This window comes from Vombatus ursinus, unplaced genomic scaffold, assembly GCF_900497805.2.
Source record: "Vombatus ursinus unplaced genomic scaffold, bare-nosed wombat genome assembly UNPS02014235.1, whole genome shotgun sequence".
Classification (NCBI taxonomy): Eukaryota; Metazoa; Chordata; class Mammalia; order Diprotodontia; family Vombatidae; genus Vombatus; species Vombatus ursinus.
This window is the reverse complement of record NW_020954013.1, coordinates 453775-523000: the sequence shown is the minus strand read 5'-3', so window position 1 is coordinate 523000 and position 69226 is coordinate 453775. Positions and strand designations below refer to the sequence as shown.

The window sequence follows — 69226 nt, the reverse complement described above, 5'->3', positions numbered from 1 at the left end:
GGCTCATGGGGGGCTGACCATTTTCCAGGATCAGCCTATTAAGGAGGATTCTGGCAAGAAACTTGCTAGCAATGACTAAGAGAGAGACCCCACCTTGAATGTCACAGGAAGACCGATTTCCTTTTCCTTTATGGAAATGGACAATGGAGACATCCTTGCACTCCCTCAGGACAATGTTCGCTTTCCTTATAACCTGGAAGGTTTCAGTCAGCTTTTGTACGAGCACAGGACACTCTGCTTTGTAAATCTCTGCTGTAATAGAATCAGCACCATGTACTTTGACCAAAAGAGGATCATAATGGCATTCGAAATTTCATCTTCATTTGGAAGTTCGACCCACCCATGAACAATTAATATTTCTCCAATTATTTAAATCTAAATTTATTTGTATAAAACTTTTGTAATTAGGATCATGTAATTCCTGGGTTTGTTTTAGCAGGTATGTTACCAGGTATTTTATATTGTCTATGGTTATTTTAAATAAGATATCTCTTATTATCTCTTCTTGTGGATTTTGTTGGTATATAGAAATATTGTTTTCTTGATATATAAAAATGCTAATGATTTATGTGGATTTCTTTTATATCCTGCTACTTTGCTAAAATTATTAATTGTTTCAGTGAGCTTTTTCATTGTCTCTCAGGGATTTTCCAAGTACATCATCTGCCAAAATAGACAACTTGATTATCTCATTGCTCATTTTGATTCCTTTATTTTTTCTTCTCTTATTGATATTTCTAGCATTTCTAACACAATATTGAATAATATTGGTGAAAATGGGCATCCTTGTTTTACTCTTGATCTTACTGGGAAGGCTACTAGCTTATCAACATTACTAATAATGCTTCCTGCTGGTCTTACATAGATTTATTTTATCATTTTAAAGAAAAATCCATTTATATCAATGCTTTCAAGAGTTTTTAAATAGGAATGAGTGCTATATTTTGTCAAAAGCTTTTTCTGCATCTATTGAGGTAATCATTTTGTTGTTGTTACTTCTGTTATTGATATAATCAATTATATTAATAGTTTTATTATGTTAAACCATACAGCATTAATTCTGTTATGTTTGAGATTATGACCCTACCACATTGATATCCTAGCACCAAATGGTAAAATTGTAATTGAAAGAATCCATCAATCACCTCCTGAAGCAAATCCAAGAATGAAAAATCCAAGGAATATTATAACCAAATTCCAAGGATCCCAGGGTAAGGAGAAAATATTGCAAACAAGCAGAAAGAAACAAATCATATATCGTGGAGCCACAGTCAGTATAACCTAAGTTTGAGCAGCTGCTACATTAAAATGTTGAAAGGCTTGGAATATGATATTCTAGAAAGCAAAGTAGCTAAGACCACAACAAAGAACCCCCTACTCAGCACACCTGAGTATAAACCTTCACAGGGAAATGGATATTTAATACAATAGACATCTAGAGCTGAATAGAAATGTTGACATTTAAATATGAGACTCAAAAGAAGCATAAAAAAGTCAACAGGAAAGAGAAATCATAAGGAATTCAATAAGGTTAAACTGTTTATATGCCTGCATAGGAAGATGATGCTTATAACTCCTAAGAATTTTCTCATTATTAGGGCAGTTAGAAGGAGTATATACCTAGACAGAGAGCACAAGTGTGAGATAGATTTGATGGAATGATATCTAAAAAATTCAATTAAATTAAGAGGTGACAAAGAGGTATGCAATGGGAGAAAGTGGAAAGGAGAGATAGAATGAAGTAAATTATTTCACATAAAAGATGCGTGAAAGAGGTTATATAATGGAGGGGAAAATGAGGGAGGTGGTTGACAACACTTGAAATTTGCTCTCATTGGAATTGGCTCAAAGAGGGAATAACATACACAATCAGCTGGGTATAGAAATCTGTCTTACCCTACAAGGAAATTAAAGTGGAAGGACATAACACAAGGGGGAGGCACTAATAAAATAGAGGACAGAATGAGGCAGGCAGTGGGCAGAAGCAAAACAGTTTTGAGGAGGAATGGTGAAAGGAGAAAGATAGACAGATAAACAGGAGGGAAATAGGATGGAGAGAAATATACAATAATTAAAATTTAAAAAATTTACATCATTTCTCTGATAAAGGATAGATAGATAGATAGATCTGATATATAGATAACTGAGTTAGATTTATATGACTACAAGTCTTTCCCCAATTAATAAATGGTCAAAGGATCAGAACAGTTTTCATACAAAGTAATCAAAGCTATCCATAGTCATATTTTAAAAAAATGCTTTAAATCACTATTGATTAGAGAAGTGCAAATTAATACATCTCTGATGTTTTAATAGATGTTAGCATCTCTGATGTTTTAATAGATGTTAACACATCTATCAGATTGAATAATATGACGGAAAAGAAAATGACAAATGTTGGATTGGAGGTTGGAAAATTGAGACACTAATTCACTGTTGGTGTAGGTGTATACCAATTCAACCATTCTGTAAAGCGATTTGGAACTATGCCCAAAGGTCTATAAAACCATACATACCCCTTAACTAAGCAATAGCACTACTAAGTCTGTATCCCAAAGAGATTTTTTTAAAGGGAAAAGGACATATAGGTACAAAAATATTTATAGCAGCTCTTTTAGAATTCAAAATTGAGAGTATGTCCATGAATTTGGAAATGGGATGAAAGAGCTGTTGGATATGATTGTGATAGAATAATATTGTGCTATAAGAAATGATGAGGGGTCAGCTAGGTCTAAGTAGCATTGAGCTCTGGCCTTGGAGTCAGGAGGACCTGAGATCAAATCTGGCCTCAGACACTTGACACTTACTAGCTGTGTGACCCTGGGTACATCACTTAACCCCAATTGCCTCACCAAAAAAGCAAAAAAAAAATGATGAGCAGGATGATCTCAGAAAAACCTGGAAAGATGTTCATGAACTGATGCAAGGTGAAATGAAGAGAACCAAAAGAACATTAAAAACAGTAACAGTAATATTGTATGATGATTAAATGTGAATGACTTAGCTATTCTGAGCAGTATTATGATCCAAAACAATTCTGAAGGGCTTATGATAAAAAAATGTTATCCACCTCCAGAGAAAGAACTGATATAGTCTGAATGCAGATTGTCAACAGGACAAAACTGGCCTCTAACCTATGAGTGGCTGGAGTCAAACAGAGCAGGCTAGAGACAGGAGAGTCAGGAATCAAACAGAAGTTTGATTTCAAAGTGATGGAAACAGCTTGCAAATAAGGACACATGTGCTGGAACCCTGCCCCTACTGGGGGGACTCACTTTAATGTAAGTAGATCTCAATACTTCTACCTATGGCTATGCAGTAAGTGGTAACCCTGACGATGAGGGGTAACGGCAACAATGCGACAAGTTTGATAAAGAGAAGGACAGTGCTTGTCCAAGCTCAGAGAACACCTGAGGCTGATCAGAGCAATACAATAATCCAGAGGGTGAGGTCATCCAGAAGGTGAGCGCAAAGGATCGCTGTTATACCAAGCCCAGGGCACAGTTTGCTTGCTGGGCCTTAGCCCTGGAAAACAGGATCTCCTAATATCTTAACAAGATCAAAGCACACTTTTTCTTTATTGGGGGGGGGTAATTGTGCTTTCTTTCACAATGTGACTAACATGAAAATATGTTTTGCATGACAGCACGTGTATAACCTATATTAAATTGCTTGCTTTCACAATGAGAGGGGGAGGTGACAGAGAGAGGCAAAGATTTTGGGGAAAAAATTATAAAAAACAAATGTTGAAAATTGTTTTTACTTATAATTAAGGAAAAAGTAAATGAAAAAGAAAGAAATGACAAGCAGGATGATTTCAGAAAATGTGGAAAGACTCACATGAAACGGCCAGAACCAGGAAAACAGAGTACAAAGTAACAGTAATACTGTATGAGGATCAACTGTGAATTACTTAGCTATTCTCAGCAATACAATTATCCAGGACAATTCCAAAGGACCCATGATGAAAAATGCTATCAAACTCCAGAGAAAAAAACTGATGAAGTTTGAATGCAAATCAAAGCATAAACTGTTTTTTACTTTATTTGTCTTGGATGTTTTTTTTTTTTTTGGTTTGTGTTTTCTTTTGCAACCTGGCCAATATAGAAATATGTTTTGCATGATTCCATATGTATAACCCATATTAATTAGCTTGTCTTTTCAATGAGGGAGAAGGGAAGGGAAAGAGAGAGATGGTGAGTGGGGATTTGGAACTCAAAATCAAAAAAACACAAATGTTAAAAATAATTTTACATGAATTGGAAAAAATTAAAATATTTAAAATGAGATTATTTATCAGTATTGCTTTTCTCACTTTTTTTAACTAACTAGGACACTCCATTTCTTCTAAGGGATTATTTCCCACCCTCATATATTTAATGATCACCTCATTTAAACTCACCCATTCCTGTACATCTGAGTTCACTGATACCCAGGATGCTGATGTTTAACCTGTCCATCTCCTCGTTGACCACATGTGGATTACCTTGTTTCATAGATCTTACATTCCAGGTTCCTCTGTAGTACCGATCTTTAAAACGTCAGACTTTCCTTTCATCACCAGACACATCTGCACTTGAGCTTCCTTTCAGCTTTGGCCCAAACACTTCACTAGTACTGGAGAAACTTCTTGTGGTCCTTCAGTCTTCCCCAGTAGCATGATGGACACCTCCCTATCTGAGAGGCTCATCTTCTAGTGTTATCATTTATCATTTTATTACTGTCCATGGGTTTTTTTTTTTGGAGTAGTTTGCCTTCTCCAGTGGATCATGTTTGGTCAGAACTCTCCACTATGACCTCTCCATCTTGGGTGGCCTGCAAGGCATAGTTTATAGTTTCACTGAGCTATGCAAACCCCTCCTTCACAACAAGGCAGGGATTAAAAGCCTCAGAGAGATTTAAATCAAGAAACTGTAGAAGAGCTTTCAAGTGTTTTCACCAAGGGGAGAGGCATGTTAAAAGAAAATTTCCAATATCCTACTCAGGCTAGTATAGATTTTCTTTAAAAAGTTTTGAGACTGTTCTTGACCCACAATTGATTCAGTGGATGACGGTTTAGAAAGACTAAGCCTGAGATCAAGAATTCTTATAGAGGAGTTTGTCTAAAAAAAGGGAAAGTCCACCTCTTCACCTGCAGTGAAGGAGAAAATAATGAGGAAAGATGAATAAATGAATGAGCTCAAATGTAGTGGAGGGAAGAAGGAAGAGTTCTCCATGAAAGGTCCTAATGTTTCTGTGAGTTGTAAGTCAAGGTGGTCTACTGAGAGTGGGTGAATATAGTAGTCTATAGTAGTCTATAGAGCCTAAAGGAGAATCATGAAGGTTCACTACAGTCACTGGCAAAGATGGGATAGTAGATGGATTAAGGAAGAGTAGAATATTAGCCTCTCAGCACTGAAGGATGTTGTTTAGATTACAGAACAAAAATTAGAGTCAACTCCATCAACTTGGTTTTCTGATTTCCTCCAGGTCTTTTTCAAGGGCACCTGATTAGGAGCAAAGAAAGCATATGATTGGAAAATCTGAGAGAGTATTTTGACAAGATCTGATTGATTAAAGGACAAGAGGCAGATGAATCAAAAATAGAGGATACTCAAGTTGAATTGATTCACCAAAGATTTCCTTTTGGTAAGAAATGTCAACTACTGCAGGAGTGATACAGGGGGAAGAAAAGAAGGACATCATTCCCTGTGTTTGTCCGCAGGTCCGAATAGATGACAGCATATTCTCAAGACGTCTAAAGGATGCTTTCTGCCAACCAAATTATAGGAATAGTATACCTGCAATTTACTGGAATGGGTGTCCTAGGGAACTGTTTCCTCCTATTCCTATATAGCTTTCATCCTGTCGCTGCTAGTAGAACTAAACTCATTAACCTAATTATCATCCATTTGGCCTTTTCTAACATCATGTTGCTTCTCTTTAGGGGAATCCCTACCATAGCAAAGGTGTGGGGGGTGCCATGTTTCCTAGATGATCTTGGCACTAGAATCATAATTTACCTACAGATATTGTCCCGTGGTCTTTCCCTTGGTATCACACGCCTACTGAGTGCTTTCCAAGCCATCATCCTTATTCCCAAAGGCTCCATCTGGGCACTAATCAAAACTAGAGCTACAAAATGTATCATTTCCTGCATTCTTCTTGCCTGGATTTTCAACGTGCTAGTAAACATAGTTGGGTTGGTATTCCTCCTTGGTCCAAAGAATAGCACAGGGAGTAAAGACAGATGAAACATGGAATACAGATTTCTAGATATGTATAACACAGATCATTTAATAATTGTAATTGCAACATTGGCCCATGATACTATCTTTGTATGTCTCTGGGCCTGTTCCAATGGCTACATGGTCTTTATCCTATACAGACACAACCAGCAAATCAAGCATGTTCATAGCACCAGCCTCTCCCCCAAAACCTCCCCTGAGACCAGAGCTACCAAAGCCATTCTGCTTCTAGTGGGCACCTTTGTTTTCTTTAATGCAGGAAGTCCCATTTTTATTATTTATATGTTTTATTTTAAAGAAAAATGTTTCTGGGTGAAACATGTTCCTGCCCTTCTGTCCCTATGCTATCCAACAGTCAGCCCTTTAATTCTGATCACCACTGACACCAAGCTGCCTAAAACTTGTTGTGCTCATTGGACTAACAATCTTCTGTCTCGGCAACATATAATGCATCAATTACTACTGAGACACAGAGACACTTAATCTTAGAATTACAAAGAACATTGGAGGATATGTAGTTCTGCCTCTTTATTCTTGTAATGAGTGAAACAGAGGTCCAGTATCAAACAAAAATGAAGAATGCTCACTTTCTCAACTCTAATTTTCTTACCATATTGAACATTCATCCCAGGACAATTTCCTTGAAAAATCAAAAACTGCTGAAAGTAGCCTGAGCACATAGTCTACCAGGCTGGGATGCCAAGAATTTCTTGAGATCTACCAAACAGTGCTTCCTTGTCCTTTTAACTACATTTCATTTCTTTCTCTCTTTCCAGCCTCAAGTATCTTAAGAAGAGCTGACTATAAGAAATGCTTAGTTTAGATAGACAACATGGTTGAGATTAAAGGCCATAATTTTGGTTTCCATATATATGACATAATTTTCATCCATAGGTTGAGAGCAAACTGCTTAAAGAGAAGGAATGGCTCATTTTTTTTATACTTTTATCTCTAGCACAGTGCCTGATAGGCTCTGAATTAACATTTCTTGAATGACATATGTAAAAAAGTTTTTGAGGAGGTATACAGGGAGTGTATTAGAACTTATAGTGATCATTATCTTGACAAAATTTCACATAAGCAGGAGTCCTTAACTTGGTTCTATGAACTTTCAAAAAAAGTTTGGATGACTATATTCCAATAAAATTGATTTTCTTTGTAAATCTCTATGTGTTTTATTTTATTCATTTAAAAATACTTTTATGAAAATGGAATCATAGACTTCCCCAGAATTAGAAAGGGATCCATGATGCAAAAAGTTTAAGATCCCCAGGCATAGGGGCAGCTAGGTGGTGCGGTAGATAGAGCCCTGTCCCTGAAGTCAGGAGTACCCGAGTTCAAATCCAGCCTCAGACCAAACACTTGACACTTACTAGCTGTGTGACCCTGGGCAAGTCACTTAACCCCAATTGCCTAAAAAAAGAAAAAAAAAACAAGTTCCCCAACCATAAAAAATGACAAAATACACCTGAATAAACTGACCAGATATGGTGATATTAGTGAGAAGATATTTGAATTCAATCTCAAAATACTTCATTTTGATTCCTAGATATGACCCTTAAAATTTTTATTACATTATGCAAAGCACTTCAATTCTCAGACTCAATTTTTTTAGTAGAAAAGTGGGGATAGTAATGCCTACTCTTCCTATCTCTTAAGATTGTTATAAGTTTCATGTAATATTGGAACGTCTAAGTCTTGAATGTATCCTAAGGAGTCATGTAATCCAAGTGATGTCTGAGATTAGCATAGGGATAGTTGTGTTCAGCATAAAAACAATATTATGTACAACCCTTCACAATATAACATATCAAAAACTAGGGCATTGTGAACTGACGGGTACCTTCTGCTAAAAGAAAACTAAAATGCCAACTACGCAGGCTAGTGCACATAGGTAGAATTGTTAAGTCATTGCAGTCATGCCCAAGTCTACGTGACTCCATTTAGAATTTTTGTGGTAGAAATACTGGAGTGGTTTGCCATTTCCTTCTCTAGCTTATTTTACAGGTAAGGAACTGAGGCAAATAGGGTTGTGACTTGCCCAGAGTAAAAGAGCTAGTAAGTGTCTGAGGCTACTTTTGAATTCAGGAAGATGAGTCTTCCTGATCCCAGGCCCAGAACTCTATCCACTGCAGCTCCTAGCTAAACATATGTAGAAGTAAGCAGAAAGTATTTCTTGACGAGGATCTTGTGCTGCATTAGAAAAGGCAAACAGACAGATGGGCAGTAAGGGTCTCGGGTAACATAGAGCTCATTTGTACTGAGCATCAAAAAGTAGGAAGGCCCAAATACAGGGAGAATGACCAGCTGACTGCCACCAGGGAGCTGAACCGCGTTCAACAGCGCAGCTAAGAGGGAGGAAAATGACTATTTGTCGCAAGAGCCAGTGAAAATCAAGGTCATCATTGAGGGGTGCAGAAGTAAAGAGCTGCAGGAAGGCAAAAACACCATCCAGGAAAAAAAAATAATTAAGGACACGGAAGGAAACAATGATGCAAAAGGAAAACCCTGAAAGACTATCTCACTGTTTTCAGCTAATGCCCCATGTAAGGCTTCACAATTAGTCACAATGACCATGCTGGCCTCTGGGAAGTGAGCTGTTCAGAGGGTTTTGTTCTATGGGGATATGTGGTGATCCCATTCAATCTTTTAACCCCTATCCCCTTATTCAGTCTCTTTCCAAGTCTGTTGATTTTACCTTAGTAACGTCTATTGAATACGCTCCCTTCTCTCCCCTGCTATTCCCACCACCCCCGTGCAAGCCGTCATCACTTCATGCCTAGACGACTGCAGTAGCCTATTGGTATGCCTGCCCGCTTCAAGTCTTTCCCCATTTCAGTTTACTCTGCATTCAGTGACCAAATTGGTTTTCCTAAAATGCAGGTCCAGCCACGTCACTTCCCTACATGATTAATTCCAGGGACTCCCTCTCACCTGAGGGATCAAATATAAAATCCTCTATTTGGAATTAAAAGCCCTTCACAACATAGTACCTCCTCGTTTTCCACTCTTCTTACACCTTACACCCCCCACATATTCTTTGATCCAAGGCTAGATCCTGTTTCTATGCTTCACAAAAGACATTCTATGTCCCCACTGCAGCCATTTCACTGCCTGACCTCCCTGCCTGGAATGACCTCACTCCTCCTCTCTGCCTCCTATTTTCCAAGGCTTCTTTTGAATCCCAGCTAATAGCCTGCCTTTCACAGGAAGCCTCTGCCAATCCTTCTTAGTTACAGTAACTTTCCTTTTTTCATTATTTCCTATTTATCCTATATATAACTTTCTTGTACGTAGTTACTTGTATTTTTCTCCCCTATGCAGTTATGAACTCTTCAAAGGCAGGCATTGTTTTCTGCCTTTCTTTGTATCCTCAGTGCATATTATAGTGTCTGGCACATAGTAGGCACTTAATAAATATTTGTTGGGTGGCTTACTTGTAAAAAAAAATGTTATAGATGTCTTCCATGAAAGTCTCCATCCTCTCCAGATTCTCTTTTTGTGCAGTTCTGGCCTGAGTGGTATCAGTAAGTCAACACACACATGATATGTATTTGCCATGTATCAGGCACACTGCTAAGAAATGTGAAAACAGTTATTCCCAGTAGGAGCTCATATTCTTTTTTTTTGGTTTGTTTTGTTTTTAGGCAATTGGGGTTAAGTAACTTGCCCAGGGTCACACAGCTAGTAAGTATCAAGTGTTTGGTCTGAGGCCGGATTTGAACTCAGGTCCTCCTGACTTCAGGGCTGGTGCTCTATCCACTGACCCGCCTAGTGCCCCAGGAGCTCATATTCTAATAAGGAAACAATACGCAAAGTTATGTAAAAACAAGATACATGCAGGATAAATCTAGAGATAATCTCATGTTAGACATTGGCATTGAGGGACTGGAAAAGTTGTCTTATAGAAGGCTGGATTTTAACTGAGACTTGAAGGTGGGTAAAAATGGAGTAGTTAGGAAAAAAACAATAAAATAAATAAACCGTTGGTTAATTTGACTTTAAAAAGAAAGAAAACCAAATTACAGTATCAAAAGAGAAAAAGGTGAATTCATCACGAATATACAGGAAATTAAAGCAATTATTAGGAGTTACTCTGCCAAATTATGTGCCAATAAATATAAAAATCTAAGTGAAATGGATGAACATTTACAAAAATATAAATTGTTCAGATACACAAAAGAGGAAATAGAATACTTGAATAATCCCATCACACAAAAAGAAATTGAACACACTGTCCTAAGAAAAATCCCCAGGATTCACAAAAAACTTCTACTAAACATTTAAAGAATAATTCATTCCAATACTACATAAACTACTTGGGAAAATAAACAAAGGAGTCCTACCAAATCCCTTTTATGACAGAACTATCATGCTTATGTCTAAAACAGGAAGAATAAAATCAGAAAAAGAAAACTATAGACCAATTTCCCTAAGGAATATTGATGCAAAAAGTTTAAATAAAATACTAGTAAGGAGATTTCAGTAGTGTGTTGCAAAGATCATGCACTATAACCAGATAGGATTTATACAAGGAATGCAGGACTATTTCAGTATTAGGAAAACTATAAGCATAATTGACCACATCAATAAGAAAACCAACAAATGTCATATGTTCATCTGAATAGCTGCATAAAAACATAAAAAAACCTCATTCTTATTAAAAAAACACTTAAAAGCAAAGGAATAAATGGAGCTTTCCCTAAAATCATAATAGTATTTATCTAAAACCAGCAAAAAAGATAATCTGCAATGGGGATGAGCTAGAAGCCTTTCTGACAAGATCAGAGATGAAACAAGGATGCCTGTTATCATCACTAGTGCTCAATATTGTTCTCGAAATGCTAGCTACATCAATAAAAGAAGAAAAAAAAATGGAATTAAAGTAGGCAATGAGGAAACAAAACTATCACTGAAAATGACATGATGGTATACTTGGAAAACCCTAGAGAATCAACTACAAAACTCACTGAAATAATTAACAACTTTAGCAAAGTTGCAGGATATAAAATAAACCCACATAAACCATCAGCATTCCTATATATTACCAACAAAGTCTCAACAAAGAGAAATTCCATTTAAAATAACTGTAGACAATATAGAATACTTGGAGTCTATCATCTGCAAAGACAAACCTGGAAACTATGTGAACACAATTACAAAATACTTTTCAGCCTGTTTGCCTTAGGACAGAACATTTCTAGGCTTGACTTTCAATCTCTTCTCAATAAGAAGGGAAAATAGAGGGGGAGAAGTAAGAAGCAGACCCTACACGACCTTGTAGAAATGAAGACCTTTTTTCTAATAATAGCCTTTCCTATACATCGTTAAAAAAAAAAAAAAGACTCAGTTATACTAGGGTGGGCCAGCTCAAGAACACAGACACAGGTGTTCCCACTCCCTTTCTCCTATGCAGATGGCCCTCATTTCCACCCTCCCTACTTCTCTCATATTGACAAGCAAAATTTCTCTCCCCTAAGCTCCATGATGCTCTTTTGAAGATTCTAATTAACCAATAGTCCTTGTAATCTGCATTGGTACCTGAGACATAAGTTTACCTCATTTCAGACAAGTCTGAATTCCCCTAGGCAAAAAGTGTAACTTCTCCACAGATGACAAGATAATCCCAGCTCTGGGGGGAGATGAGCTCAGTTTCTATAACTGCTACCCTCTCCTCCCCTCTCTACCCCACTCACATGCATACAAACTCAGGTTCTGATCACCACTGCTCTACGTTCTGCTCTGTAGGCAGCAGAAATTCTCCAGGTAAGTGAATCTATAGGTCAGCCCCTGAGACAAGGACTTGGAGAGCTAGAATCTCTTTAGCTTTGTATTTGTATACCTAGAGCCTAGAATATGGTATGACACATAGTAGCTTCTCAGTATATGAATGCTAATTGTTTTAGCGACAATGTGATGTCACTTTTCCTCTCTGAGCCTCAGTTTCCTCTTCTGTAAAGTGACTAACATGGAATAGGCAATCTTTCTAGTTCTGACTCTAATTTCTAAAATGTTGTGACAAAGTTAAGCTCATCTAGAATATATGTGTATTTAAAACCTCTTATGTACAAAGACAATGTAGATTATAAAAAAGAATATAAGACCTGATCCCTCTCAACAAGGACCTTGTGGTGTCATTTTGGAGGCAAGACAAATGTATGTGAAGAGTGAAATGCCAATGCCTTTCTTAAAAGGGAGTATCCAGATTTGAGCATGATAATCCAGATATGATATGATCAATGCTATATACCGTAGGATCATGACCTCTCTCTTTCCAGATACTATTCCTTCTTAATGCAACCTAAGTCTCCTTAGCTTTGAAGGAGACCATATACATAGCAGTGCTGATATTGATATCAAACTTATAAATCCCCACCCCATTTTTTTCAGAATACTTTCTAGAAATTATTCCATAACATGAATTTGTGATGTTGCTCTGAACCCAAATGTAAGGCCACATTTACTATTATCCAATTCCTTCTTAAGGTTTGAATTCTGATGGCCCAGCCCTTCAGAATCTTTTCAGGTCCAGACTATCTACTCCAATGAATTAGCTAGTCACCCTCACTTAAAAAATATTTGCAAACTGGTAGGACTTCAGCCATACTTTTGCCCATCATTGAAAAAAATAAGGTGAAGCACCATGGACTCATGTACAGATTTGTCAACCATTCTACTGGAAATCTTTCTCTATGGTAATTTCTACCCATCAATAGCCCCTCTTTGGGTACCATCATTTACCTGGGTTCTAATTCACCTAACTTTACTGTCATCAAGCTTACATCTTTATCTTATGAACAAGAAGGATATATGAGGAGTTATTAAATAGAGCTCACATTGTCCCCATCTACCCATCTAGTAATCCCGGACTGAAATGTCATATTACTCTAGAATGACCAGTTCATAATTGAGGCCATGCTATGTAGCTATGATCATCAATGATTTTCCAATCTTTACTCACCAAGACTTTTGATAAACTTTTTAAAAACTTTATCTGAAATTGAAAGGCAAGCTTCCTAGTTTATAGTTCACAGTTTCTACTCTTTTCCAACCTTTTTTTAAAAATCAGAACAGTATGTATTTCTCTTCTCAATAACTTTTCAATGACACTTTTCCTTTTTAAAACATCACTTTCACTGTTCACTGACTCCATCTACCCATATGCCAATAATGCATGATGTATTTCATGGAGTTAGCAGAATGACTTGATTCATGTCAGGCCTACTACAAAGAAGGAACTGATTTACCCATCCACATCGGTTAGACCAAAGTACTCCTGAGGCCGTGGTAGCCAATGAACTCTTCTGTAGATATAAGGGTAGCTAGGTGATGCAATAGCAGATAGAGTACTGGGCCCAGGGTCAGGAAGACCAGCATTCAAGTCCAAATACTTATTTGCTTTGTGACCTTGAGCAAGTCGCTTAACTTTTTTTTGCCTCAGTTTCCTCAAATGTAAAATGGAGGTGATAATAGCACCTACCTCCCACAGTTGTGTGAGGATCAAATAATATAATAAAACTGTTTAGGACAGTGTCTGACACATAGTAGGCACTATATAAATTTTGTCATTATTTTTGCTGTTAATCTTATTCTCCATCTAAATCATCACCATCCAAGAGTCCCTCTAACCCTGGTGATAAGTCCCCGATCTTAAGATCTAGTTTTGCCATTTATCCATCACTTCCTCCCTCAGGCTTACTAGCTAGTATGACTAACCATCCTATGGGAAAAAAAATGGTCATGATGGACCATTTTTGAAGTAGTCCCAACCATTTTCTAGAGCCTTTTTAAAAATAGAAAAGTGCCAGTGTTTCAACTACTTATTACAATACTCTTGCTAGGGTAATAAGATAATTCTTAAGATAAGTATTTTTCTCATAATTTCTATTAATTTTCAACTAACAGTTTTCTGTCATCATCAAGGTTTTTCAGAAATATTTTATAACCCTAGCAAAGCTCAGCACAATAAACTTGAGTGACAAGCCACTGTTTTCTCCAAGCAGAGCTAACGTCTTCCTTGTCAGTAGGATTCCTTCTGCATATCACTCAGGCAAGAAATCAACAATTTAAGGGATTTTTATTTTATCTTCTGGGACTCTAAAACAGAATTCAATACAAATGTGTGGCTCGCCCAACCATCAGCATATATGTCTATATTCCTGGAAGTAGGGAGTGTACCCTACGAATGAGAAATGTGCATGTTAACTATATTGCAATTTCTACTCAGGTCTCACCACCAAGAATTGGCTTATATTTGTGCTATCTCTATTAAGACTTGCTCCAAAGGCTTACTGGTGAATATACTCTCCAAGTAAACAATAGGAGTTGGTAGTATTTTTACTGAGGAGCAAGGCTTGAAATTGAGCTGGGAAACCATGGGTGTATAATAAACATATTCCCCCATGTTTCTTCCCAAGGTCTCATTGGACCAGACAACATATTCTCTGTCCAGCATACCTAAGAAATGCTTCCCATTAATGAAATCCTGACGATTGTCTACCTGCACCTGACTGGAATTGGAGTCCTAGGAAACTGTTTCCTCCTATACTTACACAGCATTAATTTCATCAATGGTCATAAAATAAAACCAATAAACATAATTATCATCCATTTGGCCTTTTCCAACACAATGGCACTTCTTTTTAGGGGAATACCTACTGCACTGAGGGTTTGGGGGGTTAAATGTGTATTTGGATTCATAACCTACCTGCAGGCAGTAACACAGGACCTCACCCTCAGTAGCACCTGCCTCCTGAGTGGCTTCCAAGCCATCACCATTAGTCCCAACAGTCATGTGTGGGCAAAACTCAAAACTAGAGCCCCAAAGTGGATTGTGCCCTGCTGTTTCCTCTGCTGGATCATCAATCTTCTCAAAGAGGTGGTCTTGCTTATGTACCTAACTGGTCCAAATAACAGTTCACACAGTAAAAGTGGATGTTAAATTAGGCCTATAATTTTATACAGAATGAATCATAACAATGTTGTTATCTGGAAATCTGTTCATTCTTCTATATTTGTATTTCTCATGACCTGTTTCAGTGGCTACATGGTTTTTATCCTATTCCGACACAACCAGCAACTCAAACATATTCATAGCACCAGCCTTTGCCAAAAAACCTCCCCTGAGATTAGAGCCACCCAAAGCATCCTACTTCTAGTGGGTATCTTTGTTTTCCTTAATGCAATCAGCCCACTTTTAATTATTCATATACTTCATTTTCAAGGAATAAGGCCCTGAATCCTATATGATTCTACCCTTCTGTTCTTATGGTACCCAACAGTCAGTCCCTTTATTCTGATCAGTAATGACACCCAGATCCTCAGAACCTGATACATCCACTAAGGAATATTATGTTCCCATACAGCTGATGGGGCAGTCTTCTATTCATGTCACATTGGCTCTCTGTCTAAAAGTCTCTATAAGTCTGAGACCTAATAGGCTCTAGGCCTTCTGCAGAGTTCAGATATTGTTGCATAGTGTATTTCTGGAGTTATCACCTCCCATGAACCCCCAACCTCCACTGCGTGCTGCACATGAACTATGGATGATGGAACCCACACACCAAGATTGTTCACCATTGCTATCTGTTCTCCTTCCTTTTGAGCAACAATAAATTTCTGTCGATTGCTATCTGTGCATGTAATTGTTATTCTTTCTCTAAACTATCCTCCAGTGCATATTGGTGTCAATAGTTGGATAAAAATAGCCTTTTGGATTTAGAGGAAGAAAGTCACAGAAAGGGAGATAGGGTGAGGAAAGAAATACTCCCTCCAGAGTACACTGCTTGCCACCTAGAAGACTTAGGTTATAATGTCATTGAATAGTTAAGATACATTCTGATGGGGCAGCTAGGTGGCGCAGTGGATAGAGCACCAGCCCTGAAGTCAGGAGGACCTAAGTTCAAATTCAGCCTCAGGCCAAACACTTGACCCTTATATATGTATTAAGAGAGAATGAACCTACTTGAGGGCATAGTAGCCAAGTCAGAAATAGAATTTAAAATAGAATGGAGATTGGACAGCCAGTGCTACTTTGGTGGAAACATGCTTAAAATGTTTAATTCAACAATTTTCATTAAGATAAGTCAAAATAAAAAATTTTTGCACATCCGTTATAAAGAAATATCTGGTTCTGTCATGAGACAGGCATTTAAAACCAAGTGGCTAAAATGGTTGTAGGCATCATCCTGGGAAATCATCTGAGAAAGAAAGGTCAGGACATTATTCTAGAGAGGAACTCCAGAATATAAATCCTAGAGATTTCATTCAGAAATCTCTAGTATAGGAGAAGGAAATTTAACTCATCCCTCTTCAAGAATTTGGATGCTATGCCTTGTCGTGTATATATATATTCACTATTACTATTAATTGATTATCTATGGCATGTTTTAGCACATTGTCATTTCCCCAATTATCTTTTTAAATTATTTTTCTTTCATTAAATATTTCCAACAAAATATAAAAATATTTTAAAAGTCACTCTTGCAAATTTTGTATTACAAATTCTCCCCTCTCTCCCACCCATCATCCTTCCTTCAGAAGGCAAGCAATACGATTTTGATTATGCATGTGAGGGCATGCAGAATGTATTTCTCCACTATCTTGGTTGCAAAAGAAATTACAAACTAAATATTTTAAAAGTTTAAAAAATATGCTTCAATCTTCATTCAGAGTTCTTCAGTTCTCTTTCTGCAGACAGGTAGCATTTTTCATTGTGGGTCCTAAATCGTTGTTTTTAGCAGAGTAGCTAAGTCTTCCAAAGTTGATCATGTTTTACAATATTGCTATTACTATGTATAATATCATCCTGGTTTGTTCACTTTGCTTTGCGTGAAGTTGTGTAAGTCTTTCCAGATTTTTCTGAAAACGTCCTGCTCATCATTTCTTAGAGCCCAAAAGTATTCCGTCTCGATCATATGCCACCACTTGTTCAGCCATTCCCCCACTGATGAGCTTTCTCTGTAATTCCAAGTTTTTGCCACAACAAAAGAGCTGTTATAAATTTTTTTTTTTACAAATAAGACATAATCACTCTTCTTTCATTTGTACGGGATACAGAACTAGAAGTAGTTTTGGTGGGTCAAAGGGAATGCACAATTTTGTAGCCCTTTGGGCATAGTTCCAATTGTTCTCCAGAATGGTGGAACTAGTCCACAACTCCACCAACAGTACATTAGTGTCCCAACTTTTCCACATCCCCTCCAGCGTTTAGCATTTTCCTTTTCTGTCATGTTAGCCTACTTGTAGATATGAGGTGGTATCTTAAAGTTGTTTTAATTTGCATTTCTCTAATCAGTAGTGATTTGGAGCATTTTTCATATGACTATTGATAGCCTTCATTTCTTCTTCTAAAAATTACCTGAGGCAGCTAGGTGGTGCAGTGGATAGAGCGCCGGCCCTGAAGTCAGGAGGACCTGAGTTCGAATCTGGTCTCAGACCAAAATACTTGACACTTACTAGCTGTGTGACCCTAGGCAAGTCACTTAACCCCAACTGCCTAAAAGAAAAAAATTACCTGTTCATATTCTTTGACCATTTATCAAGTGGGGAATGGCTCTTACTTTTATAAATTTGGCTCAGTTCCCTATATATGTGAGAAATCATTCTTTTTTTTTGTGAGGCAATTGGGTGAAGTGACTTACCCAGGGTCACACAACTTGTAAGTGTCAAGCGTCTGAGGCCAGATTTAAACTCAGGTCTTCTCAAATCCAGGGCCAGTGTTCTATCCACAAAATCATTCTTTTATCAGAAAAATTTGCTTTGAAAGGTTTTTTCCTCCTTCTCTTCCTTCTAATTTATGATGGATTGGTTTTATTTATGTAAAAGCTTTTTAATTTCGTGTAATCAAAGTGGCCCACTAAGTTTATCTCCACTACAGATAATGCTTGTTCTTGGTTTTAGATAGAAACCTATCATTTTAAGAAAGGTTCCATTGAAGGAGTGGAGCCAAGATGATGGCGAAAAAGGTAGGGACTCCCCTAAGCTCTCCCCAAAACCACTCTGAACAACTTTAAATAACTCCTTGAAACTACTTCTGGAGCAGCAGGACATAGAAAATTATGGGGTGAAACAATTTTCCGGCCCAAGGCCACTTGGAAGGTTAGCAAGAAAGATCTGTTGCACCCAAGTATAACAGCTCAGGCCACCCACCAGCAAAACAGCTGTAGGCCTTGGGAGCAAATGAATAAGTACCAGCAATGACAGTTTCAGGACTTCTCAGCCCACAGGTGGTAAAGAGGTGAGACAACTGGTTGAGAAGGAGATTACAGCAGTCCCTTTACGGGCACTGGAGGCAGGACTCTATTGCATTGCCCATACATGAATCTGGGTCACAGTCCTGGGTCAAAGTGCCAGGGCAAGGAGGAGCACTGTCACACCAGAGCTTGTGTCTACATGGGAGCTGTGACCCTGGTGATAGTTCCAGGGCAGGGAAGAGTACTTGTGGTCACTCACAGACCTGAGCAGAGGCCAAGGGAACAGTAAACACACCTTTCCCTAGATCATACCACCTTGTAAGAACCGGAAACTTAGAGGTTTCCAGAATTATCTCCGAAAATAGCTGCATAAAAAATCTGAAGTTTGCAATGGTGCCCCCTCCACTCCAGAAGCAGAGCCCACTTAAGCATAAAGTCAAGATATAGGTTGGAAAAAATAAGCAAACAATAGAAAAAGATGTTGACCATTGAAAATTATTCTGGTGACAAGGAAGATCAAAACACAAACTCAGAAAAAGACAACAAAGTCAAAACTACAACATCAAAAGCCTCAAAGAAAAATATGAATTGGTCTCAGGCCAGGAAAGAGCTCAAAAAGGATTTTAAAAATCAAGTACTCAAAATAGAAGAAAAATTGGGAAGAGAAATGAGAATGATGCAAAAAAAAATCCTGGGAAGAAAGAGTCAACAGCTTTATAAAGGAGGTACAAAAAACTGAAGAAAATAACACTTGAAAAAACAGAATAGGCTAAATAGTAAAAAGAGGCACAAAAAGACAATGAAGAGAAGAATACCTTGAAAAGTAGAATTGTCCAAATGGAAAAAGATGCACAAATATTGATTAAAGAAAAGAATTCCTTAAAAAGTAGAATTGGCCAAATGAAAAAGGAAGTAATAAAGAAAATCATTCCTTAAAAATTAGAATTGCACAAGTGGAATCTAATGACTTTATGAGACATCAAGAAACTATAAAACAAAATCAAAAGAATGAAAAAAGAAGAAAATATGAAATATCTCACTGGAAAATAACTGACCTGGAAAAATAGATCCAAGAGAGATGATTTAAGAATTATTGGACTACCTGAAAGTCAAGATAAAAAAAAAGCCTAGACATCTGCTTTCAAGAAAATGTCAAGGAAAACCATTCTGAGATTCTGAAAGCAGAGAGTAAAATAGAAATTGAAATAATACACTGATGGCCTCCTGAAAGAGATCCCCAAAGGAAAACTCCTAGGAAAATTATAGCCAAATTCCAGAACTCCAAGATAAATGAGAAAATATTACAATCAGACAAAAAGAAAATTCAAATTTCCTAGAGCCTATCCTAGAGAAGATAACACAAGATTTAGCAGTTTCCGTATTAAAGGATCTGAGGGCTTGGAATATGATAATCCAGAGGACAAAAAGCTAGGATTACAACCAAGAATCACCTACCCAGTAAAACTGAGTATAATCCTTCAGGGATGAAAATGCATATTCAATGAAATAGAAGCCTTTCAGGCATTCTTGCTGGTAGGACCAGAGTTTATTAGAAAATTTGACTTTCAAATATAAGACTCAAGAGAATCATAAAAAGAAAGAGAAATCATAAGGTATTCAACACAGTTAAACTGTCTACATTCCTACATGGGAAAATGATACTTCTAACTCCTAAAAACTTTTTGATTACTAGAGCAGTTAGAAGGAGTATACATAGACAGAGAGCAAGGTTTGAGCTGAATAACATGGGATTATTATCTAAAAGGAAAAATAAAATTAAGGGTTGAGAAAAAGGAATGCAACAGGAGAAGGGGGAAAGGGAGAGATAGAATGGGGTAAATTATCTGGTATAAAAGAGGCATGAAAGAGCTTTTATAGTGGAGAGGAACATAGGGGAGGGAGAAGGGAACATATGAATCTTGCTCGCATAAGAATTGGTTCAGAGGAACAACAAACACACTCATTTGGGTATAGAAATCTAATTTACCATACAAAAAAGTGGGGGGGGGAAGGGATAAGAGAAAGCAATGACTTATGGAAGGGAAAGTTGATTTGGGGGAGGTAAAAGTCAGAAGCAAAACACTTTTGAGAAATGACAGGGTGAAAGGAGAGAGAGTAGTATAAACAAGGAAAGTAGAGTGGAAGGAAATATATAGTAATCACAACTGGGAAAAAGATTTTACAATAAGTTTCTCTGATGAAGACCTCATTTCTCAAATATATAGAGAATTTAGTCAAATTTATAGAAATAAGAGCCATTCATCAACGAATAAATGTCCAAAGGATACGAACAGGGAGTTTTCAGACAAAGTAATCAAAGGTATCTATAGTCATATAAAATGCTCTAAAGCATTATTGATTAGAGAAATGCAAATTAAAACAACTCTGAGGTACCACCTCACATGTATCAGATTGGCTAATATGACAAAAAAAAAAGAAAAATGACAAATGTTGGAGGGGTTGTGAAAAACTGTGACATTAATGCACTGCTGGTGAAGTTGTATCGGTATACAACCATTCAACCAATATTCAACCATTCTGTAAAGCAATTTGGAACTGTGCCCAAAGGGCTATAAAAACCATGTATACCATTTGACTTAGCAATATCACTAAGTCTTTATCCCAAAAGAGATAAAAAAGAAAAAGGAATAAAAACTATATGTGCAAAATAGCCCAGATTGTTTCCTCTGTTATTATTATCTCCCACATAGCAAAGGACTTTCTCCCAAACATTCCCAAACTGTCATATGGTAAAATTTAATGGTTTCATCCATTTTTCAAATTGTTCTTTATACAAAGGGGAAAGTAGCCTCTGTCTGTCTGCCTCTTGGTGCACTGGTTGTCTGTGCATCATGGTGTAAAAGAAGTAGCATTTAATTTGATGTCAGAGGACCAAAGTTCTAATTCTGGCTCTGCTACTTGCTGCCTATGTAACCTTGAAAAAATCTCTTCTTTTCCATGGATCTCAGTTTCTCCATTGAAAAAAAAAGAAGTTGGGATGGTGGCAGCAGCAACTGGTCCTCCTCCTTCTCCCTTTCCCACCTCCTTCTCCTCCTCCCCCTTCCTGGTTGCTTCTCGTCCTCCTCTCCTAGTGGCGGCCCTGATCCTATGTAAGGGAATGATTTCCAGGTATGCCAGAGAAAATAGGGTGCAAGCCCAGAAACCATTTCTCTACCACCACTTGTTGAGAAACTGATTTAAAAGCAACTCTGTGTGTGGAACAGGCAGAGGGTGCCCGAATTTGACATCTGTTTTCTCAGATTGGGAACCCTTCACTGCTAAGTGTCAAGGCAACAAAACTGGAAACTAACTTGACCCTTATTGAAGACCAAAATGGAGTGATTTGTAGGAACATCCCCTCCTGCATGAAACCGTTCGAAGACTGCTTTGTATGTGACTCCTTTGGATTGTGTTACTGAGTTTGGAGGTGAATTGCATGAAGATGGAGGAAAAGCGTTCTGCACTTCTTGCAATGTGGTACTTAATCACGTTCGCAAGTCTGCCATCAGTGATCACTTCAAGTCCAAGACTCACACCAAAAGAAAGGTAGAGTTTGAAAAACAGAATGTAAGGAAGAAATAAAGGCCTCTTACAGCAACTCTTCAGTACAACAGTACTGTGCAGACAGAGAAAATCAGTGTCACTCAGGACTTTGTGAAAATGTGCCTGGAAGCCAACATCCCGCTTGAGAAAGCTGATCACCCAGCAGTTTGTGCTTTCCTGTCTTGCCATGTGAAGAATGGTGGCTCCATACCTAAGTCAGACCAACCAGCTAAGGAGAGCTTACCTCCCTGATGGGTATGAGAATGAGAATCAGCTGCTTAACTCACAAGATTGTTAACAAGGGAGGTTATCATCATAGTGAACAAGACAAATGACGTGGAGTATTAAAGTCATGTGTTGATTGTGTGGTTCAAAAAAAAAAGAAGAAAAAAAGGAAGTTGGTTCAGTTAATCTTTAACTTCCCTCCAAACTCTAGGTATCACATTTAGATCCCTCCTTGCAAAGGAAGGACTCAGGGGTATTGCCCACAAAACCCCTTTGCTCATACAGATTGATCTTAAGTGATTTTATAATAACTAGCACTCATATAGTATTTTAAGGCTTATAAAGCATTTAACAAATATGACCTCATTTTACCCTCAGAGCAATATGGTAAAGTAGGTACCTTTATTATACTCATTTTACAGATGAGAAAACTGAAGCTGTGAGAGTTTAGATGATTTACTCAGGGTCAGATAGCTAGTAAGTGTCTGAAGTGGGATTTGAACATGGGTCTTTCTAACACCAAGTTCAGTGCTTTATTCACTGTGTCACTGAGCTACCTCACCCAGGGTGGGAATTTAGGGAGGCATAAATCCATGGATTTCAAGCATCTCAGTGTTCACTTAGAATCTCCACAACCCTCCATAGCCATGGCTGTGGTGACCTCCCCTGGAGCAGCCTAGGTTAGCAGGAATAGGGAAGAGTTCTTATGAGTAACTCAACATATCTGGTCTTTCCATTTCAGTGTATTTTAAAGTTCAGTGCTGACGTAGCCCAGGATTTTTCTAAGTCAGTCCTTGAACAATAAATAGTGCCAAAAAAAGGCATCTAATAGTGTCTTAAGAGGGAGCATTCCATGTAATTTGGATTTTCAGAAAGACCGTAGGTAAGGACAAGAAAAATTATCAGATGTCATTGGGGGAAAGGATGGACCTGGAGAAGATATCTAGAAAACATGAGGCATACAGACTATCTCTAAAAAAACTGCACCATATTACTAGAGTCACAACTAGGTATGTATGATTAAAGTATTGCTATTTTCATGTTGGAAGTCTAAATTTTTTTAGAAAAAAATCCTTAAATTCAGCAATGGTGTGTTGGAACTTAGTCCAGAAAACTAGAATGTTATCATTGTTGTCCATAGTACAAGTTTTCCATTGACTGACTGCTAGGATAACACGAAGGTCAATTGGACATATCTCTTATAAAATCTCACAACAATGAATCTTGTAAGGACGTATAAGATTCATGTCCACATATCATTGCACATGATAGTATGTATTTATGTTCTTAAATTTATCATGTGACAATGTATTCAGTATACACTGTACTTTCAGGTGATTCAATCAATCAATAAACATTTATTAAGCACCTATTATGTGCCAGAGACTGTGCTAAGTTCTGTACTCGTGGCAGTTAGCAATGAGGGATAAACTTATGAGCACGTAAGGGTACAGGGCCTATTAGAATCTCAATCTATCCCTTCTAATCCTGGACAATTGGTTGGTGTAATTTGGATGTAATCAAATGTTCCCATAGTCCATACATCATATCCCATACAAATAAGGTAACATTTGCTGGTTGCACCAGTCATTCATAATTATTTTGTCATTCTGCGCATTTCAGTTTTATCTTAATGATTTTTGTGCCTGTGATGAATGGGAACGTCCAAATGGTGAGCTACCATGAAGCAGAGGCCCAGCTTGCCCCAAGCTAAGGACTATACTGAATCCTGGCCTCCTTTGCAGCACTAGCATTGGAAGGTTTCTGCTACTTTCAAGGTACATCTCAACCACAGCTACAGTAGCAGAAGCAATGGCTATTGTTGTTGCTTAATCATTTTTCAGTTGTGTCCAACTCTTCATGATCCTATTTGAGGTTTCCATGGCAGAGATACTGAAGTGGTTTGCCATTTCCATCTCCAGCTTATTTTACAGATGAGGAAACTGAGTCAAACAGATTTAAATGACTTGCCCAGAGTCACATAGCTAGTAAGTGTCTGAGGCTACATTTGGACTGAGAAAGATGATTCTTCCTGACTTCAGGCCTGGCACTTTGTCCACTGTACCACCTAGCAATGGCTATACCCTCCAATCTGCCCATCTTCTCTATCCATGTTGACTAATAAAAATCCTCTCTGAAGGGTAAAGTAAGAGCAGAATCTTGTGCACCCTCACCAAGAACTGTCCACCTCCCTTTGTTTCATTCAACTCTTTTCCTCATTGAATCTTCCATGGATCCCCCCTCAGATACCCACAAAAATAACTGTGAGTAACTCAATATATCTGGTCTTTCTATTTCAGTGTATTTTAAAGTTCAGTGCTGACATAGCTACAGAGCTTCATTGCTACCAAAAGCTGCTCTCTCAGTCTTGTCCACAGAACCAACTTGGAACCACTCATTCTGAATTGGATTGTTTTGGATAAAGGGGACAGTGTAAGACATTATTCCTTTTCTGCCCACGACAAATTTCTTGAAAGTATTCTGGTGTCAGTTATTAATTGTCAGATTGACAAAGATACCTAGAGTAGTCAAGTTCCTAACGTGTTGGATTCCTATAGTGTCTGTATGTTCCTGTTGTTAGCTCCAAGATCTACTAGCTCATTAGGGAAAAAGTCATGTTGAGTTTGTAGGACTTCATCCTGGCCTCCACTGTTGGGTTCCCTACTATATTTAATCTCACAAGGTGATGGAGAGAATCAAACGAGAAAAGGCATGTGAAGTGCTTTCCAGACCTTCAGTCACTATATAAATACCAACTATTATTATCATCTTCCTCAGCCTTTATCTTTTAGCTCCAAAGCATTATATATTCTGAATCCCCACATAAGGATGTGGGGCAAAAGTGGTTCATTTACATTCTACAAGGATTTGACTTTGAGTGACCCATTTGTGGTTTGCAAGGGTGTCAGACTCTGAGTGACTAAGTTTACATATGAAAGTGTCAGGAAACATGGATCAGGGTTGGCAAAGACAGTAGATTTGTTCCTGCATTGATACCTTCAGAACCTTTCTCCATTCACTTCTTCATCCATTCATTCATTTGTCTGTTTTTTGAGGCATTTGGGATTGAGTGACTTGCTCAAGGTCAGTGTCAAATGTCTGAGACCGGATTTGAACTCAGGTCCTCTTGACTCCAGGACCAGTGCTCTAGCCACTGTACCATCCATCTATCTGCCCCTCATCCACTTATTATGTGAGTAAATAGGTGAGATATGATTAAATAAAAAGAAAGTCATCCTGATAGAGATTATTTAAGGGAGAGAGCTTGGTACTTGAACCTGGGATTCTGCTGCTCAGGAAAAGGTGGACCTCAGAGCCAAGACTCCTAAGGAGTAGAATTGAGGAGTCTTCCTACTGGTCCTAGGATAAAGGATCCAGTTCTTTCTGAAAGAACTTAGCAATGTCCTAGCCAAAGGCTTCAACTTAGCCCAAAGCCAGAACTTTCAGATACCATGACGAATGGGAAGAGATACATACTGCAGAAAGCACGTCCAGTGAGCCCTGTGGAACACATGGCAAAAATGTCCCACCCAGTGAGGAACAGTGGAGAACAACATGTGACCATGTCAAAGGTCCTACAGACTCATGAAAATAAATTGCCTCTTTCTATGTATTCCTTTCATGGACTTCTTCTCTACTTGCTCATTCTCACTATTGATGGCATTTATGTTTGTGAGAAAGTTCACTCTAAGTTTCCAGTGATGGAAGGTGGGTAGGAGATAGTCCATTGTAAAATTCATGTTCCTATGCTGTTCCAATAAATGCATTTTCCTTGAGCTAATTTTCTCCTATTATTGACTATTAAAGGTAAAACTATTATGGGAGAGGTTCATGAGCCATGATTTTAGAGATAATGACCCACAAGAGTACCTTAAAACTTGAGCTAGCCATCTCTTGAATGAATAAAGAAAGCATTTGTTAAGTTCTTACTAGGTACAAAGCACTGTGCTAAGCCCTGGATACACAAATAGAAAAAGAAGATAGTCCCTACTCTCAGAGAACGCCCATGCTAATGGGGGAGAAAACACATAGGGAAGGTTTCAGCCTCAAATCAGATGGGAAGGTCCCGTGATCTTTTAGATACATTGGCAAAACAGATAGTGATGCCTCTTTTTAATGTAGTTTCCATTGATGAATTCTTATCAGTTTATTATTTGGAACTGTTTCATGGTGCCAAGGATTTTGGAGACAAGAACTTTCCTTTCTGGACCTTCAGAAGATAAGGTTATTGCCCTGCAAGAGTGGTTGTGAGATTGCATCTCCAAAACAGTTGCTTCCCAGCTTGGGTTCAAAGCGCTGGACTATCTACATCAGGGTTCGAAATGAGATGATGGTCCAGAGAGTGGTGGTTTTACTTCTCTGACACCTGCTGATTCCCTCAGGGTACTTGCCACTTCAGATAAGCTGACTTGCCTGCCTTATGAGTGGTAACGTATTGGTAGTTAGTGGAATTGGCTGGTACCTTCCCCATAGAATTTTTCCTTAGATGATAGATGTTAGGACTGGGCCAGAATCAGGATCTGTGGGGAACTCACACTGTCTGGGCTCTTGTGCCCAGCCTTTGAGTATGTAGTAGAGGGGCAGGAGAACTGTTTAGTTCCTGGGTAATACATATAAAAGGATCCAAATTCTACCATCTTGAATCCAACCCACGGAATGATTTTCTCACTTTTTTTTCCTTTTTAGGCAATTGGGGTTAAGTGACTTGCCCAGGGTCACACAGCTAGTAAGTGTCAAGTGATTGGTCTGAGTCCGGATTTGAACTCAGGTCCTCCTGACTGCAGGGCTGGTGCTCTATCCACTGTCCCACCTAGCCACCCTCCACAGAATGATTTTCTACCTAAACACATGCCAACAGCATTGAACTTTGAAGACAAAGAACAGTCAGGAAGGGCTGATGGAGCCTGGGTCAACATATCACTAAAAACTGTTGGTTTATGCTGTTCCCGTCAGCAAATTCGACTTATTCCAGAAGTAAATAATGTAACAAAGTACTGAGGATATAAAGTCAAAAACAAAATATTCCTTGACCTCAAGAACTTTAACATTCTCCTTGGCAGACTGACTTGCATTTATTAAGGACCTGCTCTATGTCAGGCGCTGTGCTAAGCTCTTCAGTCAGGAAAGCAGTCAATTCAATAAAAACTTTCACCAGTCCATTTACTCTAAATGGAAGATCTATTACCTAAGAGTAATAGCCTAAAAAGTCAGAGGTCTTCTGTCCCCTTGCTTCATAAAAGCTAAGGGAGGGGACAATTTGTTTCATGTGGCAAGTAGGGAAACTCTTCCCTCTCAAAGAGCCATTTCCATTTTGGTTTAACCTCATCTGTTACACAAGACCTAGTCAATCCATGCACTTATCTATTTTTGATGGTCCCCGGGCATACCCTTTTCAGAGGAACACACTACAGTACATAACCTCCTCATGAGTTCTACCACCATCACTTTTCACCCTATCTAGGGAAGACACCTTGATCAGATTTACCATCCATTCCCACTGAGGGGCTTCTTTAGCCCCAACGTGGCCTGAGGAAGAGCATTTCAAGGTTTTATGCCCCATCTATTTTATGTGGGAAGAGATTCAAACTAGGAAAACTACAGGAAGTATTACAAGGGGACACTTTGCAATCCAATTGCCCCCTGTAAGGAGGGCTGACTCGGTGATGCCCACAGCAGAGCTCACCAGGAGCTCTAGAATACAGACATAGAGGCCTTCCCTCATTAGTACTCTGGCATCCTCACTTCCCTCTCCTAGTGATCCTAATTAGGCCTCAGCCCTTTCTCATCAAACACAAAAAAAATTGTATTTCCCAGCTGCACACAGGTGCTGCTTTAGATATCCCAATTAATCAATAATAAAGTTGTCAAGAATTTTCACCAGAGAAAACAAAGCGTGCTACTTCTTCAGACACATCCCAGATTCCCCATGCAGACACTGGTACTTTTCTTATATGTGATGTTCTAATCACGGCTCTGGAGGGAAATGAGATCAGATGCAGATACCTCTATAACTCAGGCTCTGACCATTTCATCCCTCACACCAACATGTACATGCTGAGTGACACATTTCTGCTCTTACCTTGGCACCAGAGACCATCTGGGTGAGTGTTTCTATGTCTTAGCATCACAGACTGATAGTGGTAGAAATAGTCTCTTCTGGGAGAACACCAAGCCCCTGCATCTCTGTATATAGTGGATGAGGCAGAGAACTTGGAAAGATGACTGAGTGCTAGTGATATCCCTGGGACACAGCACAAAAATAGTGCCTGTGCTGAGGACAGAATAAGCACTCTAAATCCCTCCTTTCTGGCTCTGGGCCCATCTAAACTGGTAGACAGCAGAGGGCGGGGAAGTGTATGAGGAAGAGGAGAAGCCAGTTCAATCACGTCCTAGGAACAAGTTGGATTTTCTTTGCAACCATTACATGAAATGACAAAGGAGGCTGAAATTATTCTGTTTAAGCCCAGAGTTCTAATCCAGTTTCTTTTAGTGAGGAAAGAAGAGAAATCATATCCGTGGACCTCACAGGGAGAACTCCATTTTTTCCTTGTGTCCCAGAGATATCACTGTTACCATTAAGGCATCTTTCTATGGTTTCTGCCTCATCCCTGACATTCCAAGAGGTAGGGGCCTGGTCTCTTCCTAAAAGAGATCCTCTCTACCTTTGTGACTGTCTTGTAAGATTTGAAGATGAGTATGAATTCTGCTCTGTTTTTGTTCTTTCTTATCCATCCCATGCCCTGAGGCCCACATACCCCCATAGCAGGGTTCTATGTGTTCAGAGAGAATGTAGGCAACAGGCTGAGATTTCCTCTCGGGCCAGATAAAACTGAGCAAATGTTTCTTACATGGCAGGAGCTGTCTGCTTTCTTTTTCTCAGAATCCAGAACCTGCCATATGCAAATGCAGCATCAAAATCCAAACTTGCCAGGTGGCCCTGGCTGTAGTAACTCTCTCCCATTTTCTCTTTGCCTCTCTTCAGGCCCCTCCCTTTTCTCAGTCATTTAATGACCATTCCCACCATAGGATTTAGTGGCTTCCAACATTTCACAAAGTATCCTTAGTTTTTCTATACAAATGGGCAATGGCTATTGTTGAACCCGGGTATAATGTGATGAGCACTTAATTTAGGATCAGACCTTGATTCAGAGTTTGACTGATCTATGATTATGTTACTTTGGGAAAACCATTTCTTGTCCCTAGGCCTTAATTTACCCATTATGAAAAAAGGAACTTATACTAGGAAACCTCAAAGTTCCCTGTAAGCTCACTGTACACCATGTCTAGAACTCCTCCTCAAGAGAAAGAACTCTGGAATTTTGTCCCTGGTTTCTTTAGCAACACACAAATAGATCTTGTTGAGGGAGAAATAACTCCTCTCTGATTTTATGTGGTAGCTGACTGCCAAAATATATTTACCAATGCAGAAATTATAAAGACAAAAACTTAGGGTTTATTATTATGCCCAAGCATAGGTTCTGGCCTCAGAGAAAACTTGAACAATCATTGCAATTTTAGAAGGTTTCTTAGAGGCAAAATTATTTATCACAGCGACAGAAAACTAATTCTTTTACATAGTACAATCTTGTACATTCCTCTTAGATCATATAAATTAAAGATAGATCCATAATGGCATACTTCCTTCAAATGTTTTGAACAAACATTGTTAAACAGAGTCATAAGCTCATACATCCCCTAAGGAATCAACCTGTCAAAGAAACTCTGTAGGTTAGCTAAGCCAAGTTACCAATTAACCACATGTAGAGGGTTCACAAATGGGCTGATTGAGGGGGGAGATTGGCATGTCACCAAGATAACCAAGAAGACAACATCAGCGAAATCCTTCCATGAACAGTTAGCTAGGGGAGCTCACAGATTACTAAATCCCTTTGACACCTCTTTGGCTTCTATCTGAGGAATGTCAGTCTTCCCTGATTTCATGAGTTAGATTTTGCTCAGGTAAAGTTAATATTAACAAAAGACAGAACTTTAGTTAAACGAAAATTTGTAGGAGGAATGGCACTGAGTGCCAAATAATATTTAATTCCCATAACAATCCTAAGTAATACATGACACCCACCTAATTCTCCCTGTTAGGCTGACAAGCTTGGGGAAAAGGAGGTATAAACCCAAGTACGTAAAGCATCTGAGTTTTTCCTCAGTTTGTTCTGCCCTCCCTGCCCTGGACCAGACTTGATTGTCCAAGAAATGGGAGAGTTTCAGAGTCCTTGTGGAAAAATCACTGTAAGTCTGTTTGAATGCTTTGTTATGGTTTGTTCCAATTCTTCTTTAATCGAGGGCTGACATAGCATGGGATTGTTCAAACTCTGGACCACTGCACAGCTGTCATTGTGCAGTTGCTTTTCAGTCCCATCTGACTCTTTGTGACCCCATTTGGGGTTTCCTTGGCAGAGATAGAGGAGTGGTTTGCCATTCCTTCTCTAGCTCATTTTACAGATGAGGAAATTGAGGCAAACAGGGTGAAGTGAATTGCCCAGGGTCAAAAAGCTAGTAAAAGTCTAAGGACAGATTTGAACTCAGGAAGATGAGTCTGTCTGACCTTAGATTTGGCGCTCTATCCACTGCACCACCTAGTTTCATCCTCCCACACACTCACACACACACTGAACAGTAAACAATGTTATAAAAAGCCATGATATTTAATCTTGTATAAATTCTGTGAGTTAGGGCACACTTGTGTTGTTTTCATTTACAAAAACCTCAAGGTTTAAAGAGTTAAAGCTAAGACCAGGAAAAGTGGTCAGCTGTGCTGGAGGGGAAGCATCACCCATAGGATGGCAAGCGGTAAATATGGCGTCCACATAACTGCTCAAAAATGACAACTGTAGTTCATCAACAGAGAAAATAACCAAAGTCCGATGACTAGGGCTTTGCTCCAAATGGCTAACATTTAGAAGTAGCTCCACAGCGCTTGACTTCCTCAGCTGTTGGAAAAAACTGAGCTTAATATCGAGTTGGAAAGAATAATTGTTTAAAATAGGAAGCCATCAGATGGCCTGATTCCTCCTTCCAGCAAGAACTTAGTTCCTTCTTACTCCCATCTAGAGCCCTGCTTGATCCCTAGGTCACTTTTGGCACCAGAAGACTGGTATCCCAGAGTCTCTCTCCACATGATACCTTGTATCCTGAGGTCTGTGATTTCTTACTGAGCCCTACTCTTCCCCTTGCTCTCCCTCAACTGGATTTTCCTTTAAACAATGATATAAGGGTGCCTTTTTTCTACTTGCCATGGACATTTTTCCTTGGTTCTTCACCATGGTGAGTCATGGCTCTGTTTATTAAGCTTGTGCCTCATGCAAAGCCCTGGGCTGTGCAATGGAGGAGGTGTGGTTTCCATCCCTACTCTCCTGGAAATGAAACCTAGTGGGAAGAGAGTGGGAAAGAAATGGATATCAATCTAGCTCTATGTAGAACCAACAAGGAATAAAAGGTACAAACCCAAGGCTAATTGGGGTCCCAGAAATACACCTGAAGTCTTTTATTATTATTTCCATTTTTCTAGTGTCAGAAGTTTTACAAAGTCTTTTCCTCTCCATTACACTTTCCTGACAATAACCCTATGAGAAAGAGTACAAGATTTCTTTCTCCATTTGATGTTTCCAGCATGATTGAAAAGCAGAAAGATACCTGATTTCTCTAAGAGCTGATCAGTTTTTAGGGCACAGCCCCCAAAAGTTATTTTTATGATGAACAGAAAGCAGGAAAGTTTGAGAAATTCTACCATGGAAGGGTAGTCCCAGGGGGATCATTAATGCCAGATGCCAGTGTATAAACCTCTGAAGAGGAAGCATGGGGGGAAATGACAGTTCTGCCTCTTCAAAATTAGTGAAAAAGTTACTCTGAGTTGACACAAACATAGACTGGGCACTGACTATATATGAAGCAATATGGAAAATCAAATTTTAGAAGACCTTGCTCCCTATCTCTTAGCAATTTTCACTTTAGCTGTGGATGTACGACATACAAGGTCTGATAAAGGCACAGGATAGCAGGAAATCACCTACCTCACTCTGGGCAATACTCTTCCTATAGTTTAGTCTAAGATCACATTCTCTTTCCTGGCTTCCAAGCCATGATACTGACTCATATTCAGTACGGAATTCAATACAACATCAGCGCTTTCTCATATTGCTCTCTAGCATCTTTTTTTTCTTCTGAAATGATCCCTGAAGCCAAGTGTAAAGCTTTGCATTGATCCTTTTTCAGTTTCGTCTTATTGGATTCTTTGATGTATTTGCTATTGCCCCAAGCTATTTGTCAACAGTAAATTTTATAAATATGATAACTATGCCATTATCCACATCAAAGACTAAGATACTAAATAGTCAACACAGTAGAAAGGCATGGATTTAAACCCACTTCTTTCTGACATTAGATTTTTCCTGCTCAATATGACCATGTTCGAACTCTAGCATACTTTATTATTCAATAGGGTTTCATTAGAATTGTTGCTGGATTCGTGATATTACATTTTCTTAACTTTGGGAATCATTGGTATACAAAGGTTAGACTTTAAGAAGTTAGTGCCAGGAACAGATGAATAAAAGCAAAACATCTTGCCTTTGCAAAAATAAAAAAATGTAGGGAGAGTTCTTTGCAGTCATTTCATAAAGTACAAATTGATACAGTTATACTCTTATCTAGCCAAAACCAGTCTTAATTAAAATAAGATAATTTGTCAAATACTTTGCTAACATCCAGAAAAATATATCCAAAGCATTTCCCTGAACGTCCAATATTTCAATCTTTTCCAAATAAAAAAGCAAGGGGATTAATCTGGCATTGCCGGGCTGCAATAAAGCCATGATCACCTTTCTTTATTGTTCTTTCTATTTCCAAATGTTCACTCATCATCGCTTGGATAATCCATCCTAGAATTTTTCAGGAAATATCAATCAAGCTTAATATAATATACTGTTCAGACTTCATTTTATTTTCTTCTTTTGACAATCAGGACAATATTTATACTCCTCCATTCCTGTAGCATCACTCCTTTTTATAACCATTTCCTTATAAAATAAAATAAATTTTATTAATAAGTCTTTTCTGGAAAAGGATGTCCCTAATCCCCTAGAATGGAGTTTTCTCTCATAAACAAATGAAAATGGTCAAGCAAAAACAAGTACTACAATGATAATGATAACATCTTGGTTGCCCCCTTCCTCCCTACCAATAATAGGGCATTGACTTTTTTGTTTGTTTTTATTTTTGTTGTTGTTGTTGCCGTTGTTCTCTGGGACTGAGAATGGTTATTGGAATTACTTCGAGTATGGCTTCATTTTGGTGATTTCATTTGCAATAGTCTTTGTATTCTAGTTCTTCACCTTGCATAAGTTCAATCGAATCTTCCCATGTTTCTCTGTATTAATCTTTTTCATCTCTTCTTTCTTTCCCTTTTCTTTCCCTTTTTCTTTCTTTTTTCCTTCCTCCTTTCTGCCTTGGTTTTTCTTTTTTTAAGACTGGATCTTTCTATTTCACCCAGGCTGAAAGTGCAGAGGCCGCTTATAAACCCAGTATCATTCTGATTTGCATTTAGCCAAAGATTCTAGATATTTAATCAATATTTTTGTATAATTCCAAAAAGATTTTCAAGAAGTGTGGTCAAGTTGGCTTCTAGTCACGCCAAAGAAATAGAATAGGAATGTCAGCAGCCAATATCTGTGAGTTGTAACAACTTTGGACCCTGCAGGGTGTTCCCAAACATAAAAGGTCCCCATGACCTTGCTGATATGAGCCAATTCACTGAGGATGTAAGATAATAAAATCATATATTGAGAGCTAAAAAGAATCCTAGAGGCCATCAAGTCAAAACACCTCATTTGACAAATGAGGAAAGTGAGGTAAAGAGTTCGAGTGACTTGTTCAAAGTCACATAGCTAATCGGTATCTAAGGTGAGATTTGAAGCCAGATCTTTCCAATGCCAAGTCCAGAGCTCAGATCAAAACAACATGCTGATTGCTTGATATATGTGTGGATAAATCATATACTCACCTCCTGGAAAGGAAATGGGTGAAGATAGTTTTAGGCAGTGGACATTGTGACCCCATTGAAACAGGCAAGGCAAGATATTTGGGTAGCAAAGCAGAAGTTTTGTCAATAACCATGAAGACAGAGGCAACATCTCTCCTGATAACTTTCTAGAATTAGTCTACAAAGCAAGCTTCTCCATATAGGGCCTGCAAACTTGTTGCCATTGGGATTTTTTGTTTATATTTTGATAGCTGTGTCACAGTATACTTGGTTTCCTTTGTAATCATACACATTTTATTTTATAGATTTGAAAACAAAATTCTGAGAAGCAGCCCACAGGCTTCACCAGATGGCCCAAAGAGTCCATGGCACAAAAAGTTTAAGAAGCTTATTATAGAGGAAAGACTGTTCTCACATTCTGGGCCAGAGCTTAGGTTCTAGATCTCACACAGCAGAGCTGAATGCTCTCATGAGGAAGAACAAAGAAGCTATGTATGGAAGAGCAGATTAGCTGCTTCTTTCTAAGTATTTTGGACATTTGCTTATCCACCAATACCTGGCATCCAGAAGCAATAGGACCTTGATTGACTTTCAAGACTCTTGATATATTTCCCCTTTCTACTCATCCAACTTTATTTTGCACTTGTCTGAACATCCCTGTTTCTGTAAAGGGATTTCACTATCCCTCCAGCCTCTTAGGTTTACCATCTCAGAGTCATCTTCTACTCTTTGTTTTCCCTCAATCAGATACCAAGCCTTGCCATTCTAGGTCCATAACAAGTCTCATAACTGTCTCCTTCTCTCCATTCACACTGCCCCAACCCTAGAGTGCTAGCTGTCATCACTTTTCACCTAATTGACTCCTAATTGGGCTACCTACTTCGTTTCTCCCTTCTCCCACCTATTCTCCATGCAGCTGCCAAATTGAACTCCCTAAATAAAAGGTCAAATCATTTTACTCACTTTTCATTCAATCCATTCTTTCAATAAACAAGTGGTAAGCACCTACTACGTGCGAGGTATTGTGCTAAGCACTGGAGATACAAAAAGACACAAAAGGTAATTCAATAAACTGTGGTGGCTCCCTATTGCCTCTATTATTAACTACATATTCCTCTGTTTGGCACTTAAGGCCCTTCACAATCTGGCTTAAAAGTAGCTCACTAGACTTATTATACATTATTCCACTTTAGTGGTTTGAAATCCAAAAAGAAATAGGAACCACTAATCCATACAAAAAGATCCTAATGGGTCACATGTTGACTTAGTTTTAAAATATGTTTTCTATTTTAATTGTATTTTATTTATTTTGCTAAATATTTACATTTTAGTCAGTGTTTAAAGTGGGCTAAGCCACCTCATATACTCTTGCATACATAGAACCTAAAATAATGCTTCGCAGAGAGTCAATACTTAAAGGGTTTTTGACTGATGGATTGCTCTATGTAGTACTTCCTCTTCTGGTCAGACTATTCTGATGCTAGGCTATTTGCTTCTGCCTCCTTCCAAACTTTCAATTATCTTCTCCATGCCTAAAATTTCCCTTTCCACCTTTCTATCTCCTTCATATGCTCATATTTCCTCTTTCAAGAAGCCTCATCTACCCACCCCAGTCTTCAATACTCACTCTATCCCTTGAGCTCCTAAGCACTTAGGTTCTACACCACATTATTTAGCACTTAATGTTATAGATGTTTCATGAATGTTAAATTGTTGCCCAAAACAGATTGTTAGTTTCTTATTTCTTGTTTCTTCCATTTCTCTTCACTGTTCTCTGAATTGTGCTAATACAAGAAATTTAATGGCAAGACCAACACATTTGGAGGAATGAGGAATCATTTTGAGAACTGGACACCCATGATGAACAAGTATGTGAAACTGCCAGAATCACTTATCATTTTAGGAGCTTCAATTTCTACATCTATAAAAATTGAGATGGAAATACTTGGATTGCTCACATAATTGCTGTGAGAAAAGCATTTTTAAAGAATAAAATCAATGCACATGTGAATTGCTATTCTTATAATATATAGTAAATGTTTAATGAATGTTTAATGGATGATAGGTTGTTGGGTCAATGTCTGATGAATATCTAACAGAATTATGACTCCCATTGGCAAAGATATGATTATTTTTATGGAACAGCTAAAGAGAGTACAGAATTTCACTGGGAAATCATGTGATTAGAAATACTCAGAATCCCCTGTGTTTCTCCCCAGGTCACATTGGCTCTGACAACAGTCTCTTTGCCCAAGATATCTAAGGAATGATCTCATGATGAAATCATGGGAATCATCTACCTGAATCTGATTATATTTGGAGTCCTAGGGAATATTTTTCTCCTTTACTTATACATCTTTAATTTCTCCTCTGGTCCCAGGACAAGACCCATAAGCCCTATCATCATCCATTTGGCCTTTGTCAATATCATGATGATTCTTTTTGGGGGAATCCCTAGGACAATGCAAGTTTGGGGTTTGAAATCTTTTCTGGATGACTATGATGGTAAAATCATATCTTACTTCCAGAGTGTGTTCCGAGACCTTTCCATGTGCAGCTCCTGCCTTCTGGCTGTTTTCCAGGCAATCACCATTAGTCCCAACAGCCCCAGGTGGGCAGAGCTCAAAGCCAGAGCTTCAAAGTACGTCATTCTCTGCTGTGTTTTCTGCTGGATCTTCAATCTTCTAGTAGACATTACTGTGGTTGTGTACATAGCTGGTCCCAAGAACAGCAGCAAGGGGAGATGGAACATTGGGTACAGCTCTTTAGACATTTATGACATGAATACGATCAAAATTGTCATCCTCAAATCTGTTTATGAAGGGGTGCTGGTGGGTCTGATGGCCACTGCCAGTGGCTACATGATGCTGGTCCTGTGCAGACACCACCAGCGAGTGCAGCACATTCATAGCAGCAGCCTCACCCACAGGGGCTCCCCTGAAACACGAGCCACCAAGAACATCTTGCTGCTGGTGAGCACCTATATCTGCTTTAACACAGTCAGTTTCCCTTTTATTATTTATATGGCTTCTTCTAGGGAAACAAGGCAGGGGGTGGTACAAGCCATGGTCTTTTTTTCCCTCTGTTATCCAGCAGTCAGCCCCATTATGCTGCTCATCAATGACACCCATATCCATAGGTCTTGTTATGATCTCTGAGGAATCAATACCATCTTCCTTTTTCCTGAACCTAGATATCAGAACAAACATCTAGAGTCAAAGAATCACAGAATTTTATAGCCAGAAATAATATTGGAAACCGTCTAATCCCATTCCTTCATTCTACAGATGTGGAAACTATATCAAGCACCTTTCTTTTTTTTATTTTTAATTTGTGGAATAAAACAAGCATTTCTGTAACATGGTACAATAACAAAGATGATTGCACATGGAACTGCAAATCTACTTGGGCATCTTTTCAAATGTACAACAAAATTATCATATAAATTTCTTTTTTTTCTTCTCCCCACCCCATCCTAAAGATGACTACAATTAGACAGAATAGGTGTATGAAAATATTTATGTGTGTTTATGTATTTTGTATATATATACACACATATATGTGTGTGTATATGTGTGCATGTATATGTATATACATAGATGTAAAATTTTCCATATATACTTGTATTTATTAATCCTTTCAATGGATGCAGATAGTATCTTTCTTCATACATCTTTTGTAGTTAATGTGGATATTTATAAGTCAAAATGACTAATTTGTTCAAAGTCATTCTCAAACCAATATTGCTTTTACTGTATATAATGTTCTCTTGGTCCTGCTCATTTTGCTTTTCATTATTTTGTACAAGTCTTTCCATGTATTTCTAAAATCATTGAGCTCATCATTTCTTAGAGCCTAGTAGAATTCCATCACAATCATATGCCACAACTTGTTCAGCCATTCCCCAATTGATGGACATTCCTGCAATTCCCAGTTCTTTGCCACCACAAAAAGAGCTGCTATAAACATTTTAGAACATATAGGTTCTTTTTCTTTTTCCCTAATTATCTTTGAAAAGAGACCAAGTAGGGGACAGCTAGGTGGTACAGTGGATAGAGTACCAACCGTAGAGTCAGGAGGACCTGAGTTCAAATCCAGCCTCAGACACTTGACACTTACTAGCTGTGTGACCCTGGGCAAGTCACTTAACCCCCATTGCCTCACCAAAACAAAAGAAAAGAAAAGAGACCAAGGAGTGATACATTGCTTGGTCAATAGTTTGTTAGTTTAATAATGCTTTGGACATAATTCCAGATTGCTCTCCAAAATGGTTGCTTCAAATCACAATTCCTCCAACAATGAATTAGTGTCCCAATTTTTTCACATCCCCTCCAACATTTGTAATTTTCCCGTTATATCATTTCAGCCAATCTGGTAGGTGTAAAATGCTATCTCAAGGATGTTTTAAATTGAATTTCTCTAATTAATAATGATTTAGAGCATTTTTTTCATATGACTATAAATTGTTTTGATTTCTTCATCAGAAAAATGCCTAATCATATCCTTCGACCATTTATCCATTGGGGAATGAATTGTATTCTTGTAGCTTTGACAAAATGCTTTATATATTTGAGATGAGACCTTTATCTGAGAAACTGTCTATACATTTTCCTCAATTTTCTGCTTTCCTTCTAATCTTTGTTACATTTGTTTTATTTGTACAAAAACTTTCAATTTAATGTAATTGAAATTATCCATTTTATACCCAACTTTGCTCTCTATCTCTTGTTTATTCATAAATTGCTTGCCTATCCATAAGTCTGATAAGTACTATATTCTGTGTTCTTCTAATTTTCTTGGAAAATCTCTCTTTATATCTAGGTCATGTACCCATTTTGACCTAATCTTGGTAAATGGCATAAGATATGGATCTATGTCCATTTTCTGCTGTCAAGATGTTTGGAGACACCCCATTTCCCAGAGCTAAGGCCTAACAAGCAGGCTGGACCCTGAGCTTGGCATAACAACAATTCTTTTCACTCTGGATGATCTCACCCTCTGGCAAAGTGTATTGCATTGATTAGCACCAGTTGTTCACTGACCACCTATTTCCTATCACACCTTTTTACATTCTCACAATCCCTGCTCCTTGTAACAGCTAAGTGAACCGAACCAGCTGCTGCACTCCTGTTCCCGCCATGCTAACTCTAGTTCTGTTTGTGTCTGTGAGACAATCAATTTGGAGACTGTTCCTACAGGAACCAGGAACCCATTGGACTCACATGAGCATGCGAGGGGGGGGATGGCTAAGAATGATTATGTCATGGTCTAGCCCACTTATATATATATATAAAGCACTGCCTTTGCCCCAGCATGTTAAGCCCTCCTATTCAAGCAGGCTTCTGCTCACGAGCATTTCCTCACTTTGAAATTAAACTTCTGTTTGTGTCCTGACTCGCATGTCTCTGGCCTGCTCTCTTCATCTCCAGCCACCCACAGCTCAGAGTCCAGTTCCAGTTCAGTTGACACTTCCAAACTACTTTCCAATTTTCCCAACAATTTTTACCAAATAAGGAATTCTTATCCCAAAATCTTTACACTTGTCAAACATAGGGTTGTTATGTTTATTTACACCTTTCAAATGGGATAGATCAGGAAAGAGGTAGGGAGTGGACATGTGATTATAATTGTATAGGCAACTTCTGGGGAAGGAAACTCCTAATTTTGTAGTTTGGCACTTTCTCTGCAGTTTGGAGTCTCACTTCTTAAAATTGACTTGATTAATATTTGAATGAAGTACAGTGTCCTTTGAAATAACTAGACAGCAACCGGCTATATATTGAGTATGGGTTGTACTGGTAAATATTTAACAACCAACTCTCTGAAAGCACTCAAAATGCATATACATTTAATCTGCATTATTAACATTTTCTCCACTTTATTAAGTCTATAAATCAACAAAACAATAAATGAAGCCCTTTGTAAAAAAAAAAGGGGGGGGGATTGTAATGTTTGCTGATTTCTGAGGTGTAAGTGCTCACAGTGAAAATTTAACAAGATATATGAGTTGGCTCCAGGACACCCCTGATAAAAAAAAAAGTTTCTCTACCTCCCCTCTTTCCCCCAAAGGTAGGGTCTCCTGATGCTTTTCCAGATGTTGCCACTGCTATATCATTTTCCTTCAGACTCAATTCTCCTCTTCCCTCTACAAGTCCAATCTCAATGTAAGTGACAACTGGGAGGAAGTGTTCTGTGCAGAATATAAGTACTGTTTCTCTTGCTAGAATTAGCCCACACTATACATTTTGGAATAATCTCCATGAAATTGACACTATTTCTTACTTCATCATAATATCATTCCAAGTGTCCTTTTCCCTCCCCCTCTGCCTGCCCTATGAGAAATGGTATTTTTTTTTACAGAGGAACAGCACAATTAAAAATACATTCAAAAAGTCCAAAAGTGTGTGAAACGCATTACATTTCCATGAATGGGTGGATTGTCTTGTCATATCTTTCCACTGGATTTCTACTTGATCTTTATAATCTTGTTACATTTACTTTTGATTTTTGGGTGTGTTATTGTTCTTACCATTTACATTGTTGCAGTTATTGTGTATATTGTTTTCTTAGCTCCACCTACCTCATTTTGCATCAATTCATGTAGATCTTCCCTATCTTCTCTCTATTCATTACCCATATCATTTTTTACAGTACAGTAATACTTCATTACATTCACGTACCACAATTAGTTTAACCATTCCCCAATAATCTACATTGTTTCCAATTCTTTGCTGTCACAAAATATTTTTGACTATTTTGGTGTACATGTGAACTTTATTCTTATCAATGGCTTCCTTGGGAAATAAGACTCATAATGGAGTCTCCGACATTGGCCATTTAATTCATTTTATTTGCGTAATTCCAAACTTCTTTCCAAAATATTTGTACCATTTTACAGCTCTACCAACAATGTAGCAGTATGCCCAGCATTCCACAACTCTTCCAACATTGATATTGCCATTTTTTTTGACATTTTTTGCCAATTCTGGGGGTATAAAATGAAATTTCAGGGTTGGTTTGATTTGCATTTCTCTAGTTATTAATGATGTGGAGCATTCTTTTGGGTGACTGTGAATACTTTATAATTGGGCTTTTGAGAATTATTCATATTCTTTGATTACTTATCTATTGGGGAATGGCTATTAGTATATGTATATATGTATGTATAAGTATATACACATATAAACATCTATATACACAAATATGTATATGCAAATATGTACGTATGTACACATATAGATACAAAAAGATATATAAATAATATTTATATATAGATATAAAATATATCTATATCTGCATATTTTGAAATAAAATATATCTATATATCTGCATATAGATATATAGATCACATAAATATCTGTATCTATATATCTATCCATCTATCTTTATATCTACATGTGGTTTTAAAGATATATATGTATTATATATAAAGATATGTGTATATATAAGGAGAGAAAGAGGAGAGAGAAAAGGAGAGAGAGAGAGAGAGAGAGAGAGAGAGAGAGAGAGAGAGAAAGAGAATATCTTGGAAACCAAACCCTTGTTAGAGAAATTTGAAACAAAGATTTTTTTCCTATTCAACCACTGCCCTTCTTATCTTTAATGCATTAATGTTGTCCTTGCCAAAGTTTTCATTTTAAAGTAATAAAAGTTATCCATTTTATCTTTTGTAGTTTTACCTTTCTCTTGTTTGTTTAAGAATATATTTCTACCCTTAGATGTGAGAGGAACACAATCTATTTCTCTTCTAATTTTTTTATATTATGATCTTTAATATAAAGTTCGTGTATCCATTTAGAATGTATTATGGAACATGATATGTGTTTGTCTAAGTCTAATTTCTGCCACACTGATTTCGTGTTTTCCTGACAGTTTTTATTAAATAAAGAGGTTTTTCCCTTAGATAATTTATGTTTTGCGCTTTATCAAAAAATGACCATATATTAGGGCATAAAAACCTCATGATCAAATCCAGAAAAGAAGAAATATTAAATGCATTCTTTTCAGATCATAATGCAATAAAATTATGTTCAATAAAGAGACATGGAAAGGTAGATTAAAAATTAATTGGAAACTAAATAGTCTAACCTAAAGAATGAGTGGGTCAAAGAACAAATCATAGATACAATCAATAATTTCATTAAAGAGAATGGAAACAATGAGAAAACATACCAAAACCTATGGCATGTAGTCAAAGCAGTACTTAGGGGAAAGTTTAAACCTCTAAACATTTATATCATGAAAATGAGAAAGAGAAGATCAATGAATTGAGCAAACAACTAAAAAAATAGAAAAAGAAAATTTTAAATCCCCTCTTAAACACCCAATTAGAAATCCTAAAAACCAAAAAAGAGATTAATAAAAATTGAAAGTAAGAAAACCACTGCATTAATAATTGGAAAAAACAATAAAATATTTAACCTATTAGTTGACTTGATTTAAAAAAAAAGAAACAAGAAAACCAAATTACCAGTATCAAAAATTAAAAGGTTGAATTCACCACAAATGAAGAGGAAATTAAAACAATTATTAGAAGCTATTTTGCCCAATTATATTCCAATACATATGATGATCTAAGTAAAATGGATGAATATTTACAAAAATATAAATTGCCCAGATTAGCAGAAGAGGAAAAAGAATACTTAAATAGCCAGATCTTAGAAAAAGAAATTGAATAAGCCATCAATGAACTCCCTCCAAAACAATTCCCAAGACCAGATGGAGTCACAAGTGAGTACTACCAAACATTTAAAGAACAATTAATTTCAATACTATATAAACTATCTGGAAAAAATGTCCAAGAAAGAGTCTTTTTATGACACAATCTTTTTTATGACACAAATATGGTACTGATATCTAAATCAGGAAGAGTGAAAACAGAAGAAAACTATAGACCAATTTCCCTAATGAATATTGATGCAAAATAATTGAATAAAGTACTAGTAAGAAAATAACAGCAATGTTTCACAAAGATCACACACTATAACCTGGTGTGATTTATGCCAGGAATGCAGGGCTGGCTCATAATTAGGAAAATTATTAGCATAATTGACTATAACAATAATAAAATCAAATTGTGTGATTATCTCAATAGAAGCTGAAAAGCTTTTGACAAAATACAACACCCAATCATGTTAAAAACACTAGACAGTATAGGAATAAATGCAGCTTTCCATAAAACGATGGTTAGTAAAAACTTAAGACAATCGGCAAGCATTATCTGAAATTTGGATAAGCTAGAAGCCTTCCAAATAAGATCATGGGTGAAGCAAGAATGCTCATTATCACCATTATTATTCAATACTGCATTAAAAATGCTAGCAATAGTAGTAAGAGAAGAAAAAGAAATTGAAGGAATTGGAATAAGCAATGAGAAAATGAAACTAACACTCTTTGTAGATGATATGATGGTATTCTTTAGAATCCTAGAGATCAGCTAATTGAAATAATTAATAACTTCAGAAAAGTTGCAACATACAAAATAAACACATATAAATCATCAGCAATTCTATATACTATAAACAAAACCCAGAAGGAAGAGATAGAAAGAGAAACTCCATTTTAAAATAACTATAGACAACATAAAATACTTGGAAATCTACCTACCAAGACAAACACAAACCATATGAACACAATTATAAAACACTTTTCATATAAGTTAAGTCAGAACTAAATAATTGGAAAAATATTAGTTGCTCATGGGAAGGCTGAGCCAATATAACAAAAATTACAATTCTACCTAAAGTTGTTTACTTATTCAGTACCATACCAAACAAACTACCAAAAATAATTTATAGAACTAGAAAAATAATAACAAAATTTACCTGTAAAGACAAATAGTTTCTTGACCAATGGAATTATCAATGGAATTAATGGAAAGAAATGCAAAGGAAGTTGACCTAGCCTTACCAGATATCAAACTGTATTACAATGGTAATCATCAAAACAGTCTGATACTGGCTAAAAAAATAGAGGATCAGTGGGGTAGTTTAGGTACAAAATGCACAGTAGCAAATGATCATAATAATCTAGGGTTTGATAAACCCAAGGACTCAAGCTTTTGGGACAACAATTCACTATGTTGGGAAAAGTGAAAAGCAGTATGACAAAAATTAGGTATAAATTGACATCTTACACCAAGATAAGGTCAAAATGGGTACATGATTTAGATAAAAAGGGTGATATCATAAACAACTTAGGGGAACAAGGAATAGTTTATCTGTCAAATCTACAGACGCAGGAAGAATTTATAACCAAACAAAAAATAGAGAGCATTATGGATATAAAATGATAATTTTTATTATATTAAATGAAAAAGATTTTGCACAAATTAAAATCAATGCAACCAAGATTACAAATAAAGCAGAAAGATGAAGGGGGAAAATGGACAGCATGCGTCTCTGATAAAGGCCTCATTTCTCAAATATATAGAGAACTGAGTCAAAATTCTAATAATGCAAGTCATTCCATAATCGATAAATAGTAATATAAGCAAGCAGTTTTCAGATGAAGAAAGCAAAGCTATTTATAGTCATATAAAAATGCTCTAAATCACTATTGATTAGAGAAATACATATTAAAGCAACTCTGAGGTATGATCTAACACTTATTTAAACATTATTTAATATGACAGAAAAGGAAAATCACAAATGTTGGAAGGGCTATAGAAAAATAGGGACACTGAGGCCTTCTTGGTGGAGTTATGAACTAATCCAACCATTTTGGAAAGCAATTTGGGCCTATGTCGAAAGGGCTATAAAACTGTTCATACCCTTTGATAAAGCAATACCACTACTAGGTCTGTAACCCAAGGACATTTTTTTAAATAGACAAAAGGAGCTATCTGTACAAAAATATTTATTGTGGCTCTTTTTTGTGGTTGCAAATCATTGGGAATTGAGACACTTTCCACCATCTGGGAAATGGCTAAAAAAGTTGTGGCATATTACTGTAATGGAATACTACTGTGATAGAAGAAATCGAAGAACAGGACAATTTCAGAAAAACCTAGAAAGACCTAAATGAAGTGATGCAAAGTGAAATGAGCAGGACCAGGAGAACAGTGACCACAGTAACAGCAATATTTCATGATGATCAACTGTAAATGATTTAGTAATTCTCAACAATACAATGATGCTGGGTAGCTAGGTGGCACAGTGGATAGAGCAATGGCCCTGGAGTCAGGAGAATCTGAGTTCAAATCTGGAAGAAACAAGAGAATGTTGTGCACAATAACAACCATGTTGTGCGATGACTAATATTGATCAACTTAACCCTTCCCAGCAATACAAGGATCTAAGACATCTCCAAAGGCCTCGTGATGGAAAATGCTATCCACATCCAAAGAAAGAACTATGGAATTTGAATGCAGATTGAAGCATACTGTTTGCTGTTTTTTTTTCTTCTGTTTTGTTTTGTTTGCTCTTTCTGGTGGTTCCTCCTACTGGTTCTAATTCTTCCTTACAACATCCCTAATGTGAAAATAAATCTAATAGGAATGTATATGTATAGCCAATATCAGATTGCATGCTGTCCTGGGGAGAGAGGTGGGGAGAGAGGGGGAGAAAAATTTTAAACTCAAAAGTATATGGAAGTGATTGTTGATAAATAAAAATAAATTAATAAAAAAATTTAAAAAAAGAAACGAGCTTTAAGTAATTCTTTACCCACTAGAGGGCACTTCAATGAACACGGCAAGCAGGGAAGCACTCCAAGTTTAAGTGTGACTTCCTTGTGCACCTCATTTTGTGTGGCATAAGGACTCATGGAAATTGGAAAAATGCATGAGCACCCTTGGACATCTTTATCCACAAGACCTGTACTCTTAGGTAAACTCTTGTGAATGATGTCCTTTTCATTGAGGAAGTTGAAATCTGAGCCTGCCCTGAGAAGGTTCATCATCTGTCACTACTGTAAGATCAGCCCCAACATGGCTTATGTCAAGGCTATGTCTTCAATCTTGTACATAGGAAGGGTTTAAACCTTGGAAGAATATATGAAGTAACATGACAAAGAGATCCATTTGGGACTTCCATGGAGGGAGATCCGAGGATATTCACAATGGAGCAACCCATGAGGAACCCCAGAAAATAATCACAGGGACCTTCACCAACAAACTCATAGGAATCTCAGATGTCTTCTCCCCAATGTCCTTTGTCTGACTCCTACTTTCCACATAAAGCAAAAGAAAGCTTCTCTCCCAAATGTTCAATTTAGAGATGATGATAATTAATCCATCATCATTACTGAAGGAGATTTGCATGAGACAAAACTTTGCTTCTTCATCAGACATATTCCCAATTCCCTCTAAAGACAGTGTAACGTCTCCAACAGATGACATGCTAATCACAGTTCTAATGGGAAATGAGGTCAGATGTGCTTATAACACAAGCTCTGGCCATAGCCACAATACATATATGCATAGACATGTGCATATATATGCATGTGCATGCACACACATGCAAACACACACACACACACACACACACACACACACACACACACGCACACACACACACTGATTCTCAGAGGTCTACTCAATGTCCTAGCAACAGAAAACATCCTGGTGAGTAACTCTATGTCTTGGATTCAGAGACAGAAATTGGTAGAGAGTTTTATGTTGTTTTGTTTCCAGGAGAAGGAAACCAGGGTACAGCATCTTGGAATGTTGGGGAAGAACCAGGAACTTTTGGGAAGATGTCTAACTGGGATATTCTTATCCATACTAAGTGAAAAATTGTGCCTGTGGTGGTGGCTTAGATTAGGACTTTGCTTCTCTCCCTATCTTGCTGTGGTACTCGCTACGCTGAGTCAGGTGTGTTGGGACGGCAGTAGAAATCTTCTCGGAGATCTTGCCCCATTAGCAGTCCCAGGAACATATTGGGCAAGAGTCTATGCTGTCCAGATGAAATTATGGAAGAGGGATGTAATTACTGGTTCAGAGCCAGCCCAAGGGGCAGGAGGTCTTGAGCTCTCATGCTACTTCTTACCTGGGGACAGAAGGTCCTTATCTTGTGCTGGGAACTATGAACAATCTCAGATTTAATACTTTCTGGATGATTTTGGAGGGAATCATAGGAGTCAAGACAAAGGGTCTTGAGATTGCTGTGTGGACAGCAAAGCTGTGCAAATAGTCATCATATGGCAGGCTTTGCTCTTACTCTCTGTCATTGAATGCATCTCCTGCCCTACATCAATGAAGCTCTGTTGCTCAAACTGCTGGATTGCTATGGGCTGCCCCATCTCTGGGAAGGTGGACCCAGTGGTCTCAAACATCCCATTCTGCATTATCCCTCTAGAATTCTCCTCTCAGATAAAAGAATGTGCGGGTCTCTGCCTATTCCTTTGACAGAAAAGGGATTGGTCCTAAGCAAATCATTACCACCACCCTTATTGATTCTCCCTGCTGAGGGTAAGGGGAAGGATAAGGCCATGTGTGCAAAGCCCCTGAGCATTTTCTCAATGTCTAATCAACCCTCCATCAGCAGGAGGACTGCCTACCTGTACTAGCAGACAAAATGGCCTGGAACAAGCAATAGTGGAGATTCTCTGTGAAGCAATCATTCCATCTCTGTTGAAAAACATTATTATGCTATGTTTCAATATATTTTTAAAGGTAAGTGCTGACATTTCCTGGGATTTCTCTAACTCTCAATACCTTTAACAGATATGTTATACAATAGAGACACATTAGGATAGACTGGGCCTGTCATGTCATTATTCTACAGAAATCTCGAATGAGGAAATATTCTCTGGTCATTTAGGTGGAACCGTCCTTACAACTTTCTAGTCTTCATGAGTTATCTAGATTTTATTAATTGAAATTTGATTAATAAGAAAAATAAATAGCATTTGGATAGGACTTTAAAGTCTACAATATCTTTATATATATATATATATACACATATATATATGTGTGTATATATATATATATATATATATACAATCTCATTTTATCTTCACAACAGTTCTTTCAGGTACATGCTTCTGTTTTCGCCTTTTTACAGATGAGGAAACAGAGGCTGAGAGAGGTTAAGTGGCATGCCTAAGGTCACACAGCTCAAAAGTATCTGAATTCAGGGCTTTCTGACTCCAAGGCTGATGCTCTATACACTGGGTCAACTAGCTGCCTAGTAGTTTGCCTGGGGTCACACAGCCAGTATGCCTCAGAGCATCACTTGATCCCAGGTGTCCCTGGTTTTAAGGTAAGCTCTGTGTACTGCTCCTATCTGATTCTTACTTACATATTATATTGGTTTCATGATGGTTATTAGGAGACCTCTGTCTACTAACAAAAAACCCCAGTATTTCAAGAACTGGAGCAGAAAGTAAGAAAAGTAGTTAGAGTGCTTGAGGAAAGGAGCATCCTGGGGAAGGCACCTGAGAAGGATTGATCATACAGATAAGAAGTGACAAAGGTGAGATCTGAATCCAGAGCCTTTCACTCTAAGGCCAACCCTGTTTCCCTGTGCCAGCATGCCTCTCCAGTTATCGCCTTCCTGATACAACATAGAAAAAAATTTTATAAGAAGCAATTATGTGTTCTCTCAGATGATTGGTATTATTCTCCAATCCTCCCACACCAGAAATCCTTGCCCCTCTTTTCTATCCCTCCACTCCTCAATACAGCTTTGATCTAATTTTATCTAAATTTATCTAATGTTTATTAGATATTTTCATCAATGGAAGAGAGCTGACTCCTGCATACCTATCACGTTGGAGGCAAGTGTCTACAGAAAATCAAAGGAACATGGGAACAATAACCGAGTGACCAGTCGAGATGCGTGATTGTGAGAAAATGCCTTGCATCAGTCTTCAATCTGACTGGGTTTACAGTCATCATAAGCAGCACGTAGGGGTAGCCCAACTTCCCATTTAATTCCCACAATTTGAAGTTTTCCACAAGACAGAAATTGGACATGACCCCTAACTGAACAGAAAGGGAACTGAGCTAAATCCAGAATTGAGTCACAAGTTGGAGTTGGGGTAGTTCACTCAATTCCCACTACCACTTGCTGTTCTAATCCCCTCACAGCTCAAATGCCACTTCTTACATCAGTTTCTATCTGATCAGACTCCCTGCCATCTACTAGTTTCTCCTCAACTCAATTAGCTTATACTGATACTACATATATATACACATATATATTTGTATGTACATACTATATATATATATGTATATAAAATATACCATAGTAGAATGTAAATATCTTGAGGACAGAGAGTATTACATTTGTATCTTTGTGTACATCCCTAACTCTCACTCACATTGGAAGACAATTCTAAGGTCATTACTACTTCTCTCAGAGTTAAGAGTCTTTCTAGTATTATTGCTTCATGAGCTTCCATATAACATGCTCTCCATTAAGGATCAATTAGCTAGCCAGATTTCATTAGCTTTTAGAAAGGGATATTTATTTAGCAAGTAAAGCAAGACAGCTATCATAGAAATATATCCTCCAGACCGGCGGCACACTCTCCCCTTGAACACAGAAGGTCTCTGGGGAGAGTGAACTCAAATATGTATTTATGTGACCATGTGACCAAAGGATAAACTCATAACTCCAGATTATTGGAAGTTCTTTATTCCCTTGGTTCTCCCTTTTCTCCCATTAAGTTCCCCTTAGATGTAACTTGCTTCTTGGTTCCAAGAGTGAATGGCTAAGTAGAAAGTTTAAACTGCATTTCTCTAGTTCATTTAATTTGCCAGGAGTATTTCTTTTGTCTCCTGAAGCCAATGATGCCTTCAGCTCCTGCTTCTGCAAGGTCATTGCTCTGGAAGCTTATGAGAACTCCAGATCTTTCATATTTCCCAAGGTTATCACCTAGTCAATGACAGTGAGGGTTACACACTCCCCTTGTGCTTGCTTTCCTCTTCACCAATTGCTGCTATTTTGTACCGGTATAATGGCCTGCCTTCTCCTAAGGCTCACAAGCCTGAAAGCTCCCAAAGCAGATGCCGGAACACTGAAGTTAGAACTGGCTTATGGACACACATGCTTCAATACTTTCAAATTGATTAAGGATTTATTGGGAGCTGGATTATACCTTTGATTGATTGGTTAATTCAAGAACTTTGGGTCTTCTGTGCTTAAAGCGGTGCAAATCTCTACCCAAACTTTTATATTGCCACGACCTGGCAAAGAGTCAATGCTTAATCAAAGGACTTTTCAGTGATTGATTGATTGCTCTACAAAGTGTTTTCTCTCCTCTGGTCAGACTACTTATTTCTACTTTCCCCCAATCCTTCAGTTATCTAGAAATATGAAACTGTGAAAATCACCTTTTAGAATTTCTACTCCACCTCCTTTACATCTTCATATTTTGCCTTTTTCAAGAAACCTCTCCTACCTACTCCAACATTCATAATGCCCTTCTTTCCTGGTGCTCTTAAAACATTTATAGTATGCATCACACTATTTCACACACAAATGTATTTTGTGCTCGTTAGTTTTTCACCAAAAACAGATGTTTAGCTTCCCAAAGGCAAGGATCTTATCTCCTACTCATTTTATTCACCCTCCCCCCAACTTCTGCCAGTATGCCTGGAATTGTGCTGATGCATGAAGTTTGACAGCAAGATCAATGACTGAAGTAAGGAAACATCAATTTGAGTATTAGACACCCACCCTAGGCATGTGACACTAAACATTTCAGGGCTTCTATATGGTTTCTTCATCTGTAAAACTAAAGTAAAAATACTTCCATTAGTCCCTCAGTGATTGTTGTGAGGAAATCACTTTTTAATGAGTCAAATTCAATGTAAATTGGAATGGCTATTTTTATTATAAATAGTAAATGCTAAACAAATATTTGTTGAATGGTGAGTTGTTGGATCAATGTCTAATGGACAATTGATGGAATTGTGGCCCCATTGGGGAAGATGTGCTCATCTTCATATGGCGCTTAGGGAGAGTGTGGAACTTCCCTGGGAAATCTCACAGTCAGGAACAATCAGAATCTCCTGTGTTTCTCCCCAGGTCACATTGGCTCTGACAACAATCTCTCTGCCCAAGACACCTAAGGAATGATTTCTCATGATGAATTCATGGGGATCATCTACCTGAACCTGACCATATTTGGAGTTCTAGGGAACACTTTTCTCCTGCTCTTATACATCTTTAAGTTCTTTACTGGATCCAGGACAAGACATATAGACCTTATCATCATCCATTTGGCCTTTGTCAACATCACAATAATTCTTTTTGGGGGAATCCCTAGGACAATGCAAGTTTGGGGTTTGAAATCTTCTCTGGATGACTCTGGTGGTAACACCATATCTTACTTTCAGAGAGTATTCTGGGACCTTTCCCTGTGCAGTCCCTTCCTTCTGAGTGTCTTCCAGGCCATCACCATCAGTCCTAACAGCTCCAGGTGGGCAGAGCTCAAAGCCAGAGCTTCAAAGTACGTCATTCTCTGCTGTGTTTTCTGCTGGATCTTCAATCTTCTAGTAGACATTACTGTGGCAGTGTACATAGCTGGGGCCAAGAACAGCAGCAAGGGGTGGTGGAACATTGGGTATAGCTCTTTAGACATTTATGACATGAATACGATCAAAATTGTCATCTGGAAGTCTGTTTATGAAGGGGTGCTGGTGGGTCTCATGGTCATTGCCAGTGGCTACGTGATGCTGGTCCTGTACAGACACCACCAGCGAGTGCAGCACATTCATAGCACCAGCCTCACCCACAGGGGCTCCCCTGAAACACGAGCCACCAAAAACATCTTGCTGCTGGTGAGCACCTATATCTGCTTTAACACAGTCAGTTTCCCTTTTATTATTTATATGGCTCCTTCTGGGTCAACTAGGCACTGGGTGATACATGCCATGGTCTTTTTTTCCCTCTGTTATCCAGCAGTCAGCCCCATTATGTTGCTCATCAATGACATCCGGATCCACACGTCTTCTTGTGTTCTTTGAGAAAGGAATACCATTCTCCTTTCCGCTGAACACAGATTGCAGACCAAACATCTCTGACTAGAGAGCCATAAAATCATAGAATTTTAAAGCTAGCAGAAAGCTTAGAGACCATCTGGTCCAATTCTGTCATTCTGCAAATGAGGAAAATGTACGGGGTCAGTGACACAGTGGATAGGGCCCTAAGCCTAGAGTCAGGAGGACCTGAATTCAGATCTGGCCTCAAACAATTACTAGCTGTATGACCCTGGGCAAGTCATTTAATCTCTGTTTGCCTCAGTCTCCTCAACTGTAAAATGGGGATTATAATAACACTTACCTTGCAGGTTGTTATGAGGATCAAATGAATAATGTCATTTGTAATGTACTTAGCACAGTGCCTGGTATATGGTAAGTATTATGTAAATATTTATTCCCTAGTCCATCCTGTCCTTTCCCTTTTTAATTGACCTGGATTGGGAAAAGGACAGGAATTGAACATGTGATGTCAATGAGGTAACTCCCAGAGAAGGAGAGTCCCTAAAGTAGCTTAGTTTGGCACAACCTCTGCAACTTTAAGTCTTAATTCAAAAAATCACTTGATTAACATGTATACTAAGAATACCATTTATTTTAAAAAGCTAGAAAACAACTGGTCATATGTGCTTTGCTGGTGAATGAGTAACAACCAGTTCTATGAAAAGACCCCATGCACTTTTCCATGTAATCTGCGTTAATCACATTTTCTCCTTCACTTTCTTATGTGAAATAAATCAAGTCCAGATTTATAATGCCTGTTGATTTCTGAGGTGTAAATGCTCACAGTCAAAATTTAACAATAGGCTCTCATCACACTAGTGGCCCATCAAGCTCCTAGTCTGCTGTAGAGTCATCCTACTGCTAACTGTTCCATTTGAAACACTGCATTCTAACTCTGGCTCTGCTTCTGACATGCTGTGTTGACCTTCAGTCAGGCACTCCACCTAAGTACATCTCACCTTCCTCCTCCCTTCTCCTGCTCCATCGTAGGTCCTTTGGAGTGTGAAATGGGGAGATCTAAAATGCTTTTCTAAATTCCAAGCACTATCCCAAAGCAAGGGGTGACCATCAGCAACACCATGAGTCCATGGGTAAGAGTGGAGATTCAAAGGCATTAGACTTCCATTTGGCATGACAAGGTGGATTTCCCTGCCACTGCTCAGCTCATTCCTGGCAACCCTCTGTACGGGAACTGCAAAGGCCACTTGATGACTCCACTCAGCCTTCTTCTCAGGGTTGTTGTATGCCCAGCAATGTGTGGTGGAAATGCTTGGGCATTTCCCAAAGGATGATAAAGTGAGATTCTAGTCATCTTTTTCTTATCAGAGACTGTTAACAATGGCTTACTTTCAAAGTCTCTACCTTGGTGAGAGTGGATTGTGATAGAGAAGACTAATGCAAAGAAATATTTCTTCCACAATATTTTAGCAACTGTAGAAATTGTCTGAGCCACAGTTGGGTAACCCTGTGCATTGCCAGCAAAATGGTCTACATTTACTAGAATATTGCTTTTGTCCTTCCTGTTTAAACCCGGAAAGGGAGTCAATACACATGGGTTTCAATGGATCCAAGCAGACAGCTTGAGGTAACAGCACTTCTCTTAAAACATGCTGAGAGCATGTCTCACCCTTCTTAGGAATATCTGCCACTAGTTGGAGACAGTTATATCTGTATATTACAAATTCTGGGATTCCTTCTTGGCCCATATGTCAAAAGTCATCATGTGGTATTATGAGCTTTGTTATTGTTATTCAGTCATTTTAGTTGTATGTGACTCTTGGCGACTTCATGTGGGGTTTCCTTGGGAAAGATACTGGGGTGGTTTGCCATTTCCTTCTCTAATTCACTTTACAGATGAGGAAACTGAGGCAAACAGGATTGAGTGACTTGCTGAGGATCACACAGCTGTCTGAGGCAGAATTGGTACTCAGCAAGGGAATCTTCCTGACTTTAGGGCCAACACTCTATCCCCTGTACCATCTAGCTGCCAGTGTTATCAGAATCATAGAGTAAATGTTTTGGGAAGTACCCATTGCTGCCTGGTACCATATGTGGCATAAGTTAGAGTCCAATACAGATCTCCATAGCCCAGCTCCAAATTCTTCAATGTGTTCGCAGTAAATGAGCTCCTAGAGAGCAGAGCTTGCGTCCCTGAGAACCACACTCTCATTTTTTGTTTTATATCAATTCTTATAACATTCAATCATGCAATTTTTCCTACAAAGAGTCTTCCATGGATAACAGGAGCAAAGAGCATTAGTCCAATATGAAAAGTTAATAAATGCTGATGACATATCCTCCATTGGAAATCCCAGACTCTGAGCTTCACGTGTGAAAAAGTGTTCATCTCCCTGCATATCACAGAGTGCCTTCACTCCTTCTTTGGGTATCACCATAGTTTTGGACTCATATGACCTGTGATTAAGGACATATGCCTAGACATTATTTTTTTTCACTAGGCAGGTAGGTGGTACAGTGGATAAAATTTCAGGGCTAGAGTCAGGAAGACCTGAGTTCAAATCCTACCTCAGACACTTACTCCTATATAACCCCAAACAAGCCACTTAACTTCTCTTTGTCTCAGTTTCCTCATCTGTAAAATGGGAATAATAAAAGAACCTACCTTCCTGGGTTGCTAAGACCATCAAGTGAGATAGTAATTATAAGGCATTTTGCATGGCATCTGGCATATACTAAGTAATATGTAAATATTAGATAATTATTATTCTCATTATTGTTCTTAATGCTGATCTCATAGTTGTCTAGCACCATTACCCATTTTTAGTGGTCAGTGAATAACTCAGTGCTGGTTAAAATATAAGCCACTGGATTCTTAGTCCACACTTCAAACTGAACTCTACACAGATTCCCAGAACACTTCATTAATAGCCCAGTTCAAAGCCAACGGCTCCTATTTTTTATTTCTTAACTTTTTTTTTTTTTTTGGTGAGGCAATGGGGTTACGTGACTTGCCCAGGGTCACTGAGCTAGTGAGTGTCAAGTGTCTGAGGTCATATTTGAACTCAGGTCCTCCTGACTTCAGGGCTGGTTCTGTATTCACTGTGCTATCTAGCTGCCCCTCCTATTTTTTTTATGAGATAATGAATCTTACTGTCAGTAGTCCTCACAGCTCAATGAAATCAGTTTCTGATGACTATTTCTCTAGTGGTATAAGACTGTATGTAGTTCTTCCAGTGACTTCCAAAAGACTTGGAATGACACCCTTCTGTTCGCAACAAATAACATCAATAAATTTAATCAAAGAAAAAACTCAATTATGAAGATAACAATAATAATAGCCAGAATTTGCATAGTTCCTTAAACTTTGAGAAACTCCTTACATATGTTACCTCCTCTGACATAGGGTGGTTTGCCTAGAATATTTAGACATGCAGCTTTCCAGTCTTGAAGGTATCCTCAACTCTTCACTTTCATTCCACCCCTGGTATCTAATCAGTTGCCAAGTATTATTTATTCTATTTCCATGTTAACTCAAGAAAGGTCAGTTAAAGAAAAAATTTCAAAGTAATTGAAGACTTAATAACACAATTCTAAGAAATCGGTGGCTCCAAGACCAAGCGATAAAAACAATTTTTTAAAGAAATGACAATAATGTCAGGCAGCTAGGTGGTGCAGTGGATAGAGAACTGGCCCTGGATTCAGGAGGACCTGAGTTCAAATCCGGCCTCAGACACATAACATTTACTAGCTGTGTGACCCTGGGCAAGTCACTTAACCCCATTGTCCAGCCAAAAAAAATGACAATAATGCAACAATGAACCAAAATGTACGGGACATAATAATGCAGTTCTGAGGGGAAATTTTATATCTCTAAATATTTTTATCTGCAAAAGAGTGAAAGTCAAAATAATGATTTGGTGTGGAATTTAAAAAAAAACACTTGAACAACAAAAAATCAAAAATTCCCAACTAAATGACAAAATAGAAATTATGAAAATTAAGAAAAAGATTAATAAAATAAAAACAAAAATATGATTGATAATAAAACTAAGTTTTTTTAAAAAACATAAAATAGAGTTTTCTGGTCTAATATTTTTAATAGGTTAAAGAAATTCAAATTATTTATATCAAAAAAAAAGAATCATAACAATTGAAGAGAAAATAAAGGAAATTATTAGAAACTATTTTGCTCAGTAATATCCTACTAAAACTGATAATTTAGAGGAAGTAGATATGGACTTGTAAAAGATTAAATATTCATATTAGCAGAAAAAGAAATAGGTAAGTAGCTCACTGGACAGAGCACAAGACCTGGAAAATTTGAGTCCAAATCATGGTCTAGTCAACTACTGGCTGTGTGACCTAGAAAAAGTCACTTCTGTTGACCTCAGTTTCTTCACATTTAAAATACAGATAATAACAACACCTACTTCCCAGGATTGTTAGGAGAATAAAATGAGATGCCATTTTAAAGTGCTTTGCAAACCTTAGAGAAATATACAAGTGTTAGTTATCATTATAATCATCATTATTATTAACAATAATATTTAATAAAATAAATTAAACAAGCTCTAATTAAACTCCCAAAGAATAAAAACTCTAGGAGCAGATGAATTCACAAGTGAATTTTATCAACCATTCTAAGAACACAATTCCAATACTACATGAACTATTTGAAAAAACAGCTGCTCTTCCTATCTCTTTCTGTAATAAAAATATGATCTTGTTGCCTAATTCAAGGAGAGACAAAAGAGAAAAATAAAATCATAGACCAATACCCCTAATAAACATTGATGAAAAACCTTAAATAAATAATCAAATATCAGCAAGTGGGCTAAAGCAATTGTCATAGACAATGACCAGATTGGGTTTATATCAGGTGTTTAACATTGGTTCATCCCTACACTACACTATTACATTATCCAACACTCATTTATATTAAAACTCTGCAAATCATAGAGGAAACTTACCTTAATATAGTGTGCTGAATGAAATTCTGAGAGACAGAGTTCTGGGTGTGATTAATCCATTTATTAGCTAAGCTAGTAATAACCAATAAAATGAGGTCATTGATCTCTCTCAGTGAAGAAAGACCCTAACTGGGGGTCCACCACGTCCTTTAAATCTTCCTTCAGACAGTACACCATTAGGACGTCTCCTGACAAGTGAAAAGCAACCCTGATTGGTGAGTGGTTTGGCCTTCAGGTGTGGCTGATTATGCCAAAAATACCATTTGCTCCATGAGAGACAGTTGCCTCCAACAATATCAATTAGAAAAAGCATAAGCCATCTTAATCAGGTTTTTACTGGCTTGGTCTTCCTTTTTTTGTTTTTAGACAAAGTCACCCCCAACTTTAATGAGAGGAATAGCAAGGACAAAGGGACAAGTCCCCATGGGAGGATATAGTTTGGCTGCTTCTGTTTATAGGGTAAATAAAAAATAAGGGTCGCTGCCCAGGCAGATGCCTTTGGGGCCTGGAAGGAATTGCATTCTTGAACCAGTTCTGGCTGAGAGAGGTTTCACTTCAAGCTAGGCTAAAAAGTCAGGGGTCAAAATCTGAGTAATGGGTATATTGCACATTAATATTAATAATGAAATGATACAGCATTAAAATTAATTTTCCTTAATAGTAAATAGGTTTTACTTAAAGCCAAGAACAAACCTTATACATATAACTAATATAACCCAGCTAGAAGTTCTAGAAAGGGAAATTCCATTCCAAATAACCACAGAAGCTATAAAATCCTTGAAGTTATGTCTTCCATAATTCCTCCACACACTTTATGTATCTAAGAAGAAAACACTTTGCCTCCCCATTTCCCACCAGCTACAAAGTTTTGGACTTCTTTACAACTCTCTGTGATGTTTTATTGCCCAAGAAACTAATCCTTGGGAAATCTCATTATTCTGCAAAATTGAATCTGCCTGGTATTCACATTTCATTAGTACCTTCTGCACCTCTGATCCAAATATTTGGCTGAAAGGCAGAGTATAAGCTACAAGGCCTCTGTTTAAAAAAGTAGACTCAGAACAGTTTTTCTCCCCCTTTCCCAGCAGCTACATTGCTTTTGCTTTCTTCAGAATGCTCCATCATGTCCCTGCATCAGGTGCATTCAACATCACCAAAGAATCTCAAGGGGAATGATGAAAAAAAAGTTGAGAGGAAGGCGCTTTATCCATACCAGATCTCAAACCATACTGTAAAATAAAAATAACTCAGTCTTGGTTAAAAAGAAAAAGAGAGAGACAGGTCTATCAATGGAACAGATCAGGTATACAACATACAGAAATAAACAAACACAGTAGTGTAGTGCTTGATAAATGCAAGGACCTCAATCACTATGAGGAGGGACTCACTCTTTGACAAATACCACTGGACATCAGTTTAGCAGACATTGGGTTTAGACCAACTCTTCATACAATATACCAAGCTCCAAATGGATGTATTACTTAGCACATGTTAAACAAATTAGATGAGCAGGAAAGAAACCACTTATTTAGATCTATGGAGAGAGGAAGAGTTCATGAATACCAAGTGATCTCTATGATCATACAAAAAATGAACAATTCTGATCACATAAAATGTTAAAGTTTCTTTACAGACAAATCCGATATCATCAAAATTAGAAGGAAAAAAGGTCTCATTTCCAAGATATATAATGAGCTGATTCAAATTTATAAGACTAAGTGATATTCCCCAATACATAGCAAAGGATATGAAGAGACAATTTTCAAAGAAATCCAAGCTATTGACAATCTTTTAAAAATGTACCTCAATCTCTAACAATTAGACTAATAAAAATTAATGCAACTTTCATTCACCTCACACATATTAATCAGGCAAAGAAGACCAAAGAAGAAAATGCCAAATGTAGAAGAAGCTATGGGAAAATGGGTACATAAGTGGAGCTGGGAAATGGCCCATTAGGAACTATAAGTTCCTATAACTTATAAACCCCCATAAGTTTCTTCCTCTTCCTCCTTTTCCTCTTCCTCCTTTTCCTCTTCTTCTTCCTTTTTTTCTTCCTCTTTTTCCTCTTCCCCTCCTCCTCCTGCTTCTTCTTCTTCTTCTTCTTCTCCCTCTTCTCTTTCTCCTCCTTCTTCTTCCTTTAGCTATACTGGCCACAGGAGATGGGTCACCTGTCATATTTATCTTACAGTGTACTTGTGACAATTGTGTTTGACAGAATATGCAAAAATAAATGCAAATTTTTATGCCTTATACAAAAATCCACCATCAAAGTTATCTCTTTCAACCTGTATCTCTGAGCTCCAAAGCAACACATCTTCTAATTCCACAAACTACAAAATTATCATCCTTACCTATCCCAATGGATACCACCAGTGAGTGTCTAATAAAGGATGTGTCTACATGGTGTGAAAACTATGAAACTACTTGGTTCCTTCTTGTTGATTTCTCTTAAGTTCAATGACAAACACTGTGCTAAGCACCAATGATTCAAAGACTAATCAATTTCTACCTTCAAAAGCTAACATTCTTCTAAGCAGACTATAGATAGGAAATAGATTGGGGGGAAATTTGATCACTTCCTTAACTGTAAGTGGATGATCCAGAACATCTGAGAAATGACCTTTAAAAAAGGTCTTAAGTAACTTTTTCTCTTGTAAGACCAAGAGAGGAGGGCACTTCAATCAATGTGGCATGCAGGGAAGCACTCCCAGTCTAAGACATACTTCTTTGTTGACTACCTCAACTCATATGGCCAAAGGATTCATGGAAACAGTAAAAGAGCATGAGCACAACTGGCATCTTTATTCCAATGTCTGTACTTTCAGATCAACTCTTGTAAATGATGTCCTTTTCATTGAGGAAGTTGAAATCTTAGCCTACTTTGAGAAGGTTCACCATCAATCCCTACTGTGAGATCCATTTGGAACATCCATGGAAGGAGACCCATGAATATTCACAGTAGAGCAACTCATAATGAACCCCAGAAAATAATCATAGGGACTTTCACCAACAAACTCATAGGAATCTCAGATTTCTTCTCCCCAATATCTTTTGTCTGACTCCTACTTCCCACATAAAGCACAAGAAAATTTCTCTCCCAAATGTTCAATTTAGACATGAAAATTAATTCATCATTATTGAAGGAGATTTTCATGAGACAAAACTTTACTTCTTCATCAGACGTATTCCCAATTCCCTCTAAAGACAGTGTAACGTCTCCCACAGATGACATGCTAATCACAGTTCTAGTGGGAGATGAGGTCAGATAGAGACGTGCCCATAACACAAGTTCTGGCCATGTCCACAACATATATATATGCACAGATGTGTACATACATGTGCACATGTACACATACACATATAGACACACACACACACACACACTGATCCTTAGAGCTCTAATCAATGCCCTGGCAACAGAAAACAGCTTAGTAAGTGATTCTGTGTCTTGGACTCAGAGACAGAAGGTAAACAGTTTTGTTTTGTTTTCTTTCCAGGAGAAGGAAACCAGGCACAGCACCTTGGAATGTTGGGGATGAACCAGAGACTTTTTAGATGTCCAACTAGGATATGCTTATCCGTAAGACTAAGGGAAAAATTATGCCTTTAGTGGGGGTTTGGATTAGGACTTTGCTTCTTTCCCTTTCTTGCTGTGGTACTAGCTACACTGAGTCAGGTGTGTTGGGACAGGAATAGAAATCTTCTCAAGGAAACATATTGGGCAAAAGTCTATGCTGTCCAGATGAAATTATGGAAGGTGAATGTAATTACTGATTAAGAGCCAGCCCAAGGAGCACGAGTTCCTGAGCTTTCATGCTGTCTTGTACTGAGAACTATAAACAATCTCAGATTCATTACTTTCTGGATGATTTTGGAGGGAAGTATAGGAGTGAAGACAAAGAGTCCTCCCCATGCTTCTTTTATGCCATCTCCTATTTTTCAACCCTGCAAGCCCAATATAACCCTAGAACTGATCGTTGTGCCCTGATAGACTGTAAGGTAATGGATAGAGATTGCCTGTGTGGACATCAAAGCCATGTAAATCCTCATTATCTGGTAGGCTTTGCTCCTCCTCTCTGTCCCTGAATACATCTCCAGCCCTATATCAATGGAGTTCTGATGCACAAACTGCCAGATTGCTATGGCCGTCTCTGAGCCCTCAATCACTCCTGACTCCTCCATCTTTCCCTCCACATTTCTCTCTGCCTCTGCACAGAGGTTTCCTTTCCCAGTTTTAATGATTGTCATACAATAAGTTTTGGTGGCCTCCTATATTTCAAAAATGCATCTTTTTTAAAAAGTTAAATCATTCTACATCTCTTTCCTAGTGGTAATGTTTATGCAGTATAATCTAATTAAATGGTCATTAATTGGGACTCAAAGCACCTGGGTTCAAGTTCTGGCTGTGTTGCTTATTGACTGTGTTACCCTAGGTAAGTCCTTTTCCCTTCCTGGGTCTTTATTTCACCATAGGGTTAAAAAAAAAAAAAGAAGAAGATGGACCCAGAACCCTGTAACATGCCATGCCATTCTATATCTTATGTCTTGATTTCCCCTCTCAGAGATAGGATTGTGAAAGTTGGTGCCTGGTTCTGTTATAGGTGAAATCTGAAATAACCGTAGAAACAAAGATTCAATCTTCTTAGCCTATCAATTTATTAAGCAATGTGTGAGATTTGCATAACAAATTGGATCCACACAGCTTCAGCTTGGCACTGGACCCTGAATACGAGGGGAGACAGATTTTTATACATTAAAAGAAAACAATTAATAGAGTATAAACCAGGATACAATATTAAGTAATCTGATTTCTAACTGGAGAAAAGATTATGGATAGTCTAGGTTAGGAGTGGGGAGGAGTAAGTTTTGGGCCAGTTGGGATGGGGTAAGTAGGTTTCAAGGTTTTTCCCTTCCCAGAATTGGAAAATACTGATTAATTACATCTATCTGAACTTACGAAACAACAGATGGCTCATACCATCTATTTTCCTAAAGATGATTTGCAGAAAAACAACAAGATGAAGGATAATGCATGTTGCAGCACAATAAAGAGTCAGGATTCGTGATATAGAATCCCATCGAGTTTTTTGATTCTCTCACCAAACCAAATCCATTTTGTAACTGGCTTTCACTCTATCTCATCAGTTCCTTTCGTTAAAAAAAGGCATTGATCCAAAGCAAATCTTCATTCCCCCTCCATTATCCCTGCCTGGTTTGGATGCTGTGGTTAGAGTGAGGGATAAACCTAGGTATACAAACCCTGAGTGTTTTCTCAATGTCCATTTGACCCTCTGTCACTGAGTGTTTAGGTGCCTGTACTACAGTAAACTAAACTGACTAAGATATGGAAAAGTGGAGATTCTCTTTGAAAAAAAATCATTATATCTCTTTTAAATATTGTTATGCATGACTGTACATGTATAGCCTATATCAAATTGCCTGCTGTCTTGGGCAAGGGGTAGAGGAGAAAGGAAGGGAGAAAAAAATTGGAACTCAAAATTTTACAACAATGAATGTTGAAAGCTATGTTTACATGCAATTGGAAAAAAGAAAATACTATTAAAGGGGGGAAAGAAAAACATTTTCATGCTGTGTTTCAATGTATTTTATTTATTTTTAATGTAAATAATGTTTTGTTTTTCCAATTACATGTCAAAAGAGTTTTTAATATTCATTTTTATAAGAATTTGAGCTCCCATTTTTTCTCCCTTCCCCCTCCCCAAGACAACAAGCAATCTGATATAGGTTATATATGTGCAATCATGTTAAACATTCAATACATTTTTAAAGGTAAGTGCTGACACTGCACAGAATTCTTCTAACTCTCAGCACCTTGAACAGTAGTAGTAGTATTACCAAATACTGACATAGTGGGATAGGGGCTGGGACTGTGATTTCATTATTATAGGGAACTCCCAAATGAGAAAATCCTCTCTACCAGTTCAGGTTAGGACCTTTTCTGAAACTTTCTGGTCTTAGTGAGATGTCTAGAGTTTGATTAAAAATATAAACAGACAGCATTTGGATAGCATTTTAAGATTTGCAAAGAACTTTCATATGTTCTTTTATTTTCTCTTTATAGCACCTCTGTGGAATAGATGCTACTGTTATCCTTCTTTTAGAAATGGGTAAACTGAGATTGAGAAGTTAAGTGATATGTCCAGGGTCACCTAGCTCATAAGCATCTGAGACCATATTGGAATTCAGGCCTTCCTGACTCCAAGGCTAATGCTCTATTCACTGAGCCAACTAGCTGCCTAGTGGTTTGTGTGGGGTCACACAGTCAGGATGTGTCAGAATAGCACTTTACCCCAGGACTTCATGGTTTTAAAAAGAGCTCTATGTACTACTCTTTGGTGCCTCTACTGACATATTATCTTGTCTTTATGAGGATTATTAGTAGACCTCTGTCTTTAGTTTCCACTAACAAAAACCTCAAACTGGAGTAGAGAGTGAGAAAAATGGTTAGAGTGCTTGGGGAAAAGTATCATCATGGAAACAGCACCTGGAAAAGATGAGTTGCACATAACCATGTAGAATTAAAAGAGCTAGAAACAATGAAGGGTAACTGTGGGTTTGCTTTAAAATACTGAAATTGAGAGTTTGCCGACAGTACATGTATTCCTTCAGCAGGCTGAAATAACTGAGTTTAATGTGGAGTTGCCAATGATAATTAAGTTACTAAGTGGCCTGTTTACTCCCTCTGCCAGAGCTCATCCCCGGCCAGGTCCTCTCCTCTCCCTCACTAGACTATGGATCATAATTACAGAGTTCACCACCCCTCCATTTTTACAGATGAGGAAACTGAGCCCTAGATTTTATTATATATATATTATATATATATATATATGCACACACATATGTGTGTATATGTATGTATGTATATGTATATGTGCATATATATACATGTATGTGTGTATATATATCCCAAGATCATTGCAGTGTGTGTGTGTGTGTGTGTGTGTATCCCAAGATCATACAGATAGAAAGTAAGTGACAGGATTTGAATCCAGAGCTCTTGACTCCAAAGTCAACCCTGTTTCCACTTCACCAGCTTTCCTCTCTCGTTATTTCTTTTAGGTATAACATAAAAAATATATATATCAAGCAATTCAAGTTTTCTCTGTAGATTGTTATCACTATACCATTCTCTCAAACCAGAGGCTCATGCCCTTCTTTCATTTTCCTCCTCTCCCAAATATAGCTTTAAAAATCATGCATTTTTTCAAAGGAAAATGGGAGCCCCATCCTGGACAGTTATCATGTCAGCAATTGGAGATAGGTTACCTTATTGATTGTGGAAACTCTTGCAAGTGGTTGAATGAATGAAGGAATGCAAATTAATTTATTAAGCACTTACTATGTATCAAGTACAGTGCTAAGCAATGGAGGTACAAATACAAAAGGAGAGACAGCCCTTGATTTCAAAGAGCATATGTTCTCATGGGACAGACAACCCTTATAGAGGAATACTAGCCAGGGAAGGAGGTTTTAGTCTGAAGAATCAGGGCTGGTGAGCTGATCCATAGAACATTCAATTAATACACCATTTCAAAAGCAATTATATTGTATTTGATTACAGTTCACAAGGCAAGAAATGGAAAGTTGGGGGTGGGGCGGTGGAGATGTACATGTGCAATAACAAGGTAGATGAAAAAATGTCCGAGGTGGATCCTTGGATGGCATGTGAACCATAGTTTGTCTGGTCTGGTCTAGGCCCTCCTAGATCTAGTGGGCTAGTGTGTAATCATTCATTCACCAACCCAGATGACTCAGGCCCAGGGCAGTCTTTCCAAAACTGAGCAGATTAACATTCCCCTGACCCAACGGCCTGGATTTTGGAGGTCTAGTATGCAGGGTAGTGGTCCAGATGAGCAGGAATAGGACAACAGTGGAATTTCTTTTAGTTATCAGTGTTCCTAAAAGGTTTGCTAAGGTATATTTGAATGCTCAGTCTGTGGGTCTCTTTAGAGATGATAAGGTATAATTCTCAACTTCTTGATAGCTGGCAAAGCCAACATTCCCTGGAGTAGCTTTCTCTTATAGTTTCTACTGTGTTCAAAACCAGTCCTTCCTAGGAATCCATATAAATCAAAGTATTTCTCCCATAATGCTTTAGCAGATGTAGAAACATTGCGGTTCCTAGTTAATTAAGCCTTAAGATATTTCAGTGAAATGATCAGTTATGAAGACATGACTTATGTTCTTACTACCCCTTCTAGATATAGTGTACAAATGCTGAAGATTTTCTGGTCCTTAAATTCTCCTAGTATTCAGCACAAGTTGTTAACACTTTTCTTTCAACACAAACCTCACATTTCTTAGTTATGTCTGTTGCCATCATGAGCCAATGGAATTGGACTCTTACTAACTTGATGCACTGAGTTTCTTCTTTACTCGTGTGTCTGATTATCTTCATTCATGGCCATAGAGTGATATGCCTTGGGCAGCACTATTTTCTTTTACCATTCATGGGATCAATTATTTTCCGGTATGGTACTCCATTGCACAGCTCAAACTTCTCCCATTGTCTTTACAATAAGGTGCTCTCTACGAAATGGAATTTGAGTCTTTTAGACTCATTTCATTAAATATTAATTCATTTCATTTCTGGCAGTCCTTCATCACCCATTTGTTGTTTTTCCAATCATCTAAGGACGACTGAGGCAAACAGATATAATTCAAGAAAACAAATTTCACATACTCTACTAGAATACTGTTTGGCAAAATATCTTAAACTCTTGGCTACACTGCAAGTTAATTATATCCCATCTCCATGGGTATCATAGATCATATACTTCATTGCCTACATACCATGGACAGCTCAGTTTCATGTGACCTTTGAGAAAGAATGTCCCTGTTTTCATCAGTCTTCCCAAACAAATTAAAAAGACTAAATCAAATACTGAACATGCAGCACCACCCAATATTAAAACAATAAAGCAACAGCCCAATGTCAACGTGAAGCAAATAAAGCGGTTAGACAAAAGTACAAATTGATGGCATTGGAAAGTGAAATATACAAAACTATGTAATGGTGATCACTGGACAGCCTAGTCCAATAATTAGCATTTGAACAGGCCAATAATATCCATTAAGTTCCACATACAATTGAGCAGAAACTTATCTTGGTGCATTACAAAAGAGCTCCAGTGACTCCTAACAAGGAATCAATATAAAATGTTCTTTGTGATTTTTAAAGCCTTTCACAACCTGGTCCCATCATATCTTTCTCATCTTACCTTACTCCCCTCCATGTTCTCTGTGACCAATGACACTGGCCTCCTTGCTCCTTCTTGAACAAGATGCTCCAGCTCCAGATATGGAGTATTTTCACTGGTTGTCCCTCATGCCTAGAATTCTCTCCCTCCTCATCTCTACTTCCTGAGTTCCCTGGCTTCCTTCAAGTCTCACATTCTGCAGGAAGCCTTTCCCATTCTTCCTTAATCATGGAGCCTTCCCTCTGAGATTACCCCCAATTTTTCCTCGTACATATTGTTTGTACAAAGCTGTCTGCATATTGTCTCCATCATGAGAGACCTGCTCCTTGATAGTGGGGGCTAGTTGTTTTTTTTTTCTGTTTTGTTTTGTTTTCAATTATTTCTTAATAAATGCTTGTTAACTTGACAATTCAGTAGTCACAAGCTCAACACACTTCTAGTCTAAGAATGTGTGAAGGAGTCAGGAATCAAGAAATTCTTTCTGGTCCAGCAATCCTGACCTATTTGCTATTTCTCACACATAGCAACACCCTATCTCCTGCAACTCTGTTCTCATACTAGTTGGTTCTTCTGTCTGGAATACTCTCACACCCCCACTCCTTGGAGTCTTTTGCTTATTCCAAGACTCAGCTCCTTTTTCAGAAAGCTCTTCCTGGTCCCCTCTGCTGCTTAAACCTTTCTATCTAAGGTAAACTTGTGTCTGTTTGTATATATTGCTCTCTGAAAAAAAAAGTATACGCAACACATATTTAAGTATAGTATGCATTATTAAAACTGTCTTCCATCACTTTCTTAAGTCTAGAAAAACAACATAACAATAAATCAAACCCTGATTTGTAACATGTGCCCATTTTTTTCAGGGCTGAAAATTTAACAGCTCTCCTTAAGCCGGTTCCAGCAAACCTTTGTCTATACATGTACATGTTGTCTCCCCGTTAGGATGTAAGTTTCTTTTTTTTTGACTATTTTTAGGCAATTGGGGTTAAGTGACTTGCCCAGGGTCACGTAGCAAGTAAGTGTCAAGTGTTTGGTCTGAGGCTGGATTTGAACTCAGGTCCTCCTGACTTCAGGGCCAGTGCTCTATCCACTGCACCACCTAGCTGCCCAGGATGTAAGTTTCTTGAGAGAAGGACAATTTCATTTTTCCCTGTGCATCCCCAGCTCTTAATACAGTGCCTGCCACATAATAAGCACTTTAGGCAATACTTATTGATTGGCTAACTGTAAGTTACTTGAGGGAATGGTCTTTGTCTCATGCTTCTTCTCTACCTCCCCCTACAGTGCCTGGAACAGTGTTGTTTGATAAAGTGAAGTAGAAAGTGCAATGAATCGGAGGCAGGTGACTGCAGTCTGAGTCCTGGCATTCACAGTGATTATGGACATGAAATGGTGCTACTATTTGATGTTTCTGAGTCTCATCACATTTGAAAAATTCTGATGGAAGTATTTGTACTATCACCTTCGCAAAGTTGTTCTAGAAAAAGATGTTCTTAATTCTAAAACTCTTTGCTTAGTGTTTTATATATAGTAAATGCTCGATAATTCCTTTTGGTTGCTGGGTTAATGGATACGTTTCTCATGGACAATGGATGCTGAGCCTCTAATTGGTAAGTTCTCTGCTCTTCTTACAGTAGGTAAGGAAGTAATGGAATTTCACTGGGAAACCTTGTGAGCTTGGAACAGGCAGGAACCCTTGTGTTTCTTACCAGGTCACTTTGGATTTGAGAATAGTTCCCCTGCCTAATACATCTAAGGAAGGATGTTTTATGATAAAGTCCTAGGGACTGTCTACCTGAACCTGATTGTGTTTGGAATTCTGGGGAACTCTTTCCTGCTGTACCAATTCAGTTTTAAGTTCATTACTGATCACAGAACAAGACCTATAAACCTCATTGTCATTCATCTGGCTTTTGCCAATGTCACATTGATTCTCTTCAGGGGCATCCCCACAACAGTGGAGGTCTGGGGGTTGACGTCTTCCCTAAATGACAATGGGAATGAAATCATAACTTACCTGATGGGAGTGACCCGGAGCCTTTTCTTTTGTAGTTCTTGCCTCCTGTGTATTTTCCAGGCCCTCACCATCAGTCCCAGAAGTCCTATGTGGATAAAACTCAAGACCAGAGACCCAAAGTATATCATTACCTGCTGTTTCCTTTTATGGATCCACAATCTGCTGATAGATACCATTGTGCCTCTGTATGTGGTGGGTTTATTGAATAGCACAGGCACTGAGAAAAGATGGAGCATTGGCTATATAGATTTGGACTTTCATGATGCAAATACTGTAAAAATTATAATCTGGAAATCTGTTTTTTATATTGTATTTCTATGTCTCATGATCTTTTCAAGTGGCTACATGGTGTTTATCCTCTATAGTCACAACCAACAAGTCCAGCACGTTCTCAGCACAAGGCTCTCCCCAAGAGCATCCTCAGAGACAAGAGCCACCAAAGCCATCTTGATGCTGGCTGTCACCTTTGTCTGCTTTAACTTAGCTAGTTTCCCTTTAGTTGTTTTTATGGTTTCTTCTAAAGTAATTAGGGACCAAGTGGTACACATCACAGTCCTTCTTTCCCTTTGTTATCCTGTAGTGAGTCCTTTTATGCTGATTAGTATGGACAATCAGATTCCACAGTCCTGTTTTATTTTCAGATGGATAAAGAGCTCCAGACAATGAGGGTTTAACTATTGAACAAGAACCGCTGGGAAAATTAAAAAGCGGTTTAACAAAAATTAGATTTAGTCTATCACCATACCCCATATGACAGAGTAAGCTCTAGATAGGTATTTATTCTGAATTAAAGATTCAAATTACTGAGAGGGAGAAATGAAGAAAGACAGAGAGAGAAAAAGAGGAGAGAAACAGACAGACAGAGAATAAGGAGAGAGAGACAGACAGACAGACAGACACAGAGACAGAAAGACAGAGACAGAGAATAAGAGATAGATATC

General features: G+C 37.9%; 2 protein-coding genes and 1 pseudogene across 2 annotated transcripts; all 3 read left to right on the top strand.

The window, feature by feature from the left end:
• The first annotated feature begins 21754 nt into the window (after positions 1-21754).
• LOC114041966 lies at positions 21755-22262 on the top strand (annotated as a pseudogene).
• Positions 22263-36643: 14381 nt separating this feature from the next.
• Positions 36644-39453, top strand: LOC114041991 (vomeronasal type-1 receptor 3-like). Its single transcript, XM_027860681.1, has 2 exons — positions 36644-37153; positions 39280-39453. The coding sequence occupies exons 1-2, from the start codon at positions 36644-36646 to the stop codon at positions 39451-39453; spliced, it is 684 nt and encodes a 227-aa protein (XP_027716482.1).
• An 11952-nt stretch (positions 39454-51405) lies between these two features.
• On the top strand, positions 51406-52101 carry LOC114041990 (vomeronasal type-1 receptor 3-like). Its single transcript, XM_027860680.1, has one exon. It carries the CDS (start codon positions 51406-51408, stop codon positions 52099-52101), a length of 696 nt encoding a protein of 231 aa, XP_027716481.1.
• The last annotated feature ends 17125 nt before the right edge of the window (positions 52102-69226 follow it).

What these genes read in the sequence shown, in the direction of transcription:
- LOC114041991 (XM_027860681.1), top strand. Translation starts at nt 36,644, where the DNA reads ATGCAAGTTTGGGGTTTGAAATCTTTTCTGGATGACTATGATGGTAAA. An exon ending in CCAAGAACATCTTGCTGCTG is followed by an intron (nt 37,154 to 39,279) that starts GTGAGCACCTAT and finishes TCCTTGTAACAG; the next exon opens with CTAAGTGAACCGAACCAGCT.
- LOC114041990 (XM_027860680.1), top strand. Translation starts at nt 51,406, where the DNA reads ATGCAAGTTTGGGGTTTGAAATCTTCTCTGGATGACTCTGGTGGTAAC.